The sequence below is a fragment of the Rissa tridactyla genome, chromosome 13 (assembly GCF_028500815.1).
Source record: "Rissa tridactyla isolate bRisTri1 chromosome 13, bRisTri1.patW.cur.20221130, whole genome shotgun sequence".
NCBI lineage: Eukaryota > Metazoa > Chordata > Aves > Charadriiformes > Laridae > Rissa > Rissa tridactyla.
In genome coordinates this window covers 13605858-13675464 of record NC_071478.1, presented here as the reverse complement: position 1 = coordinate 13675464, position 69607 = coordinate 13605858, and the positions used below count along the sequence as shown (strand labels likewise).

The following is a 69607-nucleotide window of genomic DNA, read 5'->3' as shown; positions in this document are numbered from 1 at the left end:
TGTGGAAGAGCTCAGACTGAATAGTGGGAAAGGGAAAAGAGGGCACGTCAGCAGGGAACAGGAGGAGAGAGCCTCCTCGACCAGCTCGGTTCCTCCTCTGGGGAAGTCCTCGCTCTAGGCAGATGCAGGAGTTGGTGAGAGCTTCGTTTTCTCATTCGGTGAAGTTTCCTGGCTAAAATGCCTTTGAAAGACAAGCAGATTTGCAAATAAAGGACTGTCAAAACCAGCTCCTCAGTTCGGATTTCTCTCGTTTTCCAAATAGGAAGGGGAGTCGAAAGAGGCTGGTTGCTGAATGGAAGTGTGCCTAATGCGACGTGGAGAGAGCTTATGCACTCAACAGTTGTATTCTCAGTGCAAATAGGGGGCTTTTGTGCTGTTTGATATTTCAGCAAAAGCTGAAGAGGAAATGAAGCAAACCCGTCTGCGTTTCCAGAGGGAATTCTGCTCTGTGCGTGCTAGAAATATCTCCCTCTTTTCCCTCGGCTGTTTTTATGTTACCTTAGATCACGATCCTGGGTTTTTTGATTGATACTTCTGGAGTGTTATTATTATTCCTAATAGCATTCGTTTTCCATTTCCGATTGTTGGGTGGTTTTTAATGATTTTTTTTGAGACAACAAGGTTGCCTCTTCTCTTTCGCTGCTGGCTCAGCCCGGGGGGAAGGAGACCTTTGCGTAGATGTCTATACTTTGCCTCCGGGCTTATCTCGACCATATGTAATTCTTCCAGTGCTCTGCTGATTTCCCAGACACACGCGATGTGGCGAGTGCAACGCTCATTCCTTCGCATAGGGGACCAGGGGAGTGGGTTCATGTGTTTGGAAACATCGGGACAGCTGGCCAGGCAGTAGCTATCAAGTGTGAGGGCGATTAACCGAATGGAAGGCTGGAGGCTGGAGCAGCAGAAGTACCGGGCTGTGAAGATGGAAGAAGGCAGGTGTCAAATGTTGGCTCTCAGCTGTACACAAAACTTGAGTTATTCCATGATGTAATGCCCAGGCCAGTCCATCCCTAGAACCGAGCTTAGATGTTCCCCAACTAAGGAACTAAACAAAGCAAAGCTGAAGAGTCTCTGGTTAAAATTGTCCTGGTAGAGCCCTGGCTGTGCTCGTAGGACGTGTAGGCAACATTCCTGACTGATGTAACCGTGGAGAAAAGAGTGCGAAAGGCTGGCTGCGTGCAGGAGGCGGTGATAAAATAGGCATTATTCGGTGGAAGGGAGATCCTGCCTTGCTCCCAAGCGGATCTGAGCTTCTGCCACTGAAGTCAAGCGGCTTGGACAGTTGCCTGTGCTCTCTGCTTCCCTGGGCTGTTCCTCCTGCTACAGATGGAGCCATCTGGCTCTGACTTTATTTCTGCTCCCGAGCCAGCCTTGCCCATCCCTGTCACCTTCCAGAAGAAGAAGGTCACGTAACTCACTCATGGTTTCTCTCTTGCGCTGTCTGCCTTTGAAGTCACCGCATTTTTGATCATTGAGTCCACTTTTGCTGCAACGGTTTGTGCGTTCCCAGTGTCTCAACAGCAGATCTATTGTCACGACAATTTTTTGCTTCCATGGGACAGAGGCAGCTGTCCCTGCCTGGGCAGCTCTTGCCCGACTGTGTCTCTTGCCCAGTTGAGGTGGGCTTGGAGGCACGTGAGTTTTGCTGGCTCAGAGCAAAACCAGCACGGGATCTGACACGTGAACTGGGCACCAGGCACGAGCGCTGTGTTTAGGAGCGTGTATACACCAATATGGATATTCACCCCATACTTTATGCCTAAAAGTGCCTTAGTTTGTTGTAACACTCCATCTCGAGGTGAGCAACGCGTCTCTCTCCTCTCTACTGCTGTGCCTTCAGTTCCTCTTACGGCCACTTGGGACTCGACGTCTATTTTGTATCCCGAGACAGAAAAGACTAAAGGATTGCATTGTGCGATACAGGGAGGACGGATTGAGATGGGAGCCCTGAGAATTCCCAGCTGAGGCTCAGCGGAGGCGCAAATGAAGCCGAACTGAAGCGGGCTCCTTGGGGAGGGGGATTGCTGCTGGTGGGATGGCAGCAAAAGCGGTACTGGCTTTTCCATTTGAAAGGAAGAGCAAGGATGTGGGAAGGGAAGAGGGATACGAGTCCACTGTGGGAGAGCAGAGGCTGAAAGGAGGCCCCAGCACGAATTCTTCCCTTCCCGCTAACTCAGAGCGTTTTCTCTATTCTGTACAGAACATGATACTCTCTTAGGAGTGACCCCGCTGACCTCCCGCCTCCTGATAGGATGGCGAGTAAGTGAGTGCAAAATAAATGGCACCAAATAGACCTTTTCAAAGAGAACGAGGGAAATAAATCAGGTTATTCTGGTGCGGCATTGACAGCACGTCAAAACAACTCCCCAAAGCGTGAAACTTGGCTGGGGAATGGTAATTCCACTGCCATGATACTTACATGCCAGATGTATGGCTTATCATCGTGTCTGTCTGTCTGTCTACCTGTCTGCCTACCTGCTGGTACTGTAGTATCAATTCTTTAAGCGCGCATAAGCTATTTATGGTCTTATCGCCCGTTCTGGAGCGGGAAGCGGGATGTAAACGTGTGCGAAGTGCTCAGGGAGGGAAGTCTGCTAGATGGTAATGGTCGGTGGCTCACCGTAGCAAAATAATTCGCTAGTCAATGCCGCGTTAGATTGATGGCTGTATTTTACTTACTGCAGAAGCTTTGCGGTCTTGCAGAGACACCCAGATGCTAAGGCAGGTGGATGACAGCAGAGGCCCATGGATGGTGTGGACTCAGGCTGGTATTTAAGGCTTGTATTACCCAAACCGCCTTTCCATCTCTCTAAAGAACAGTGACAAACAGATCTAGGGCTCGTCCTGCCAGAAAAACTGCATCGCATCGTATTCTGCTGAGACCAAGCCTTCACAACGCACGCAGAAAATCACCACGGGGTAATTCCACCAGGAAAGGGGGAAACGAAATCCAAACGCGATGAACACCTCCAAAGCCCTTGGCATTGATCTGTGCTGATCAGTAAGAGCTGATGAACGAGGTGTAAGGACGCAGGCTGGAGAGCTCCACACCCTCTCCTGTGTGGTTCTCCGGACACACATCGCCGAACGCGCCATGTGCAGGAGTCTTTGAGAGGCAGCGCAGTTGTGGATTTCATGCCTGCGAGCTTCACGGTTACCCCAGTACGAGCGGAATAAAGAAGGCTTAGAAATGCTGATGAAGTTAGTTAGTATACTGGAACATTCCTGTAGATTTCTCGAAGTTCAGAAAAACTGTAGAAAATTATGCTCCCTGGTAATTTCCAGGGCTAAAATCTGAGCTCACATCCAGTAGTGCAGCTGCTGTAAATTTAGACTAATTAGCAGTAGTCTGAGTAATTTGGGGAGTAGCTAATGTTTTGGCATTTGTATGCTTGTTTGTTTTTCTCTTTGGAGGATTAGGGGGAAAAAGATCTGTGCTGCACATTGGATGTGGTAGCAGGAGCCGGGGGAGGTTTCTGTTGCCGGTTTCGGACCAGATTTGCCGGCTGTGCAGAGCGTGGTTGTAGAAGCGGAGCTCAGGACACAGCCGAGGACCGGAGCACACAGAACCCCTTGATCCCAAGCAAACCCCACGGCTTAGTACCAGCAGTTCTTGCCTGTTGGGTATTTTGCGTTTCTGAAGGCAATCTTGGAGCCGCCTGTGTCCTCTCTGGGCGGGGAAGTGCAGGGGTCTGAAGGAGCACGATGTGCTTTAAACAAAATCACTGCTGCCTGCCAGAGGCTGATGAGACAAGAGCAGCAGAAGCACCCAGATATGACGCCTCATCCACAAAGCATTCCTGATCCGCAGGCACCCTTTTTGCCTAGGCTGAAATTTAGCAATTTAGGACTGAGTTGCTACGTCCTGAGTGCAGGATGTCTTTTATCTTACCTACCACTCTTGGAAATGACCAGGGCAGCAGCAGCATCTCTCCTACTCTCTGTCTGGAGACCTTAATAACACAACCAGGGATGAAATATCTACCCACTTAGGTACCCCCGCGTTGTAGAGCGGGAGGCATCGTGCTGTACCGCTTCATGCCCTTTTTGGTTTCAAAGGCCTTGCACTCGACATGGATGGATCTGTCTGTGGGAGGAGGAGCGCTGGACACCCAGCCAAGCTCAGAACCACAGTGCTGATAAGCTCATCGCACGCATTCATCAGGGCTGAGAGATCTAAAAAGTACTTTGTTTAATCTGGTTGTTGAGGCGCTCTCTGTTATCCTTGGATGCGTAGGGGCGAGTCAACCCTAGTGTTGCAGGAAGGTATCTTAGGACTAGATAAAACGCTTTCCCTTTGACTTCAGAGGGAGCCTGGGGTAACTAGCGTGGTCTAAATGCCGAATCGAGGGAGCGTGAAGGCAATCGTTTAGTAGCAAGACAGGAGCAGAGCCCAGGTCTCATAATTTCCCAGTCCCAGGGCTTCCACCTTGTTTATTATCCTAATATCCCCCATCACCTTGGGTTATAAGCATCACACTCCAAACAAGAGAGAGGGGAGATGTCACACGTGGCTACGCCGCGTGTGTAATTGCCCAGTAGTTGGATGTCAGAGCCCTGCTACTGGAAGATAAGGGAGGGGTGACAGGAGCACGAGAAGGGACCACCTGCCTCATCGAGTGCAGGCGCTCGCAATTACAGGTGACCATGTAATAGCCGCTTAATCCAGCGGGGTCCCCAGAACATCCACCGCATACGCTGCAGGCCATAAAACACTTCCCAACACCCTATAACAAATTTAAGACCGTTAGTACAAAAGACCAAAAAGCCACAAAAAACTCCAACACGCAGGAGAGATCAAGGGCATTGCCAGTGTCCCGGGTCCCGGCAGTAGCAGGGAAATTGTTAGGTGAAAATGTCCAGATGATCTTAGGAAGTGGACCATGGCCCACCCTACAGAGGAAAGCAAGAAAACCTTACCAGTCCCTGCCAAATCTGACCCGAGGGGAAATTCTTTCCTGAATACAGGCCAAAACCCAAAGTAATTGCACATGTACTCTTTAAAAATGGATTTTATTTAGGAGAAACACATTGTCATCATCATCCTGTAAACTGCGCCAAATGTGTGCTAAGGACTTCCCATAGAAGTAGAAGTGGAAAAGCTATTGGTTTTTTGGAGAAATGCTGCAATGAGTGAGGTACCTCCAGCCCACCACGACCTGACCGGTGTTAGATGAAGGACCCTCTGTAGATACTCCAGGTTTCTTGGGGAAAGAGGCGTTACTTAGCTGGAGCTGCCTTTTTTTTTTTTTTTCTTGCCAGAGTCCCCAGACAGCTGTGGTATACTGGATTTATGGCTTATAATCAATCTTAGTCCCTTGAAAGCAAGAAAAAGCTTTTTGGAGGGTTTACTTGAGGTCCTGGCCTGAGGAACCTTGCTTAGGGTTGGTACATCCATCGTGGGTGATTTAGCATAATGCAGCTACTCTCTGCCTCCGATGAAATTCTCTCTGATGCACAGGGCTTGTAAAAGTCCTAAGTACCACTTAAATCCAGCTAACGGATACTGGAGGACTTGTTCTCGTGGCAAATTTGCTTCTGTTTCCCGCAGTCCCAACCCAGTTTCTCCCTTTTCCATCTCTGTTCCCCTTGACTTGACTTTCTGTTCTCGGTTATGGCGGCAATTGCAGGGAGGGCTACGGAGGCTGAAATTTAACTCTGTAGAAGCAGATGGATTTTGGAGCGTTTGCCAGTAAGACTTACCCAAATTAGAGGGCTGCTGATTTTCCAGCCTTACTGATGTAGCCAGCTATATGGTCTGGGTGGAATTAAGGGAACAAACAGATGCTCTCTTGGTCTCTTACATCCTTTTGCAAAGTTGTGTGATGCTGAAGCCCCCTATTTCCATGGCGGATGAGCCCACCATGGGATCTCAGAGGACTTGTCCTAGCCAAGACCGTAGACTAAGTCATGACATCATGAAAGACATCAAACTACTCCACCATGTTACAGATGGGCCCATAGTTGTTAAAAAAATGGCCCAAAACTGAACAGAGCAACTGGACTTGGACTTTCCATGCTCCTGCCCAGTGTGTGAGACCCAAAGATGTTGCTTGTACTGGGTGGGGGGGATCAGGGCTGACACGACTGGTCTCCCCAGGGTCTGGGGACCATCTGCAAGAGTGGGACATGCTGCTGGCCCTGAGACCGCACGGTGTAATAAGGACACTTATGCACTAGGGACTGCACAGACACCACCGAACCAGTTCAGAAGCTCCCGAACGGGGTGAGCAACAGCTCTTTCTCCCAGGGTTTCAAAAACATGTCAGAAACGTAGGTATTTGCACCCCACTGACATTGAAGTGGATGCCTAACTCTCTTGATGTTGTCCCGTGATTGTGTTGTGACAGTGGTGATGCATGTGAGGAATTAATATTTCCAGCTCCATGGGGACAAGAAGTCGGGGCAGGGAGGACCTCAGCTAGGGATTGTCTTAGGGTGAGGTCTTAGCCCTGCAAGACTTTAGTGTGTGCCATGGGTAGATCTGTCCTCCCTGCTCCATCCCGATGACCTTGGCTCTGTTCCGGCTGTGCTGAGGTGCCCCACTTGCCCCAGGAGGGTGGCTTGTGGACAACCTGGGCAGTGGCCGCTGTTGGGAACCCGGCAGCGTGCTGCTCATCTGGAATCTGGTGGTAGAAAAGCCTTTGGCAAGGGGAATGCTGTGAGCAGCACCGGTGTCTCCAGCATGCCCGGCTGACCGGCAGGGATGGTCCAAGACAGGGCAATTGCTTCAAGCTGAAGCAACTTCACGCTTCTTCCTGGCCCTGAACCTGCTCTGGGTGGCTATCCAGAGCCAACATCCCTTGGAATTCCCTCTGAGGAAGCTCAGGCTGATTTCTGAGCACGCTGAGCTTTCTGGCAGCTTGGGTTTGACGGGAGCCTTGCCGCAAGCTCCCTTCTTACCCATGGTGAAAGCCGGGAGGAACGTGGTCCATGCTGAGAGCTGGGTTCCAGCCCTCCCAGCCAGCAGAGCCCTGCCCAGCTCCCACCGGCGCTTCCCATGGGAGTCCTTACCCATCCAGTTGTCATTGCAAAAAATAAAACAAGGCTTAACGACAGCTAAACTGTTAAAGTTGAGCCAAGTGTTGCTGAGAGAGTGTTGGCATCTATTTTTTTTAATAGAAGGATTTTGTGTATATATATAGGAAGGAGCAGGTTAAAAACAAAAGCCAGTGTTAAGTCAAAGCGTGCATGAAAGAAATAAAAATAGCCCAGGTTGGACTAGGTGGGGAGAAGAGGAGGTTGCGCTATTTCCACTAAAAATGACATTTAAATGGAGAGTGAGCTTGAAATTCTGACAGGACCGGCATACATCCCCTTCGCAGCCTGCTCCTGCAGCGCAAGGGCTGCACGGCTCTTCTTCCCAATGATCGCTTGCTAATTTGTGTGCCCCTTTTGGGTGTGGGGAAAGTTCACTGAAAAGAGGGATATTTTCTGAAATACTCGTATCGGAATCAGCTGCTACAGACAAACCGCTCTCCTGCTGGGGTTTTGATTTGGGAACTAACGGATGCATTCCTCTTTATTCCTCTCTGTGAGGGGAAAAAAGCATTAAAGGATGTGCTCGGGTACTGCTGGTTTTGAAGACCCATGACCAGAGCGTGGGGTTATTTGTCTGGACTTTAATAAAGCCCAGTTCCTCCACGCTTCAACACCTGCTGAGCTTCAAGGCCAGGGCTGGAGCATGTTTGCTGGGATGGGGGTCCCAAATCGCTGCACGGCAGGGCTGGGACTTTGGGATTTTTTTTTCCCCACGGAGCTTGGCTTTGCCCCACGTTCCCGTCTGCAGAAGGTCCAATGGGGATGTGAACGGCTGCTTCTCCTTCTGAAACCACTCCAAGGAAACCATACCAAAAAAGTCACAGAAAGACAAAAGGCATGAGCACAAGACACAAAAAACATAATCAAAACAAACACAAACTAAAACAAAAACCCCACCTGCCTTCCTTCTTTCCGTGACTTTGACTGGATGGTTTAAAGCAGTGGGACCTGTTTTGACTCAACCGAGTGGGACCATCCTGCCGGGGCTGCCATAGCAGGGCAGAGCTTGGTCCATCCCCACAGGCCCCGCACCCCAGGGTGGCTGAGGTGGCCGTAACCCTAACCCCACGGGCTCGGTGGGGCCGGGCAGAGCCCTCGGCAAGCATTAATAACCCGGGGGAGAAGGTTCATGCTGCTCTGGCCAGAACAGGCCTCGCTGCGCACCGAGCCCCGAGCCAGTCATAGGGGTCAAGCTAATGCTGACACTGGGGCCTTTGATTGCGTTTGATTCATGGGCGTACACCACTGGTAGGTCAGATGGGCCGTTAATCCCCCAGTCCCTTCCCCCTTCCCCAGGAAAAAAGGAAAAAAAAAAAAAAGGAAAATGAGAAATAAGTTTAGCAGGCGACTTCCCGGCTCGCTTCAAGGCTTGCGATGCGAGCTGGCTGCGAGGTCCGGGTGTTCAGAAATATGTTTCTTCCATGCTTTGGTGGGCTGTTTTTTGGTAACCTGGTGAATAAAACGCTTTGGAGGGAAAAAAAATCTCAGCTGATGGACGGAGCAGAGCTGGGACTGGCGGCAAGATGGTCGTGGTGTGTTTCAGGGGGACCTGGGCTCCCTGGGAAGCTGTGGGAGAAAGGGGGTGACCCCGCTTTGCTTTTCGCTTTTAACCCCAGGGATTAAATTTCTATTTAATCTCAGCACCCGGTGGGTCGGAGGAGTCGGGGTTGGTGCAAAACTGTGCGTCTCCACCCATTCCCCATCCATAGGAGAGAGCTTTCGCCCTTCTTGAAGGCATATTTGTACATGATCGGGAAGTTTTTTCTGGTTGATAAAATGCATTTTGTGTTGCAAAAAGACCTAACAGGCAGTTTGTGGGCGCTCTCAGCCAAGACACGGAAGGCGGTTAGTGGGACTGGGATGTGGACACAAGCTCTCCTCAGTGGACAGTCCCGAGGGAGCGATTCCTGCGGGGAAGATGAGGCTGGGAAACTCTCCCCCGATCCCCGATCCCACCCGGCGGGTCCCCCCGGGATGTGCGGGGGGCTGCGGTGGCAGCTCTACCCTTGGCCGGGGCTGCGGGGCTGCCCCATCCTCAGCCTGTGCGGGTGGGTGGGAATGAGGAGAAGCGATCTCGGAGGATTTCGGAAGGGAACAGCCCGGGAAGCAGCGGCTGAGCGGGGTCCCGGGGCGGGGTGCGACACCCCCTTTGGAGGCTGAAAATAGCGTCTGCCGGGCCCCGGGCTGGGGAGGCTGCTGTGGGCAAATGACCAATTAGGGAATCTTTGTCAGATTCGGGAAAGCCGAGATAAGTCTCTTTTATCAGCCTATAAAAATACCACTTTCACTTATCTGGAGCTACCTACGCCGCCCAGCTGCGGGAGCCGGGAGGGGGGGATCGGAGCCGCTCCGCAGACAGAGGAGGAGTTACGGATGTGCTTGACAGCGAGGAGTCGGGGCGGGGGGGGCTGGAAAACCATTTTCTGCTGGAAAACGAACCCTCTCCCCTCTTCCCCCCGGAGCCCACCCGCTCCCCATGCCGCAGCCTGCCCGGGGCGGGGGGGGGCCCGCACTCGTAGGGTCCCGCTTCTTCCCCAAATCTTGCTTTTCCCTCTTCTTTTCCTCCCTTTCCCCCCCCGGCATCATGCCGGGGGCGGGGGGGAGGCTCGTCCAGGCGGCAGAGAAGATGAGTTATTAGGACAACGCTAACGGCCTGAGCGCGGAAGGGGAGCACCCACGGACACGGGTGGGTGCTGTGCTCCCCCGGTCTGCTAGCATGAACCCACGGGGTGTAGACACCGATGCGAGTGGGTAGAAGTTGGCTCTATGCCTGTTTGTGCACCCAGATATATATCGAAATACTCAGATCCACGCAGCTCTCCTCACCTATAGCTGCACCCCCGAGGCCGTGGGGACCCCACGTCCGTGGGTCCGGGTGTTGTCTGGACACACCAAAGGCGTTCTGCATCTGTGTAGGATCCGCCCTGAACCCATCTCCGTATGGATACCCCCACACAAACAGAGGATCAAGACGTGGAGAGAGTGCTAACATGCATTCCCACTGTGGGAAAACATGCTGCACTTTGATTATTTTCTCTGTGGTTTCCAGTCTCTTTGGGCTGTAGGAAAACGATCAGATAGAGCGTGGAGCCGGGGGGGGGGGGGAAACCCCAAAACCATTAGGCAACCCAAATCAAATCAGTGCTTTCTAGTTTTTTTTTGGGGGGGGAAGGGTGTTAGTGGAGAGAAAAACGCCCAGAAAACTACGTTTTTCGCTAAAACACCCCAAGCAGGTTTGCTCAGGTGGGACCTCGGGATGGGAGCAGCGCGGAGAGGCGGCGGCTCTCCCTCACCCCCCGCCAAGGTCCACAGGACCCCCCTCCCCCGCTATTTTTTTTTTTTTTAAGGCAAAACAAGCAAATTTGGCTGGCACAATGTTAGATCCTTTCTACGAAGCCTTAACCCACGCGGGATTGGGGTGTTTGCTAAACTTTGGCTGTCGTGCCAAGGGCTGAGTGTCTGTTGCCCCCCAGATAGACGCGGGGAGGGGGGGGGACAGACCGGGGGACAGACCGGGGTGAAGTGCTTCTCTCCGGGCTTGGGCAGGCAAAGGTTTGCCCCAGAGTTTTTCTTGCGTCGTTTCTCGTTCGAGGATTAAACACGCGGGAGCGGAGCAGGGCAGCAGGGTGCTGCCACCGGGGCGACCCCGGGGGAGAGGAGGGGGGGGGTTGCTCAGGGGAAGGGGCAGCCCCCGGGGGCAGCCTCTCCCACCGGGCCGGTACCTTTCGCACAGATTTGCTGGAAGGGTTTCCAAATTCTTTTCCAAATATAGCCCCGGGGCGACCGCCCGCCTCTCCCCCGTGTGCCCTTCACGGCTCTGAGGCGCAGCCGAGGGACAACGGTGACACCCCCCTCGTCCCCCCACCCCAAGCTGTGCCCAGCACACGGGAGGAAACCCGGCGTGTGTGGGGGGGTTACTCCCACGCAAAACACGCGTGGAAGCTGCGGGTCCGAGCCCCGGTGCCTCCCGCGGCTGCCCTCCGCTTTCCCCGCGGTTTCAAGCAGGTTTTTTGGGGAGGAATAGGATGTTTTGGTCCCCCGCTGTCACCTCCGGGCCCTTCCCGAAGGCGGGGACCTTCCCCGGCTGCCCTGACACGGGGACAACGAGAAGGGCCAAGGATTCCTGCTCCTGCCCACGCGGCCTAACCCAAACCTGGGCATTCCCACCCAAAATGCCTTGGAGGAAAGGTGGGGGGGGGGTACGAAGGAAGGTCTCAGCTCCCGTAGGGGACACACACACCCCCTTTTTGGGAGAGACACCCCCCCCTCCGAGTGGAACCTGGGCTGGGGGAAAGAGGCAAAGGCCGGGAGGCTGGATACCCCGACCGGCATCTGGGGTGGGGGGGACCCTGAGAGCCTTCAAAGATCATTTTAACAGCGATAAATGTGATTTTTCCCCACTCCCCCACCCCACCCCCCTTTCCATTATAAAAGGCTCCGCCTGGGATATTTCTCCCCCATCACGTTTTTATAGCAAGATCAAGGACAAACTTGTTGCGCTCTGGTGGCGGGTCCTTGGGGTTTGGTGTATGTGTCTTTTTTTTTTTCCTTTATTTTTTAAATTTATTTTTTTTTCTTTCCAAATGTTCTTCGGGGTAAAGCTGGGAGAAGTTTGCAATTCTCCCGCCGCAATTAAGAGGGAGAAAGGAGCGAGGTCTTGATTGCTTCTGCTCGTTCTGATCGCTTCGGAGGTGGGGAAGGGGAGGGGGGGGACGGGTACGACGGGCGGGAATTGATTTTAGATTTCTCTTTTATGTCGGGTCTGGTTTCTGGTGATTAAATTTCTCTCTTATGTGGACTGAACCTAGGGATAACTGATTAATAACATGCCACTTGGCGCCAACACGGGGTCTTGAGGCCTTTAATCGCCAAGATGCACAAGAGAACAGAGAGAAACACAGAGCAGGACAAAACTCCACCAACTATTTTCGCCTGCTGGTCTCTGCCTCGGCGGAGTGTGGTTTTTTTTTTTTTTTTATTCATCTTTTCAGTATTTCCTGCTAAACTCGTAAACTTTATTTGATTTACAGCTATTTCATGAACCTGCTTAAACTAACATATGTTCCGTCTTGTCCGACCGAATCATAAAAAACAATCTTGGATCCAAACGAGATTTTTCTTTTTTTTTTTTTTTTTTTTTGGGGGGGGGGGGCGTAAAGAAACGAGTTATTAATGACAGAAAAATAGGCATTGTCCTGAACGGCGGCTACTTCGGCCCCCGGAGCAGGGAGGTTGGCGGCTCCTGAGCCCGGCAGCCGGAGGGGGGAACTGGATTCGGCTCCGCAGGTACCGCCCGGGCTCCGCGGTGGAGGAGGGAGAGTTTTGAGCGGAGATTTCAGCGCTTTATTTTCCCCTAAGAAAAAAAAAAAGTAAAAAAAAATTATTCGTTGGACATGAACGATTTCCAAGCGTACAGTACCCAAAACGCGCTCGCAAAAGCATTAACCCCCAGCCCCCTGTGCTGGCAGCCTGCAGACACCCACCGCAGCAGGTAACACGCAGGTTTGTCGTGTCCCCCCCCACTCAAAAAAAAAAAACCAAACAAACCAAAAAACCAAAACCGACCAGGCACGAAATGAGCTCGGAATTTCTCAAAAGCGTGGAAAAAAAAAAAAAAGGGATTTTCTGTGCCCGCGACCACTTCTCCGCCCAGATCAAAACAGACGAGCACGTAGCCAGCGCGAACGCTTAATATAAGCGGAATAAGTGGAATAAGTATAAATCTACAGCGAGGTATCGATAAATCGGGTTCACCAAATCGAGTTGCCAACACCAGCATCTCCCCGCACCCAAACCCTCAGCCCCGTTCCCCACCTCTGTTTGCGTGGAAAAAACCTCTCCGCTAAAGCTACCTGCAACCCCCAAAATTTGGAGGCAGCAGGACACGGCTGAGGCCCAACGCGCGCAAATACCGCTGGTTTCCCCCCCGACACACACCCATGGGTCTCTGCCTCTCGGAAACCGATTTTCTCTTCTGCGTTGGTTGCCGCGGAGCCATCCGCGGCCGCGCAGCGCACCGGGCCCTAAAATGGACAGCTTGCGGCCTCTTCCAACTGTGGCACAAGTCTCTAAAGGGGGGAAAAATGTTCTTTTTTTTTTTTTCCTTTTCTTTTCCTCCTGTGAATGTTTTCTTTGCACTGAATATTTTTTAAAGGCAACAAAAAAACCGTTTCAGGCGCTGTTTAGGTGATTCCCAGAATCTGTATTTTCCCCGCGAGGATAAAAGGTGGATTTTAGGATGCCTGTGACACCCGCACGAACCGGGGTTAACGCGGTTCCCGTCCGCGGAGCGGTACCCCGCCTCCCTGGGAGCTTCTGCGGCTCCCGAAATTTGTGGGTGTCCTGTGGAAAACAGAGGAATAATATTGTGGTTACAGACGGGCTGCGCTTTGCCTCTGCGTTATTTGGGGCAGGGGAAAGAGAGGGAACGGGAGTGAGAAAATGGGAGAGAAACGGGGGAAAAGGAAGGAAAAAGGCAGGATGGGTTGGGAAGGGGGAAAGAGAGAAAGAAAAACGAGTTGGAAGGAAAGGGAGGAAGAAGGTTTGCAGGGATGAGGGAGAGCTGGAGAGCTGTGTGGGTGCCTCCGGCCACCCCCTCTTGTCTCCCGGGGGCAGCCGGGGCACAAGCGGGGCCGCGGGTCGGTCCTGCCCGGTGCTGGGGGGGGGGGGGGGGGTCGGGAGTTGGGGGGGGAAGGAAAGAACTAATACAGGTGTCGCTTGTGTGGCCTTTTTTTCAGCCACTGATTCAAAGCCTTGCAGTTCGGGCTCCTCTCCCCACCCCACCCCCGGTCCATCCCGCCCCCCAGCTCTCCCTTCAAGGTCATTGCAAGATCACTTTCAGGGAAAGGCACGGGGGGGCGCGGGGGGACGGCTGAGGACTTTCCCCCTGTTGCCCCCATTAGCTTTCTTCCCAGGGCGAGAGCGAAGGCCTTATCTGCTTTTATTTTCTCCTTCGGGCCGAGATAACGCCCTGATTGACACCCTGTTTGGCGAAGAGCGGATTAGCCTTTCTATTCTGGCATCGATAACGCGCAACCCCCCACCCCGCCATCGGGAGCATCAGCCATCGATCCGGGCGGGGAGGGGGATCCCCGTGGGCACCCTGTGCCAAAAAAAAAAATCCCCGGAGTCCTCCCTGAGAGGAGGGAAAAAGAGAAACGCAGCCTAATTCCCCCTTGCCCCTGTGCCCACGGGAAAATCGGGGGGGGGGGGGGGGGCGACCCCCTGCTCCCCGGGGCTGCACTGAATTCCTGGGGAGATGCCTTTTTGGAGGCAGAGAGCGGAGAGGGGATAGGTCCCTCTTTGCTCCAGGGATGTTCCTAGCTTGATTTTGGGACCCTCTCACCCCTTCCCCGGTTGTTATCTGGGACAAAAAGGGACCCCCATCCCCCGGGCACGCGTGGGAGGCTCCGAGGGACAGCGATGTCCCCTCCCTACCCCGCGCCACGCGGGGCTGCAGCCCTGCCTCTGCCCGGCTGCTTATTTTTCATTTTCCTCACCGTTTTAAAGCTGGGAGTTCGCCTGGGAAATTATTGGGCTGAAGGGAGGGGTGGGGGAAAACGGTTTTTAATTGCAAAGTTGGGTTGGTTTTTTTTTTTTTTCCTGAAGTAGCCAGAAGGGCGGGAAAAAAAAAAGAAAAAAGAAAAAGGATCCGAAACCACAAACTTTAAAAGAAAAAGGCTGTTCACCTGTAATTGCGAAAAATAAAAAGCTCGAGCCATGTATCTACCCCCGAAGGGTCGTCTAAGCATACAAATTCTAGCCCGCTAAATGCAGGGTTTTGTAATGGAAATACTGACACGAGGAGAAATACAGACACATTTCGCTGATAAACCCTCGAATTAATGCGGTCAGTGACTGCTCTAGTAATTTGGGGGGCAGGGGGGAGGGAGTGAATGGACCAAAATGCTTCCAGAGGGGACGATTATTTTAAATACTTGTTTTCTCCCAGGTGGGAGAAAAGCGGGTGTGCGGCCAACAAAAGGGAGTTAGCAATAAAAGAAGGGAGAAGTGGTCGGAGAGGGGATGTAAATTAACTGAAAATAGAAGGGGGGAGAAAACAAAAAAAAATCTCTGCTATGGGAGAGCTAAATATCTGTGGGGAAAAAAAATAATAAAAAAAAAAAAAAAAAAGAGAGAGAGTTAGAAAGTCCAAAATGCCGAAGTCTCGGTGTTTTCCAAGCCGGGGGCGGCCGGCGGTGCCCCGTCCCCGGAGCCGCCGGCTGCGGGCACAACGCAAAAGGTTTTTCGATTTGGTTAATCCGCCTCAAGAAGTGATTTTAAAGGGTGTGCGTGGGGAGGGGTGTGTGTGTGTGGGGGGAGAGTGAGTTCATGCTCGGCACTATTTCTTACTGCTGACACCTCGACCCCACTGCAAGCCAGCACCCCGGCCACCCCCCACCCCCCACCCCCCTCTTTCCTCCACCTCTCCAGGGTAAAATCCGAGAGGAGAAACCTCCAGGGCGAGTGACACCCAGGGCAGAGGGGCTGCGCGGGGCTCCGGCCATGCCGTCCCCAAAAACGGGGGCTCCCGGCGGCCTGAGGCCCCCGCGATGGGCGGCGAGGCCCGGGCCTGATCCTGCGCTCCCGACCGCGGCGAGGAGCTGAGCGACAGGGATCGAGCCCGGGGGAGGGCGGGGGGGGCTGCAGGGGGCTCGGGACCCCCCCTCTGCCCAGCCACGCACCCCCACACCCACGTAGGTAAGTGCCCGCGGTGTGGGTGTTTGGGCCCCTGGCTGCTGATGGGCGCTCTGGTAATTCTATGCATGCGGGAGCTTATATATATACATATATATATTTTTTTATTATTTTTTTTGGACTACGGTGTATAGGCGCACATTAATCCACTCGCCGGGGGTTTGAGGTGCGCGCAGATTTGCGCACCCTCGCCTTGAGTTTGTGCGGGGGGTGGGGGGCAAGAGGGATGCTTGCGGGCACCCAAAACCTGGGTGGAAACCATAGGTGAAATGTAAATATTCCCTCGTAGGGCTGAGGGACGGGGCAGGGGGGGGCTTGCACTTGCATAAACGCTGTGGTGCGGGGCTGCGTAACGACCTCATCCCCCGCAAACCCACGCACCTACGGTTTTGCGTGTGTCTGTGCATATATACGTGCACAAATAGGCATATAGCTTGCACGCGTGGCTCGATATTTCATGCGTTTACGTTGCGCGTTCGGCTTACTGATATAAAATTTATTTAAACGCTTGGGGAAGGACAAGGCGTTGTATGTGTGTTTGCGAACTGGGCGTGTGTGTCTTTCCAGGCTTATATATGCATGGACACCTATACTTTTTTATATGTATATATATATATGTATATATATGCATATAGATAGGTGTGCTGGCTTTCTACCGGCTCTCTTTCCCCGGTGCCGGGGGGGTTTTAGGGTCCAGCATCAGCAGGATCCCGGCGCTCCCGGGCTCGGCTGGTTCCCAGCCAGCGGTTCCCGGAGCCGGGGGAAGCGCTTCACCCGGGGGGCGGGGGGGAACTTCAGGGGGCACTGGGATGGTGGGGGTCGGGTGCAGGGGGAGGCTTTTATTTCGGATTTGGGGTAAGGCGTCGGCAGGAAGGTCCTACCCTGCCGTGGCAGCGCCAGCAGCTCCGGCCAGTCAGTGCCAGCCTGGCTCCCCGCAGGAGAAGGTGATGCAAAGTGCACCATCGTCATCCTCCCTGGAATTTTTTCCCCCCATCCCGGTTATTTGGGGGGGGTGGGCGCGACGCCGATTTGAGGAGCGTGGCCGGATCCAGCGCTGTACTGGGACAAGGGGGGGTTCCTCCCCAACCCCACTTTTTTTCTTTTTTTAAATTATTATTTTTTTATTTTTTTCCTGGTGCTTTTCGCTAAGGGCCTGGCTTCCCCTGGGTGTCCCCAGAGCCTGGAGGCGGTGGGGAGGGCTCAGCCTGGGGAAACCGGGTAAATCCAGGCAGGATTTTGCCGGCCGGGAGGGGAAGGTGCCTGCAGCCCTCTCGGCCGGCGCAGGGCTGGGGGTCCCTGCCTGGGAACACTCACCGTCTGCAGTGTCCAGCCCTTGCAGGAACTTCTTGCTCTTCCTTAGGTGTTGCTCTTTATTTTCTCTCTCCCTATTTCTCCTCCTCCTCCTCCTCTTCCTCCTCCTCTCTTTTTCTGTTGGAGGAAACAACTATTTAGCATCTTTTTTTTTTTTTTTCCTTTTTTCTTTTTTTTGTGTGTGTTTGTGAAATCTTTCTGCAGCGCCCGCGAGCGCATCCCGAAATCCCTCCAGGTTGAGGGAGAACCGGGGACGCGGGGAAGGGCCAGCGGCTCCTTTGCAGCCACCGGCTGCACTTGGAGGGATTTGGGGGATTTGGGGTGGGTTTGGTTGTTTGGTTTTTTTTTTTTGGTGTTTTTTTTTGTTTTGTTTTGGTTTTTTTTTTTAAGTTCCCTTGTCAATCTCATTTGGCAAATAATCGCCTCGATTTACTACTTTTTTTCTTTTTTTTTTTTTTTATCAGAGCAAATAATTGGTTCCCGAAGCACACTTGAATTAGTGCAAATAACCAGGTTATCATTTACTATATATAGCCCAGCGTGCTTGCTTCCAGAGGCGCCTCAGCATTCGACAAGTTTCCTCGCTCTAATAGCATTATTTTTTTAAAAATAAAAGTAAATTAAGCTGAACAATGCCAATACCGTTGGATTAACTGCGCTGCTCCTGGTGAAGCGGGAGCTTTGCTACCGGTTTCCCCCTTTTCATTCCCGAGAAAAAGTGGGTTTTCCTGGAGCTTCCAGCTACTCCTTGCCTGCCTGGGTGATACGCACTCATATGTGATATATACTCCCTCACACCCGCCTATATACATGTGTGTTGTGTGTCTCGGCGTGTGAATATATATATTTATGTGTATATAGACACACGCATCTGTACATAGAGGTTGCACACACGCAGCCTCGCTGTATTTTGTATTAGACCGAATGGATTTCTTTTTTTCTTTTTTTTTTTTTTTTGGGTGGGGGTTAAAGCAGGAATCTCACTGATAGGGCTTTAAAAAGAGGAGAATAATACAAATTAACCTTCCATTACTGCTGCAGTCAACCATGACAGAATAGGCCAGTTGCGTGGTTGGTGACGTCTCCGTGTCCTATAGGAGCAAAGCTCGTGAGATAGCAGCTATCGCCTTGAACTCTCTTTATTTTATTGGAGTATGGCTGGTAATAAACAGTAATATTTAATTTGTCTGAGACCACAAATCGGCTTCTAGCTGGAAGGCTCCTTCGCCTTGACATTACAGTCCTAGAGAGCCTGGACTTGGTCCTTTTTTTTTTTTTTTTTTCTCCTTCTTCTCCCCCTCCCCAACCCCTTCCCCAACCTGCAGACGGAAATAAATTCGATTTATTTGCATCGTTTTCAACTTGTCTTCAAGGTGTTTGGGAGCTAGTTTGGCACTGGAGAGGTGAGTGCTTTCCCAGGCAGCGGCCGTGCTCGGGTTCGCTCTTTAACAAACTTCAGGGATTTTCACTTTTGCCTTTCTTTCCGGCGAGGGGAGGGAAGCCCGTGTTCTCTCTCGCTAGCAGCAGCGAGAAACCTTTCTCCTCGCTGCTTTCCTTTATTTTTTTGTTTTTCAATTTTAAGAGAAAACCCTCTTCTTTTAGAGGAGCTGGATGCCCGGGGAAGGTGCTCCCCAGCACACGTGCGGGGCGGCCGGGCACTCCTTCCCCGGCTTCCCGGCAGATCGCCTGCTTTATTTTTATTCTACTTCCTCCCCCCCCCTTTTTTTTTTTTTGTTTTTTTTTTTTCCTTCTTTCCTCCCCCGATTCGCACCTTCCAGAGCAGCTCCCGAGCGATGGGAAAGGCTTGGCGAGTGCCGCCCGGTGCCCGCTCGCCCCAAGGCCCGGGGCCGCTCCCGCCGCCCGCCTTCCCCCGGGGGCATGCGGGGGGTTTTCCTCTCTCGTTTGTTTGTGTTTGGAAAAGCTCCACGGCTCCTTTCCCCTCTAAAAATAATGAAATACGGGCCAAGCTTTGTTCTGTTTGTTTAAGTAGCGTTCTCTGGTTTATTCTCTGCGGCTACAAGTGCAGTTATTTTATTATTCTTATTTGCGAAGCGTTTACTGTTGGCTGTTTCTTCACAAGTAGCTTTCGGGACTGGCGTGCACATGGAGGGGGTTTGGTTGATGCCAAACGACACCCATCCCACCCATATCCCCCCCTTTCCCACCCTTCCCTCCCCAATAGCCGCTCAGCCCCAGGCTTTTCCCTTCCTCACCTCAAACTTTCCGAGGGCTCCGGTGTTATCGCGCCCGGGTGGGTTTGCTGAAAACTTCCACGAAATTGCAAAAGAAATGCAAAAGAAATGCCCCAGAAGGCAGAAAACGAGTGAAGGATTTGGCGGGGGGGGGGGGGGGGGGGGCGGAATGGGGACACAACACCGAGAAGAAGAGGGTGGGGGCCAGGAGGAGGAGGAGGGTGGGCAGAGCAGATCTAAACCATGCCATTTATTCCGAGTCTTATCAAAAATCCGCCTCGCCAATCTGGTTCTCTTCAGCCTGCAGAATGCGACAGGGAGGCTGTTTACCCTGCGCTGACCTATTCAACTTTACCCTCCAAATAATACATTAAAAAAAAAAAAAAAAAAAAGAAAGAAAAGAAAAAGGGAGCGAAGGAAGATGCAGATAACCCCCCCCCCCGCCATCCTCGCTCCTCGCTGACGGTTTGATTATTTGAGCACGGCAAAGAGCTCCGGGGGGCTGCGGCCCTCGGCCGTGGGGCGGGCAGGCAGCGCTGCGTGCGAGGGGTGAGGAAGAGGATGGGGCGGGGGGGGAAGGTTCCTGGATGCCTCCAGAAGTAGGGGCAAGATGAGAGGGGACGGGACCTTCCCTGGCTTTCGGGGTTTCACACCCCGAGGGGCACCTTCTTTGGGTTTTGGTCCCACTGCGCCGCGGTTCATCCCTTTTTTTCCCAGGTTATACCCATTTGGCGAGTCCATTTTGGGGGGGGGGGGACGGACGGACCCCCACCACCCCAATAAAAGGCCTCTGTGAGCACTAGCAAATATAGAGCTGGGTTTAAATCCACACGTTTAGGCTGCTTTTGGGGGCGGGGGTGGTGCGAGGTTAGCGGAGCCAGCGATTTATTTAAAGGGGTGAGGGAGGGGAGTGGAGGGTGGGGGGAATATTCCCAGGCGCTGAATTTTCTCTTTGGTTGGGAGAGATGGATGGAGGAGGGAGGGAGGGAGCGGGGAAGGAGGTAAAGGAGAGGGGGAGGGTTGCTGGGGAGTTTGATGATTGTCTTTGTGCCTTGTTCTTGTTTGCCGGCCAGAAAAATAGGCTGGAAAAGGAGGTTTGGGGGGGGAGGGGGCGGGGAGGGAGGGCTGTGGGAGAGAGTGAGTCTCTCCGGAGCAGGGATCCCAGCTGGTTGGCCAGTGGGTCCCGGCACTTGGCGAGCGGAGCTGGACGAGCCCACGTCACCTCCGCGCTCCGCTCCGCCGCTCTCCGCGCCCGGCTCCGCGCAGCCACGGCGGCAGCGCCGCGAACCTGCCCGGAGGAGCGGCGGCCGCCAGCTCTCCCGAAACTTTTCCTTTTTTTTTTTTTTTTTTCTTCCTCCAAGGGGGTGCTGTTTTCTTTTTCCTCTCTCTCGTCCTCTTCCTCTTTTTTTATTACTATTATTATTTTTTTTACTGTTATTATTTTTAGGTGAGGAGTAGGAAGAGCGGGGTGGGGAAAACTGTATCTTCCAGATCAGGCTGAGAAAAGGGGTGGGGGGTGGGGGCTTTATCTTGGTCTCAGGATCCTTTCTAGTGCGTCTGACAACCTGGAAGTGTTTGGAGAGAGCAGGAGAGAGAGAGAGAGAGAGAAGCAGGCAAAGCAGGCTTGCATTGGATAGATTTTTTTCTTCCAGGCTGGGTTTTCACATGCTGATCCGCAAATAAATAAATAAAAGGAAATATGCACACGCGAAGCCTGATTCCATTGTAGTTTCCAGTGCAAAGGGGGAAAAATAAGACACATACATTATGTATATGGAGATGCATTGATTGCATGGAATTCAACAAGCAAGGTAACAGCTCTTCCATTGCCATGTATGTCCGTCGGGGTCTGTAATCCGCGGGTGCGTGTGTGCGGCCGAGGGAGAGCGAAAGTGGCTGGTTGGGGGCATTGTTAGGCACAAATTGTCTTCGCCGAGGAGCTGCGAGGCCTCGGGAGACGCGGGGTGCCGGGGAAAAAGCGGGGGGGCTGCTCTGCCCAGGGCTCCCGCGGCGGTGTGTGGGGCTGGGGAGGAGGGGGGGGGGGGGGGGGAACCGGGGCGAAGCTGGAACAAAAGCATAGGGTGATTTATTTTATTTTTTTTCTTTTTTTTTCTTTTTTTTTTTTTCTTTCCCCCTCCCGCAAACCCACTTGGTGCTACTTTAGCCCAGGCAAGATGCATTTTTCATACGGCCACCGCGGCCTGGTTCTGTCAAGCTCCATTTCTTCTCAGAAGCTCTTTAAAGGGGAAAAAAAAAAAAAAAGAAAGAAAAATAGAAGCCACGGATCGCCAGCCGCTCTTAGTTGTTGGCTTATTTTTTGCCGTCACCCCCCCCCTTTTTTTTTTTTAATTATTATTCTTTTTATATCCGCTTAATTATGGCTCGACGCGGAGCGCATCGGGGAGGCTCGCTGGAGCCGGGCTGCCCTGCGCTGCCATAGCTGGCTCCCTCTTTGTTTTAATAAACATGCTTTATTTATTTAATTTCTTTTTTTTTTTTTTTTTCACTCCCCTCGCCCTCCCCTTAACTTTGCCAGCTCAGGGGGAATAATAGCTCCAAGCTGGAGGGAAATCGATTTAAAAAAAAAAAAATGGATAACCGGCACTTCCCAAGCTGCAGCAAGGAAAAAAAACACAGTCTAGGGAGGGAAAAAAAAAAAAAAAAAAAAAAAGAGGAGGAGGAGGGGAAGAGAAAAGCCTTAAATGGTCCCTGGAGCTGCGGCTCTGCCCCCGCGGGCTGTGCCCGGGCCCGGGGTGGCCGCTCCCGCTCCCCTCCGCGCACTTTCCGCGCTCGTAGCGGTTTTGCTTCGCTCTTCGGTCACCCAGTGCCGGGCGCCCGGCCGGTGTGCGGTGGGAAAAGGGCGTTTGGGAAGAGAGGGAGGGAGGGAGGGGGGGGCACGGGCCATTTCTTTACACGAGCTTTAGCTCCAGAGGTGTGGACCTGGAGTCCCTTCGCTTTTTGTCCTTTTAAATTATATATATGTATATATTACCCACCACTAGCGGGGAAGATCATTTTCTCCCCCCTCCTTTCCACTCCCAATTTTCCTCTGCATTTAAAGGAGAATTACCTTTTTTTTTTTTTCCTCACCCCCCTTTTATTTAATTTTTTTTTAACGTCTTTTAAATATTGTTGCAGGGAGAAGGAGAACTCATTTCAGAACATTCTCATGTACTTAAAAACAATATTGCCTCCATATGGCTGGCCTTTCAAAAATGAATCCCCTTCTTTGAAACATGCAAGAGATATTTTTTTTTTTAAAGCTACTAAAACTCTAAACTCCTTAAGAACAAAAACCTAACAGATAATTCAATTGCTTTTATCTTTTTTTATTATTTTTTTTTCCGCTTTGAAACTTTTACCATTCCTGATAGAGCCTTTAAAGCTACGTCAAAATACTGCTTTTAAGATTCGCTGTGGTTGCTTCGCGTCAGATGTAAACCGGGTATTTTTTTTAAGCCCGTTTTCCCTGCTGGTGCAGTTTTACTCTAAATGTTCTGATTTAGCTCACTTCAGCCCCAATTCCACCCACCCTGTTCACCAGCCCGAACTGCGCGTTACCTTGCACAGTGTCTCGACCGATTGATTTATTTGCACTTTTATATTTTAATTATCTCGTCCATCCTTTGCTTTACTTGCAACTGTCCGGGGTGGGGGGGGGTGGGCTGGGGGAGAAAAAGCTTTTAAAAAAATTATTTATTTTATTTTATTCCGAGAAGTTGAATTTTCTGTGAAAATGGAGTTATACAAGGGGCCTCGCGTGTCGGTGGCATTTGCCTGGTTGAAACTGGAATGGGGTGAAAGCTCCCAGTTCCCTGGGAGGAAAGGGGGGGGGGGGGGGGGGGCGGTTTAAGACCCCTCGGTCACAACGAGCCCGGGGGCGTTCAAGGCTCGGGGGAGGCTTTGCTCCCCCCACCCAACTTTGCCCCGGACCCCTGACCTCCAGAGTCACTTGTGTGATGAGTTGGCCGGTCCACGGCCCCCCGGTGCCTCGCTCCCCACGTCCTGCCAGTCAGACCTAAAATACGCTGTTTACCTTTTCCAAAAGATGCATTTAATAATACCGCCTCCCCCTTCCCCTCCCTCCCACCCCTCCCAACCCCTCCCGTCCCAACCCCCCCCCAAATCCTATCATCCCTTGCGGGCTGCGATAATAAATAAAAGTCTTTATTTCTCCCTCTCCCAAAGTTAAAGGGCCTTGTTCCCTCCCCGGGCAGCTGGAAGTGAGTTGCGGGTTTGTCAGGCAGCCCTGCCTAGCGCTCTGTTGCATACGTGTATATATATATATATATATATATAAAAATATATATATATTTTATTAAACGTCAGCATTGACTTATGCGTCTCTTATCTCTGCTCTCTCCCCGATGTGTGCCTGCAGTGGGGGATTCGACGAAGGAAGCTCGTAACATGGCGGATAGCGAGGAAGGCTTTGGGCTCCCGACCACGCCGGCCGACTCCGAGGCCAAAGAGCTCCAGGCTGAAGCCAAGCAGGACACTCAGCTGGGGGCCACCAGCAAGTCCCCCACCTCGCCCCAAGCAGCCTTCACCCAGCAGGTAAGCACCGACCCTCCTCTTCCTCTTGCTTTTGATTTTTATTTTTTCCCTTTCTCTGCGTTTTTCCCCCCAAATATCCGCTCAGCTGGGTGGCCGCTGGTGCTCTGGGCGGTGATGAGTCATTTTAGGCCCCACGGGAGGGAAAAGTCTCACCTGCTGGTGGGCCTCATCCTGTTTTCCTGTTATTTGGGGTCGTGTCCAAGCGCTGAACCTGCGGGGATGCCCACGCGTGAAGACTGGGGTGCGTGGGGGGGCATGCGCGGGGCGGGGAAAGCACCCAAAATAGCGGGGAGAGGCACCCGCTCCGGCAGCGGCGGGCGCGCACCCACCCGCAGGCATCCACGCGTGAGTGTACGCACGCACACGCCAACACACACACGGGCAGCTGCGTGTGCATGTTTCCTATGGATTTAGGAACACCCGTGGGTATTTGTAGAGGTATAAATATATATGTATATTTAGATATAAATATATATATATTTATATGCCCGGGCATATGTATAATGTAGGTACAGATGTGGTCACTCACAGCTCTGCCCACACCCCCGCAATGGGTCCTGAGGGCAGGCGGGGGGGTGTCACGCGTGGACACCCCCGCAGCCATCCCGGGGCCAGGGTCCCCACATCAGCCCTCGCCCCCCCCGAACCCGCCCCGTCCCCGGGGGCCTCTTGTTACCGGGACACGCGTGGGTCCCCACGCGGGACCGGGCGGGCCGGGGAGGGCAGTGGGGGGCCAGGCCGCCCCCCGGCTTCTCCTTCCCGGTGCTGGGTGCCGGCCCCCGGCACTCGGCCCCAGCCGGCTCCGGGCAGCCCGGGGAGGCGGAGTGGTGGTGGGGGGGGGCGGGGAAGAGGGGCTTTTCCACCGAGAGCGCACCGCTTTCAGCGGCTGCGGAGCCCCCCGCTGGTCCCCCGGCAGGTAAAACCTCGTGGGTGGGGGGGGAAAACAGCCCGCTGTGGATGCCGCCCACGGGGGTACCGGGCTTGCCCCGGAGCCGCCGTGTGCATTTGGAAATCGCCCCCCCACAACCTTCCCGAAGGGTTTGGTGGGGCGATTCAGCTCCATTTTCGGGGGGGGGGGGGGCGGAATATGTGCTTGGCTCTGGTGGGGGTTCTACTCTGCCTCTCACACCCCACGGGTGGCGGGATGCGTTGTCCCCGCTGTGTCCCCCAGGCGTGGGGTTCCTCTGCGAGCAGCCCTTGCGGGGCGGGGGGGGGGGTGGCATGGTGAGGGGGGGATAAAAGCAGCGGGCGAGGGGAGCGGAGCTGACACCCCACGGCTGCAGAAACGGGGCCATCCGGGTGTAAATCACTCACCGGCGGGGTGTAAACCTCCTCCGGGTTGGCCGGGCCGAAGCGCCGGGGTGCTGCTCCGGGGGCGGCCGGGCCTGGGGGGGGGGGGGGGCGGTTCGGGCTGGAGCCGGCTCCGGGTGCTCCCTGCCTTCTCCTCCCTTCCCCGGCACCACTGAGGCCCGCAGGACCCTACCCCAGACCCCCCCCCCGCCATCCCCGCCCTTGAGCAGCATCACCGGGCTCCGGCCTGAAAATCCCATTCTCCCCGGTTTTGCGGCCGGATTTTCCCGGGAATGCCCGGAGCTCCGGCCCTCTATCGCCCGGCCTTTTCCCTCCCGGGCCCCCGCCGCCCCCTTCCCGGTTCTCCCCGCACCGCTGACGGTTTGTGCCTCCTCCCCCCTCCCCCCGCTACTTTTGCAGGGTATGGAGGGAATAAAAGTGTTTTTGCACGAACGGGAGCTGTGGCTGAAATTCCACGAAGTGGGGACGGAGATGATCATAACAAAGGCCGGGAGGTAAGAGGCGAGGGTGGTGGGGGGCACGTCCCCCTTGCCTGGCTGAATCTACCTTGTCTGTGTGTATTTCGGGGGGGGGGGAGGACACACTTGCCTATGCGGGAGGGGGCACAACGGCGTGGGTGGGGGTGCGCGTCCCCACGGCCCCGCTCTCCCCGCCATTGGTGCGGTCCCGTCTCTCGTGTGCGAGACACCCCCCCCCCCCCCCCCGTGTGTGTGTGTGTGTGTGTGTGTCACGACCCCCCCTGTATGTGTACGTGTGCTACAGCCCCCCGCCCCGTGTGCCTGTGCCACGGCTCCGGGAGCGGCCGCAGCGCCCTGCCCGGCGATGCCCCGGCGGGGCCGGCCCTTGCGGACCCCCCCGCCTCCCTCCCAGCAGCTATCCCCCCCAAAATTGTTTCTTCTGGCTTCTTTCTTAACCAGAACAGTTGGATCGTTAAGCCCAATTTCAGGCCTTTGGAAGCTTTCCAGGCGAAGGCGAGTTGCAACCGCTTGGCCCAAAAAGCTAATCTTGTTTAGAGCCGCTCGCCGGGCGATTTCGTTATTGTTGTTGTTATTAGTGTTATTATTTTTAATTTTAATTAAAGGAGCAGCTCGGCCCTTCCGCGATTTTGCAATGCCGTACGCCGTTTGCAGAAGTTTGGCGTTTGTTTTGCCCACGCTGAGGCGAATACATGCGGAACACCCACGCCACCCCATTTAAAAATATATATGCGGTCTTAAGCTCCTGTTTATATACTGATAGCAAAGCTGTTTAGATGCAGAGATAGATGTGGCCGCAAATAAATAGCATGCGGATCTAACTGCGCCCAGATACGCGTTTCTACACGGGTGTGTTTGTCTGCGTGGGTGTGCAGAAAAATATACAGCCTCGCAAAGCCCATTTTATTGGGACTTGCGCGTAATCGATTCCATGAGCGGTTTAGTAATCCCGATCCATAGATATTTATACGTGTTACGAGCGTGTTTGAGGCGATTTAACATTATCTTTAATATTAATACGTTAGGTTAAATCGAAGAGCGCCTAAGGCAGAGAGACCCACTGAAATAGTCTCTCCAGTCCCATCGGCAAACTGGGGGGCAGCCCGAGAGGGGCTCTTTTCGTTGGGATTTTTAAATTAAAATCCTCGGAGGAAAGGGAGGGAGGAAAAAAAAACCCACCCCTCCACGCGTAGAAATGGTAGTAGTTTTAGGTTGCAAGGGCACAATAAACAACGCGGAGTCAAACTTTCATTTTGCTCTGTCGCCTGGCATTTGTTGTGGTCTTCCAAAATTTGCCTGAAGAGGGGGGGGAATAAATATCGAGCTGGTTGTGTAAAGTTTTAGCGAATGGGTCTGTCTCACGGCTCGCCTTCCCCTTGAACCTCGCTGCTGCTGGGGGGGGGGAAAGAAATCGGGTTTAAAGAAGGGTCTTGTGTCCGAGGGGATGAAGAGGAGGAGGGGGAAGGTGCTGGGGACCGGGGTCCTGCCGCCCCCCCTCCCCCGCCGCCGGGACGCATGCTGGGGGGAGCGGAGGGACCTCCCGAAAACCCCCAGTTCCCACAGAAAAAAAAAAAAAAAAAAAAAAAAAAAAGACGACGACGGAAAAAAAAAAAAAAGGCAGCTCACGGAGGGAGACATAAACCACCTTGCAGAAATTTCAAACAAATATCGCAGTGGACAGAAAGCTCATCTGGCGAGCAATAAAATCGACATTTACAGCGCGGGGGCTTTAGGGGAGATACGGGATGGGTTTCCTTATTTGTAGAATTTCCCATGTTTATTGTTGGAGAAGTCCGTGTTCTTGCTGGTCAGGTGTTTTCGATGGGGTTACAGATCACTCTTCAGGTGGAATTTGGTTTCTTCCTTAAAACGTTGAAGTTAAACCCCCGCTTTCTTCGTTAGTAGCTTTTTTTTTTTTTCCACCCCCCTCCAGCATTTTACAGCTGAATTAAACCCCAGTCCAGATGCCCTATCGCGGAGATAAGAGCCTCGGAGAAGAGCGTAGTATTTTTAGAGGTGTGGGGGTTTTGTTTATGCGTATTTTAAGTCCAGGGATACGTTTTCATCTGCTTTATTTTTAAATATTTGGAAAGCTCAAACTAAAATAACACCAGTGTTTTAAGTCCCTGCCTTGCAGTAATGGAAAATATTTCGAAAAGCCCCTGCCTTCAGTGTGTATCCGAGTGGTTCCAAGGATTTGTCAGGTGTGTTTGCTGATGTCTCTGTACACGGATCACACGGATTTGGTGTCACACCTGAGTGCGTTTGTGTTGTTTTTTTTTTTTTTTTTTTTTTTAATTTCATATCTGCCCATAGAACCGTTGGTACACAGAGGGGCGGTGGAAATGTATGCCTTTTAAATAGATGTATTTCTGTAAATATATGTATTTTTACTTGTTTTTGGCACATCTCCCCTCCTGTTCCAGCGGTTTATGTATAGAGGGAAGTAACTTGCTTCCAAAAGTTCTCACGACCGCATTTATTCGAAGAAGGGAAGACTCGAACTCTTGGCGAAACCAATAATTAAGCAAAATACGAAGAGACGCGCAGGCACACGAGTAGGCGAATAAATGACCCCGCCAGCCTCCTAATTACGATTCTGCCCTGATGAATCGCCTGTTTTCGCCTCAGCTGGGAGCCGGGGCGGTACCCAGAGGCACCCAAACATCTCCCACACCCCAGGGGGAGGATGCACACAAACCCCCCCGCCTCTGCCCTTTCGGGAAGGTCCCTCCGAAAGTGTGGCGTTGCCCCTTTTGTTAAATAACTCCCCCCGGCCCCGTCTCCTCTTCGCAAGCACACACGCGAAACCGCCTTGGAAAACTTTCTTTTTCTCCGCTTTTATATTTCTGTACTGATTATTATTATTTTTTTATAGGCGTATGTTCCCCAGTTACAAAGTGAAGGTCACTGGACTCAATCCAAAAACGAAGTACATCCTGTTGATGGATATTGTACCAGCGGATGACCACAGATACAAATTTGCAGATAATAAATGGTATGCAGACGTTGCGTGGGGGTGGGTGGGGGGGGGCGGGAAGAGACCTCTGTGTCGGGCTTTTTGGGCTGGGAGATAGCCTTGAATCCAGCCGCTCATCCTTCTTTTTTCCCCTGCAAAGGAGAGATGCAGGGGCTTCACCTGAGCCTCTGGGGATGCTCTCACCGTCCTTGGGAGAGAAATGCAGCCAAAAAAAAAAAAAAAAGTGAGAAAAATCTCTCGCAATTAGCTAACGATAACTGTAATCCTGGTTAACGATGAGATTATTGGCTGGTGTGGAACCAAAAGTTTAATTATGTTAAGGAAGGGAATATCTCCGGGCAGGAAAATCTGTAAGGATTGGCACACAGTGTGTCCTTTGCTCCTGGTTTGGGTGCCGGTAACTGGGGTGGGGGGGGGGAGAATGGGGTTAAACAGGGAAACAGGGAGAGCGATCTCCAACGGGAAAGGTGCCAAAGAGCTCGGTTAATTCCCAGTGTTTGGAAGTGCCTTTTTTTTTTCTTTATTTTATTTTTTTTTTTTTTTCCTCCCGAGAACGGTGTGACCGGCCAGCACCGCGCTGCCTCCGCGGACGGGGATAGCTGAACGGGTGGGAACCGGGGGGGGGTGTGTGTGGGTGTGGAGATGGGGGTGCAGGACTCCACGGGAGGGACCCCACGGGAGAAACTCCGCTGGAAGCTTCCCACAGGAGGGGACGGAAGGGGTCCGGGGGCCCGCGGGATGGACCCCACCGGAAGGGCTGGAAGGGGTGCAGGAGCACACGGGAATGTCGTCCCCCCCCCCTGCTCGGAGGTCATTGCCTGTGTCCCCACGCAGGTCGGTGACAGGGAAGGCAGAGCCGGCCATGCCCGGGCGGCTGTATGTCCACCCCGACTCCCCGGCCACCGGCGCCCACTGGATGAGGCAACTGGTTTCCTTCCAGAAGCTCAAACTCACCAACAACCACCTCGACCCCTTCGGACATGTAAGTACAGGGGGCGGGAGAAGAACACCGCACCCGCGGAGGGCTGCGGAGGGTCCCACGCATGTCCCCGTCCCCCGGCAAGGTCTCGGCAATGTCACCCATCTCCAGACCCGTCGTGTTGGTGCGGTGTTATTTTCTTCCTTGAGAGGTGATGAACCCTAATGAAGGACACCCCCGCCCCCCCCCCGAAAAATGGAAGCATAAACCTTAAAATGAGCTATTTCGCAGCACTGGGTGGGAATAGATTACAGACCCCCGGGGCCTGGAGTCCGCGAGTGGGCGAAACGCGCCCGGCTTAATTGAGTATTTAACTGCCTGGTTTTAACCTCATGGAGAATTCTGGAGGGTTAAAATCCACCCCTTGCCTCGGTTAATTTGGCTACCAGGTAAAATCAATCAGGCATAATTATTCGGGGAAATAGGACCTAAACCCATGTGGATCCCTCGATCCAAAAAAACAAAAAAAGAAAGGCAACAATAATTAAAGACAATAATAAAAAAAAATATATATTGAAATCCCGCTAGACCTTCTGGGACGTAAAAAGGTCTTTGCTGGACTCGTGGGGCCGTGAAAGCTTGTGTGAATTCTGCAGCCAGAAACAGCCCTCCTTCGGAGGTCTCCAAAGATGCGTGTTCCTCTGAGCAAATATATATGTGCATGTATGAATAATATATATATCTATAAAATATATATATATATAATTACTTAAGCGGCTATGCGAATCCAGATCCCGCCATCCCTTTCCAAGAGCGTATTTTTCTCCAGTCTCATTTCAACACTTCAGTTTCTTTTTTTTTTTTCCCAACTTCTCTTTTTTTTTTTTTTTCCCTTCGCTTTTTAATGATAAATCTTGTGCTATTAAATCCCTGCCCACGTGGTCGCTAAGAAGCGAGGGTGGGGGCTTCCTGCAGGGCAGAGCGGCCACCCCAATCCCGAACATCCTTTTACCTTCCAGCTGGGGCGGGGGTGTGTGATTTCTTTCTTTATTTTTTTTTTATTTTATTTTTTAAATTTTATTTTAATTTCGCCTTGAGCTGGTGGCAAAAGGGGTTCGCAAGGGCTGCTTTCCAGGGATCAGGACCTTCCCCGCTCCCCCGGGAAGCGGGAGGGGAGAGCGGGGACTCCGCAGCAGCGCAGCTGGGGGGAACCTCTCCTCATTCCCCCCCGAGGTGAATTTGGGGAGCAGCCCCGATGGTGGGGGGTGGGGGGGGACGGGGACACACGGGATCCGGCTCGGGCGTCCCCCGCTGCGACCAGGCGGCTCTGGGGAAAAGTCCCTCTAAACAAACCGAAGGCGCTGAGGGGACAATAAGGGACTTCAGAGGAGGAGCTGCACCAGGAGTCTCTCAATTAGAGTCGCTGTAATGAAATTAAGAACCATTAGATCGTTCACCGTTGATGTCTACGACTTTCCTGGATGTCAAAGCAATTTGCTTAAACCCCCGGGACGGGGGAGGCGGCAGCGGGGCGCGCTGCGTCTCGCTGTCGCCAGGGTCCGGCAGTCATTATCGTGACCGAGTGGTCCCCCGCCGCTCCCCCCCGTCCCCCGTCCCTTTCCCCCCGAGATTAACCCGGTACCGAGCAGGGACCGCTTTTTATCTTGAACACAGCGCGTCCCCCCCTCCCCGCCACCCTCCTCTCCCATCCTCTGCGGGTGGCTGGTGGGGGGGGGACACAGTAAATCCCTCCATCCCTCTGCTTCCCTCCCCCTTCTTGCCTCTTTGCCCTCCTGGGTCTGGGTGGGTGTGGGGGGGGTGAGATACCCGGGTCGTCGTGGTGGTGAACTGGGAGGTTTGGGGTGACTGTGAAGGGACAGGGAAGGCGGAGAGCCCCCACCAGCAGCAGGTTCAGGGTGCCAACGCCGTGTTGGCAGAGCAGCTCTGGCCCCCCCCCGGAGGGTGTGGGGGGCACAGCAGCACAGCCCAGGGCTGGGGGGTGGGCAGCAGGTAAGGAGCCACCTTTTACAGCATCACCTGGCCCTGATGGGCTCCTTGGTTGGGGGAGGAGAGTGTGTGTGTGTGGGTTCTTGAGAGGTATGCCCCCCCCATTCCAGCACCTAAATCTGGGGGAGCCCTGAAGAGGGCGAAGGTTTTGGGAAAGGGGGTGCGACGACCCCTCTGTCCCCAACCCCGGGCAGCGGGGGGGATGGGGGGGTGTGCGCCGCTCTGTGTCCCCTCCATTCCCACGGCGTGTCCTCTCCTTGCCCAGATCATCCTGAACTCCATGCACAAGTACCAGCCCCGGCTCCACATCGTGAAAGCGGACGAGAACAACGGCTTCGGCTCCAAGAACACCGCCTTCTGCACCCACGTCTTCCCGGAGACCGCCTTCATCGCCGTCACCTCCTACCAGAACCACAAGGTGAGGGGCTGGGCCGGCCCTCGTACCGCCGAACCGCTTGCCCCCCCGCGCCGCTCCTCCCGGGGGCATCGGTTCCCCTTCTCCTCACCTCCCCCCAGCCTTCTTGTCTTCTTTCCCCCGTTCTTTCTTCCTTTCCCTTTTCCCTCTTCTTTTTTTCCTTTCCTCTTTTCCCCTTCCCCCTTCTTCTTTTCCCTTCTAATTTCCCCCCTTTCCTCCCCTTCTCCTTTTCTCTTCTTCCCCCCTTATTTCCCCTTCTTCTTTCCTCCCTTTTTCTTTCCCCCCATTTTCTCCACTTTTCCTTTTCCCCCATTTTCTCCCCTTTTTCTCCCCTTTTTCTCCCCTTCTTCTTTTCCATTTTCTTCTCACACTTTCTCCACTTTCTCTTTCTCCCCACTTTCTCCTTCTTTTTTCCCCATCCTCTTTCCTCCTTTTTTCTTTCCCCATCTTCCCCCCTTTTTCTCCCCTTCTTCTTCCCCCGCTTTCTCCCCTTCTTCTTCCCCCGCTTTCTCCCCTTCTTCTTCCCCCGCTTTCTCCCCTTCTTCTTCCCCCGCTTTCTCCCCTTCTTCTTCCCCCGCTTTCTCCCCTTCTTCTTCCCCCGCTTTCTCCCCTTCTTCTTCCCCCGCTTTCTCCCCTTCTTCTTCCCCCGCTTTCTCCCCTTCTTCTTCCCCCGCTTTCTCCCCTTCTTCTTCCCCCTCTTTTTCTCCCTTCTTTTTCCCCGCATTTTCTCCCCTTCTTCTTTCCCCCCCTTTTTCTCCCCTTCTTCTTTTACCAATTCTTCTCCCACTTTCTCCTCTTCTTCTTTTCCTTCTTCTTCCCCCTTTCTTCTTTCCTCCTTTTTCTCCCCTTCTTCTTTCCTCCCCTTCTTCTTTACCCTTCTTCTTTCCCCCCCTTTTCTCCCCTTCTTCTCCCCTTCTTCCTTCCCTCTTTTTTTCCTCCCCTTCTTTCTTCCTTTTTTTTTTTTTTCCCCCCCTCCCTGTCTTCTTTTCCCCTTTATTTTTCTCCTTCTTCTTTTCCCCTCGCCGCACGCCCATCCCATCCCCTCTGTTATTCCTGGCGACACAGACAAAGTGCCCAAAGACGGGGCTCAGGGCGAGCCGGGTTGGGGGGGGGGGGGCGGGCAGTATTAGCTCAACAGGATGGTTCGCTCAGAGAGGAGACGACCAAGCAAGGAAGTTGGCTTTATCTTCTCGCCCCCTCCCGCCCCCCGCCACCCTCCCGCATGGGTCAAAGCCTTGTAATCTGGAGAAGGGAGCCCGGCGCTCCCCTCCGCGGCCGGGGCGCTGATAACCCGGGCTGCGCCCCCCCCCCGCCTTTGTCTGGGGCCGGCCTCCTGCCCCGGCCGGCCCTGCGGGGAGGGCGCCGGGGGGCTGCGGGCTTTTTGGCAGCCAGCAGGCTCTGGAAGGAAAAGGGAGGCTCTGAGCCTGAAATCAGCTCCCTGCCTGCCCAAAAAAACAAAGAGAAAAAATATACGTGTTAACTAAGGTGGTTGTTTTTTTTTTTTTTTTTTTTTTTTTTCGGGGTGCTGCCGGGTGGGTCCTGCTGTCCCCTCCGGGGGGACCCCGCTGTCGGGTGGTTGCCCCATCTTCATCCCCTGCTCGGCTTTTGGGGAGCGAGGATGGAGGGGGAGGAAGGCTCGAGGCTGGGGTAGTTCTCAGCAGATGTATGTAGCGATGCCTTTCACCAACTGCCCCTCTCTAGGGTAGAGCCCCATGAAAAGCCAATTTTCCTTTTGGGGAAAAAAAAGGTGCAAATTCCCCCCCCAATTGCATAGAAAGTGATCACTACAAGCTTTTACTGGTACTTTACAGGTAGGATGGCTCCTTTGCGCTTGGCAGAGAGAAACCGTGTACTTGTTTGTTTATTTATTTATTTATTTATTTATTTATTTTCAAATGGAGAAAGGTCATTTAACACCCCAGATAAATCCTGGATGCTTTCCTGGAGATGTAAGTAGGGAGCTCCTAAACCTGCGCAAAATGATCGCGTTCCCCCCCCGTCCATCAGTTGGCAAGGGAGATGCGGAGAGCAGAGGTAGGCTGGAGAAGAAAGAGTGTTTCACCGTAACTAGGGAGAAAAGAAAATACTTCCCTGCCCTTTAAAATAGGAGCTGTTGGCACAACCAGGACAAGCAAACTGAATCCAAATTGAGACCTCGCCAAATTATGCCTTAAATTATAACTCCGCTGTGGATGCTATAAAATCAAGTTTAACTTCTGCTTGATGGATTCGGAGAAAGAATATAATATTAATAGAACTGGGAGTTAATAAAACAGGACACACTGCTCGCTTTAAAGGCATTTCCCTATGAGAAAACAGGCCTGAATTTAACTGCTTTCCTTTGAAGAAAAATAGGACTGTTTTATAGAAAAAAAAAAAAAATTATCATGCAAATAAAACAAAAGCAAAGCAGAAACATGTAAGTACAGTAGTTTGGGAAAACTGCCATATTAGGAGGAGCAGGAATATTTGATTGTAAATCAACAACATCTGGTTGATAAGAAATGACATCTGCGTATCCGTCTCTGTCAAAACACACGCCCTGACAAACGCATGAATCCCTACAGACACACACACGCCCGCATCCCAGCAGACACATGCACACGCACGCAGACACCACTACATATTTTACACACCCCCCTACACATTTTACATACATTTACATCCCTTTCTTCCCCCCCCCCGACACACGCAATTCCTCCTTCTCGCTGCGCGGAATCGTTGGGGGAACAAATAAAGAGTGGCTGTAGCCCCAAGATAAAGACCCAACCGAGAAAGATAGAGCCGTAAAAATAAACCAGGGAATGATCTACCCTAAATGGCATCTCCCTCCAGGGAAGGGAATAAAATTTGTAGCTTGCCCCAGTGCAAGACGGAGAATAATAGCGGGGCCGAGGCGGCTGCAGCTGATGCTGATGCAGATGCTGGCTGTGCGGAAGGGGTAACATCCCTCAGCTCCGTCGAGCGGCAAGCGGGGTCCTTTCCACGGGCAAAAAGCCGAGTTCAGCTTTCACAGCTGAGGTGTTGCGTGGCAAAACGTGTTCTCGTGCTGCCATGCAGGCTGCGTTTCCCCTCGCCATAAAATGACAGCAGTCCCGCCGGTCTGGTGTTCTGCCTCCATCGAGCTCCCAGGGAGGGTCCATCCCCCTGTCTCTTCGTCAGCTCACTGCCTATTTTTTTCCCATTTACAGCCATCTCTCTCTCGCTTCCACCCATCACCTGTAGCGCATCCTTCAGGCAAGCCTTCCTACCCACGCAGTTGCACACTGTTTGTACGCACCGATGTATTTTACGTATAGTTTTTACCCACCCACATACTTTACACATAGTTTCTATACATCCATGTATTCCACACGCACGCACGCATATACACAAACAAATTCTGCGTGGATGTTTTAGGTTTCTAGAGCTACATTATAGGTGAGTTATATTCCAGTATTAATTGTATGACTGGCCCGCAGACGCGTTTGAGTCTGCGCTCACACGGCTTATAGAAATACCTGCCCGATTTCAGATCCGTCAATTTATTTCAATAGCACAGCTGCAATCCCACCGTAGGGCTTGTGCTTATTTCCCCTGATATTTTAGACAGCCTGAAAAGATATTTAAGCCCGTTGGGATCTCTCCCTCCCCAGCTCTGCTCCCCAAAAGGAGGTTTAAGCTAGGAAGAAAGTTTTGGTAAAGTTTTCAGCGCGGTTGTCAGCAGCTCCGCCGACCACCTCCCCCCCGCTCTCTGCAACCCTGCAAAAATACCCCAGAAATATCGAGGTGTTAAAATAGGTCACATGCACATTTCATTTCCTTGCCATTTACACAATGGGTGCTTGCAATCAGGTTGATTCCCAAATATTAACTTCCCCCTGCAGTTAAGTACCATTTTGCTGTAGCTTAAATCATTGTGTTACTAGCTTGTATTTATTAGGTACGAGCTCGCTGCTTAGGACCAGGAAATGAACCCTAATAGACAGAAATAATTAAGGTTCTGCCCTCATGAGGGTTCTTTCAAAAGCAAGAATTCACAACAATTATTCTCATTAATTTTTACAACCTACTTTCCCCGTTAGCTGGACTTGGGCTTTATATTGGTTTTCCCCCCCTCAGGATATCCGGTTTTATGCTGATTTTTTCTTCTCCCCCCCCCCCCAGTTATTTAACGTTCTTGGTAGCCCAAGTTCTTTTTAAGGAAACGTTATCCCCGGGTGGGATGCTACAGGCACCCAGAAATTCTATGTGTGCCACAGCAATGCAGAGAGCCAGGGAAAGGCTTGGCTGAAGACTAATCTGACGCGCTCCCCGACAGCCCGTGGGGGTGGAGGAACATGCTGCGTGGGCTTTCGGAATCTATAGCTTCATCCCACCCCCAGAAAGACCCCTGTACTAAAAGAGTGCCGTTGACTCGGTCGAGTCAACCAGTGCTCCGTCCTGCTGTGATTTGGAGAGCTGCCCGTGCGGCTCTCCTCCGAGCACGTGGCCTTTTGCTGCTCCATCGAGGCATCTCGCAGGGTTGTGTAGGTGTAGCTGTTGCTGGAGACGGGACGGTCCTTGGGCTCAGGAAGTTTTGCCCCAAGAGCTCTGTTCTCCTTGGCTTTGGTTGCCAGTAGTCACCTCCATAGCTTCAGTAGAGGCTACCAGTGTGGTGGCCCAGTTGGCATCCAACGGAGCGCCTCTCTGCAGAGGCTGGACCCGGTCCAGTCCCCTGCACTTCTGTGTCCCCTGAACCCTCCCTACCCAGCCTGGAGCCATTGGCCCCGTGTCTTCCCACCTCCATGGCAAGAAGGGGCAGCTTCCCTCCTCGCTCAGGGCAGGCTCCTCTCCAAAGCAGGGTCCCCCAAGCACTCCCTGTGGTTAAGTGAGGTGAGACCTTGTGTCTCCTCTTCATTGCCAGGGCTGGTGGCTTCTCTCCAGCCCTCGGTCGCTTGGGGACTGCAGTGAGCTCTTTTCCTTTCAGTGACCCTCACCGGGCTCCTCACATCTCTGCTCTCAAATGCTTAGTCCCGTTGTAGGCTTTGGTGGGCAAGTGCTTCCTTCAGGAGGCCTTGCGTCCTTCACAATCGGTGTCTGAACCAGTCCAGTCTCCCTCTGCCCCTTTGTCCTCAGTCTTGTCCCTGCCTCTCTGGCAGCCACGGGACAGGGTGCTCAGCCAGCCCTGAGCCCCCAGTCCCTTCCAGTCCTTGATCCAGGCCCCCTCCCCAAGCTCTGCAAAGACACCCTCTCTCTCTCTCACCTCCTGACCCACCTCCTTCCCCGCATCCCAACTCTGTGCAAGGTCTGTCTCTTCTTGTTCTCCATTCTTGTCTCCCAGTTCAGCCAACAACCTCCACAATGAGCCCCTCTGTCTCGCACCAGTACCTCCCACCAGCCACTGGCTCTCAACCCCTCCCATTTCCTTCACTGGCTTCTGGGTTTGGCATCTTTTCCCCCTTGCCAGCAGCGCCCCCCCCTTCCCCTGGCCTTTACCTCAGGCTCTCAGTCCCAGCTCCCCATCCAGCTCCTCTGGTTGGCCCAGCCAGACGTACGTAGTCTCAGCAGGCACCTTGTCTTCATCTATTTCTTTCCTTCCCCCTGCTCTGGTTTGGCTTCCTCCTCCACGCTGACTTGGTTTCCACCTGGGGTACGTGAGAGTGCAAAAGAAAAAGGCTCTGTGCTTTCGAGCCTGAAGCCCAGCCTCCCAGTTTCTCCCAGCACATCTGTCTGCAGGGATGGTCCTGGCCTGTCTCTGCCACACTGAGCAGGACTACGGTCACCTGCAGGGCAGGGACGGCACGTATCCCCACAGCGCGGGGAGGTCCGTGTGAGCTCAGCTCAAGGGTAATCGCCTCAACCTCTTCATCACCAAGTGGGGCGACCTGAATGGTGATTTTTTTTTTTCCCCATTCAGGCTTTTAAGTTGTCTAAGTGGGACAGATGTTCACGAGAAGAGAGCTCAGAAACTAAGGATCCCCTCCTTGCAGAACACGAAGTCCCTTTTCCAAAATGCCCAGCCTTTAGGACAGTTTCAGAAGAGCCCAGGAGGGTCAGGGCGGTGTGTTGTCCCTTAGCTGAAGTGCTCAAAAACACGGGACCAGCTGATAGTAAAATAAGTAAATAAAAAGGAGCCAAGGGCAGACGCCCGACGTGGAGGATTTCGGTCCTAACAAAGTTTTGTAAAGTTAGAAGCAATTGAGAAAAATCTTATTATGGCAAGGGCTTGACAATAAGTAATACTAAGTGGTAGTTTTGACCCTGGCCATATAAATATTCATGAGCCTGTAGGCACACCCCTCCCCATATAAATACATGGCTGTGCAAAAAACCCCAAACCTAAAGCATCTTTCCTTGACCTAACTAGATGCAAAGCTAAATTTTATCATGCTGGAGCCAAAGACGCCGTTGGAAATGCCTCAGCAGAAGCGCGTTGTGGTCAGTTAGCCCAGAGAAAGGAGTGCAGGGGAGCGGCGCCGAGATTCCATTGGGAACTGTCGCTTCCCGTTAAAGTGAAGAGGAACCCATAGGTCAGACAAGCCCTGAAAAGTGTAAATGTGGAAGGCTTCACCCGGGAAAGCTCTCGTCTCAGAAGTGTCTGCAGCAGCTTTAGAAATCAGTGGTCAGAAGTGAACTGTGCCATCGGTTTCTTTCAGTAACAAATACATAAACAGAGCCCTACAGTTTTATTGAATCTGTGCTATATAATTTAGCCCTGGGCATTCTGTCTTAATGACCTCGCAGGACGTTGTATTTTTTTTATTTTTCATGATGTAATTGTCATTTGATTTTCTGACAGCTTTTTCTTCTCCCCCTCCCCCCCCCACCAATGAGCTACAGTCAATTAAACAGAGTTTCTCTATGGCAAAGTTGATCCAGAAGAAGGTTATTTCCACCCAGTCGTTTGCTTTTCCACCTCTGAAATGGTTTGTAAGTCAGACAAAAACTGGCCAAACAAAACATCTTCCCCAGGCTATTTTCTAAAGCAGGGATTCACCAGCTTTTTCGCTATTTTCTATTTTGTTTTGTACGATTTTCTCAAATCTGGCTTGGACTCTCCTGGCTAAGTCCTAGGGCTGACGCCATGAGTTATCATCTAGAGGAACTTTGCTCTTGAAAGCACCTGCTGAAATCCATCTCAAATACACCAAAGACCTGAGATCTAATTTAAAACCTGCAGCCCCTGGTTTCTAGATGCCTTCAGTCATGCAGATCTTTAGTTTTAAGGAGGCTGAAGTTACGTGTGCTTCACGTGGGACTTCCTGCTACCAACATATACTTTAATGCCGTTGCTTGTAAGAGTCTTCACGATGAGGGTTAGGGGACTTCTCCACTCATAAAGCAAGGTATTCGCAAGGCGGAGGTCCCATACGATATTTTGTCCGACATTTTGTGGGTGATTAAAGGCTTGATTCATCAAACAGGGCATTCAGCTGAGGTCCTTAAACGTAGGTCCTTAAATTAGCCATGTTGTTGGCTCCTTCTCCGGTGAATGGAGGGCGTTGGGGACCTGTGAAGGCAATGCTGCCCACCTCAGAGCCCCAGTGCCCTCTGGCAGTCCCCATCTCCCTCCCTTGATTCCAGCAGGAATGCCGGGAGACGAGGTTCCCAGTGCAGGCGCCTTGGTTAAAATGCCTTCGGTTAGGTTGGGATGAATCCGGCCCTTTGTACATTTGTGTGCCGGTGCCAATACTGTAAATCCTCGCTCCGTGAAGGACTTCACTTATGCAAGCAAATATTGCCATTGGGTTCGGCAAGGGAGGACAACTCGTACATTTAGTGTGCGTCGGGATGCAAATTGCATAGAAACATTCAAAAAGTTGAATAATGCCTATTATTCATTATAGAAATGCCACCACCTCTCCGCTGGGAACTGATAGGCAGTTTCTTTGCAAAGTACACAGCTGGTTGTCTAATTATTAGGAGCTTTTAATTATAAAAAGCGCCCCTGTTTTACTGCTAGAGAACAGCGCAAATGGCAAATTGGACCAAATAGATTGTTTGTTCGCCCTTCTCTTTGAAACCTGAAATGCGTGACCAAAAAAAAAAGCAGCAACGCCCCGTTTATATACTAAATTACGTCCTGATTTAATGGGAATGCTCGTGGGGACAAGCGTAGGGGTGATGGGGTCTTTGGGCGAGTTTTGGGGTTGAATTGGGCAAAAACGGCAAATAAATAAATGGCCTTTGGAAAAAAATATGCTATAAGATGAGAAAATAGCAAAATAGCCTGGTCGTGCAGACACCTGGCGGGGTTTGCTATTGACAGTAGCCGAGCCAGGTTTTTCTCTTTGAATTTTGGCAAAGAGGTGGGTCCAGTTGTGTGTGCTCGGCTGGGTGAACATGAACCTCTCTCTGTTCTTACCGCCATTAATCTCCAGCCCTTTCCTTCCCGTTGGCCGACTTTCAATAGGAAGGAAGGACAGTGTTTCCACAAAACGCGGTGAGCACATGGAGTTCCTCCAATGGCAAACGCAGGGTTGCCTCCTCTCCTGGGCAAGTGCAAGTGCTTCTCCTGACTCCTGGCTGAGGGCTTGGACTGCCGGGCAGTGATGGAGAAAGAGAAGAAGGGGAACCGTTGCCGCCTTCTGCTTGAATATTAAAAATAAGCTGAAGGCTGGTACGGGATTTTGCATAGACTGATCCTCTCCTCCTCCTTCTCCAAGGCTGGGGTTCCTTGATCGCAAACTCCAGCTGTGCGCCGTGCACAGATTTATTTTGCATCTGAGTGGGTTTATGGTTGTTCTGTTGCTGGATGAGCCGGAGCTCGCGCTGCCTTTGCTTTGCTATGCCAGCTCTGGAGCGAGGTTGGCACTCAATTAGGGCAGATCACGCCTGATGCAGACTCAGTCCGGCTCTGCAAAGACACCAAAGCACTTGCGTCAAATTTGGCACGGCAGAGTGACTCTGTACAAGATCGCAGGGCATCCGAGGGTGTTGCTAGTCCACAGTTAATATTTGCTTAAATGACAACCCCTGGCTTGAGAAAACCTACTTGGATAAGGGTACGTTCTGTACAGCAGCTGCTTTAAATGTTCTAGATGGACTTAGATGTTGTAAGAGGACCAGAGGTAGGTGTCAGAGGGGGGGTTCATCCCAGAGTACTTGAGGTGCTGAAGGTAGCCAACTAAGTGAGCAAACTAGTCCCTCTTAATTCCTCCTAGAATTAATGGGGAGATGAATATTCCCCCAGGGCACGATGGTCGGAGGTGGAGTTGCCCTCCAAGTACCTTAGGTAGTTGGTCCATGCAGTGCTTACAGGTGGGGAAGGCTGTCAGATGCAGAGCAGCTGAAGTACGTTTAGCTGGTCTGAAATACAGAAAGGGTGAGCCTTACCAGTCTGAGTGACAGGATCCGGGAGGTAAGGTTTTGGTCATGGCTGCGCATGGATGAGAAAATACTTGTTGGTGCCAGCGGGGTTTGTTCAGCTGATATGACTTGCATCCCTGGTTCTTGGGTCAGCGCAGCCCTTTCTGTCTCAACAGCAAAAAGAAAGTAGGTAACTAAGAAAGCAGATTTCCTTCAGAGAGAAATTTATGTGTGTGTGTGAGCAGTCCCACGTGTTAGTTGTGGGACAGGCCTGAGAGAAGCGAGAGGTTGTTGGCAGGAGATAGTTTTCCAGTGGAGAGATCTAGAGGAAGGCCCATCAGGAGTGGACAATGCCTGGGCTGAAGGACGACTTGAGTCCCTGAAAGCTGTGTTTTCCCCCCACATCCCTACTGGCTTGGGTTTAATAAACAATATTCCCCCTCTCCCAGGCCATGCCTTGGACTTGCGATGAACCCGTTTGCGTTTCCTCCCTTTCAGATCACCCAGTTAAAGATTGAGAACAACCCCTTCGCGAAAGGTTTCCGGGGCAGCGATGACATGGAGCTCCACAGGATGTCCAGGATGCAGAGGTAACGTGTGCCTCCGTCGTGGGGACCCTCTCAGCCCCTCCCCAGACCTGCCTGGGCTTTTCTTTGCATGTCGCTTCTGGCTTGAGCTAAACCAGGGCTTGGTGGCAGTCCCTTCTCTGGCATCTGCTTGTGCATTTTACGTCAAGCTGTTGAAATACCACCAGGACGTGGGGCCAAAATCCAGGACTTCCCACCCTGAGGTGAATGCTGGGTTACAGGGGCAGGATCTCACCTGCGGGTTGTCCTCTTGGCCTCAGGGACCTTGTATTTCTTTCTGGCGTGTCCCTGTCCAGAACAACCCCTAGCTTTGTGCTAAACGGATGTCCCTGCGGTGGCATGTGGGCTTCAAGTTGTTTGAAGCAACAAGAGACTTGGACTAGCTCTGAGGAGGTCTGGTCATCAGGCCACCGCGGCAGAGCTCTTGGGTGATGTTTTTGCCCCAGGTGGCAGTGCTTTAAAGACAAAGATCTCAGCCCTGTTCTGGGAGCAGGTTTGTTAAGGATGCTCCAGATGCCTCTGGAGATCTTGGTGTGGAGACCTACCTTGTGCTGGTTTCTGGCTTTTTGGGGGTCTTTGGCAGGAGGGGAGTGTTTGCCTGGTCGGTTCTGGATGTGCAGAGCAGGAACATAGGCTTCAGGTTGAAGAAGGAAGGTATTAGAAAGTGTTGGGATCTCCAGGGCCAGGGGGCTGAAGAGGTCTTTTTGAATCCGAGTTTTGGATGTAAGTACTTAAGCTGAAAATCAAGCCTAAATCCTGTTTAAAAGAATCCTGTTTAAAGTCCTTTTCTAAATGTCAGGTCCTGCCGGTAATTAACTTCATGCCTTTCACTTCACTTGGAACTTCGTCCATGTGTCAAGTCGCTTCCTGGTGCAAATGTTTTGCAGGAACAGTGCCATACCCATGATTATGCCTAAGACAGATGTAGACTCTCAATAGAGCATTTTTCCATCTAGGAGGGCAGGAGTGACTCAAATCCCTTCTTCTCCGGGACCAGCAGAGCTGCTTCTCTGGGGAGGGCTGTAGGGACCTGCGTTGTGACCCTCTACCAGGAGGGCTCTCTCCACAACCCACCCGGGAGCCGGCTGTAGGTGGTCACTGCAGGCTGGAGTGCAGATGCAGAAGCCTCTTCTGGTTGCCGTAGTTGGTGACCTGAGCGTGGCTCTCCGTAGCCACACCAGTCGCACTGACAGGCAACAAATAACGCCCGTAACGCTGCAAACCCTCAACCCCGTAACCCTGCTCAAATGGGCAAACGTACCCCCGCGTGCAAACTGTTTCCAGGCTCAGACCCAGAAAAGCCAATAAATAAATATAAATAAATATATATTATATAAATATATATATATATAACACTTCTCGCGATCTAAATCATCTCTGTGGTCGGCTGAATGTGCCCTGTGTTCCCTGCCTGCCTGCCCTTTCCAACGACAGCCCAGATCCTGGCATAAGAAGTCAATATTTATTTATTTATGGGTGCACTACCACTTGAAATAGCTTCTCCCCCCCTCTTCCTCCTCTCCTCCCTCCCGTGCCAGCCTCCCAACCTCTACTGGAACTTGAGTAACGATGTCATGTCCCCCCACCCCCACCCCGCATATTTTTGCAGCTAAACTACCCTTTCATTACGGTCAATGGAAAGATTTGAAGGTTTACATTCATCGTGGTTTTTTTTTTTTTTTCGGGGCGGGAGGGAGGAGGTGAAACAGTGAGGGCTATTAGAAGGGCTTGATGCCATATGAAGAGCGTGGCATCCAGCCATGCTGAGCCTGGTGCTAAAAATTGCTTGGCATTTTTACGCGGGCCTGCGGTCATCGTCGATGATACAGTGAACAGAAACGCTCGGAATATATAAATACACCCGCCCAGGCCTGGCAGGATTGAAAGGGTTAAAAATCCCCCGCGTCGACTTTACAGGATAATTTGTGATGCTCACTTCCTTAATAACTTATCCTCTGTACAGATAGCATAGAAATGACTGTGTTACCTTTACAAAGATGGCATTTTTTTATTTTTTTTTTTTTAAGGGAGCGCAGGATAAGATTATTATAGCAAAATAAAGGCCCATTCAAGGTTGAAAATTAGACAAATTTGTGGTTTTTTATATATATCGGAATATATACAAAATTATATATATAAATATATGAAAACATATATAAAATAAATTACAGATATAAAAATTAGATTGTATGTGTAAGATAAAGAACCATTCAGGATTGAGTACGTTAGAGGAGTATGACCTGCCTTTGTGGGTTCATATAGGTTTCGTATATAAATATATATTAAAATATAATTAAATATATATGAGGCATACTTTAATAGATGAATGTGTGTGTGCGCGCGCGTATGTAGCGAAGTTGTTTCCCAGTGATGGACCCGCTCCCCAGCTGGCAGGTATAGGTATGTCTACCTTGGCTTTAGTGGAGCGATGTTGATTTGTATCCTTGGAGAAGACGGGGGGGGACTTATTTTTAGTGCCATTTCTTCGTTATAGGAAAACAAGTAGCTGGAAAAAAACCCAAAAAACCCAAAAAAACCCCAACAACCACGCTTTTTCAAAACAGCACGCGGCCTTTTGTACCGGAAACCGGTGACCTGACATTCATCAGGTCACTGATCATCTCATTAAAGGGTAAAGTCATGGTGGGAATGAATTTTTCATGCTGCGGAAAGCCTCGGCACCTCCATGTTTTCTTTATTTAAATCCCAAATCTTAATTCCTTGCATTGGGTTATTGCAGAGGGGCATCTCCTAGCTGAAAGCAGTGGTGTCCCTGCCCAGGGCACGTGGGTTGGAACTAGATGATCTTTAAGGTCCCTTCCAACCCCGAACCATTCTATAATTCTATGAGAAGGAAACCCCAGCAGATGAGGTTGAGAGGCAGGGCTGACCCATCTGGGTGCGTCAGTTGCCTTGTGGCATCCCATTTTTGGGGAAAGCTGGCCAAAGCGTGTCCCTCTGCTCATTCCCTACCTCTCGGAGCAGTCTTGGAGGCCTGAGCCCTGGTCAAGACCTAAAACTTCGGGTCCTAATGTGTTGCGTGGGGCTTGGATCGGATGGGAGTAGGTGTGTGGTGGTTGAAGATGCCGTCTAGAAGAAGCGTCCCCAGGCTGGGCCGGTGTCTAGGCTTCCTCTTTGCAAAGCATGTGATGGGCACGTTCAGAGAGCAATGCTGCTTTCCTTTGAGAGCGCACCCTGTGGATCACAGGGTGGGTGAGGAGCCCTCCCTCTGTCTGTCTCACCTGAGGGGTCTGAATGATTTGCTTAGAGCTTTTAAACAGCTAGATGAAGTCCATCCTCATAGAAAGAGTTGCCATTTGGCCAGCTCTGGTGATCTCCTTGCACCTTTGGCTGTCAGAGGATGGGAGGGACACCAGTTTGCTGGGTCCAAAATTGTCTCACTTGCTTCAGAAGCAGGTCTTGCAGTGCGGTGAAGGTGCTGGTGGAGTCTTGGCCTGATGATTCATCTGTTGAGCACCTACCCCTGGCAGACAGTAGGGCCTGAGAGGAAGGAAGATGAAGTAAGGAAGAAAGGCAACTTCCAGTGCCAAGAGTGAGCTCAGAGTAGGTCTTGGGTGCCTCGTCAAGGACTTTGCCTCCATCTCTGCGTGCTCTGGCCAGGCAAGAGCAGCAATGCCTTGGGGACAGGAGCTCAGCGGGGTGGATGGGGATGTCTTTACAAGTCCATCCCTCTCTTTGGCTTTCTCCTTCCCAAGGCCTCCGTGTTGCTTTTCCTCCTCCTGTTTCCCAGGAGAAAAGTTAATAAGTCTGTCCAGGTAGAAAGCTTCATTCAGTAGTGTTATTAAGCCTTTCAGCAGGAGATGATTTAATTCAAAAAGAATAGCCACGAGCTCCAGAGAGATCCAAATTCCAGTGAACACAGACTTCTGGTACACATTCATTATCCCCCCACACCCTTTCTTTTCCGAGACACGCGGGACCCTGTTAGCAGTTTCTTTATAGGATGAATACTCTGGGAGAACAGGGTTTGTTTGTTTGCTTGTTTGGTTTTTTTTCAAGTTTTCGGGTTTCTGAGCATGAGATCAACTTTGTGATTTCCTTGATTTTTAAAAAAAAAAAAAAGGAAAATTAAAAAAAGAAAACGAAAGAAAAAGGAAAACACGCTAGAGAAAAATATGTAGCGGGATGCGAGTTATACTGCATCTGTGGTCATGCTACAGTTGAAAAACATAGATCGGGTAAAAATTACGTAGCTGTGATGCTGGGAATGTTAAGCAAAGTATTCCTTTCAGATCTCTTGCCCCACCGCGCTGTGAAAATTCCTTTTGTCTCCGGTTAGAACTCCTGCCTGTGCCAAGGGGAATTTGGTGTGGAGAGCAAGAGCAAAACAGGCAGCAGAAACCCGCAGAGGGTGAAGCTGATGCAGAGGCAGGATGAGCTCTGCAGCGCCGTTGCCAGAGTAGGACTTTGCCCTTAAAATTCCCCATGCATGAGGGTCAACGGAGCTGTGTTAATAAACCATAGCCATTGGGCGATCGGGGGCGTTGCATGCAAGTCATAGCTTTTATGTTTTTAAACCTGTGACTGCCAACAGACAGCGGGGGAGAAGTGTTTGTGGGTCTGGGGCTAGAGCACTGTAAAAGAGCAATGCTGTTAAACCCTTTAACCAATTTTTGCTGATCGTCTGCAACTCCCATTGTCTTCGGCGGTTATTATGGGTGCTGAAGAGCTTCTGGAAGTCTCAGGCCCTAGTTACTCTTCATTCATATTAATGCAATTAGTCCTTGAAGCTTCTTATTGAGAAAGCTTTTGAGAGGAAAGATGATTATGTGAAAGGGTGGCACTTAGTTCCCTTGATGAGTATCCCGGGCCCTTTCAACGTGAGACAAAGATCCAGAAAGATCTACTCGACAAAGCAAAGAGTGGCAGCGTAGTTCGACGTTATGTGTACGTTTTCTCCGTCAAAGATCATGAGCCATAGTTTGCTGCCTTTGGCGTTAATCCGCAGTAGTCTTCCTGGCTCCAAAGGAATTATTCCAAAGATTTCCTGGTGTAACTGAGAACAGAAACTGGGCCAGACACAAAGGACATAAAATCAGTACCATGATTCAGAGCTGGCATAATGGAGAAGAGGGTGCATTTTGCGGTGCCAGTAGAATAAATGGATGAGCCTCTAGACTCCAAAAGGGTTGTCTACCTGGTCACGCTAACGTCATGTTGGACTGGTAGGCACCAGTCTGACCAGTGCAAGTAGGTCTCGGTCCACTGCAAATGACCTTGCACTTCTTGCGTCTTCCCATTGCATCTTTACATCCACTCTCGTTTTCCATGTTCTGTCACTGAAATGTCCCAAGAGCCACGTGCTGTCGGAAACATTTGCAGCATGAGACTTATAACATCTGTTGGAGAGATGATGCTTTCCTGCAGCAAACATCCGCAAGGAAACTTTCCTGGTCAAAGCCCCAGTGGAAACAGTATGCTTGAACCTTGTTCTATAGGATTTGATGGAATTCAAATGAAATCCAAAATAAGGCTCTACAGACTTCACTGGAGGGTATCCACAGCTCTTTCAAAGTGAGAAAATCAGCTCAAGAAACACAGGGTAGTTGCAGTTTCCTCCCTTGCCCCTTCTTTGGGGGATCTACCCAGGAGGACCCAATCTGTAGAAGCTCAGCCCAGCATGAAGGGATGCGGACGCTCTCTCTCTATTGGCCAACATCCACTCTCCGTCTCCCCTCGTGTTCCTCTTACACCAACATGAACAGCAGTATTTGTCTGTGGGAACCTAGCTTTTTATTTCCCTGATAACGGTAGCTCTGGATCTCTAGCTGGTTCTTCTCGCTGCTGGTTCTCAGGTTTGTTGCAGTGATCTCTTTGGGCTGTGCTGGTTGTTCAGGTACCACGCGCGTACCCAAAGCAGCCTTATTGGACCCTTACATTCTGGCAAGACCATTTGAGATGTTGGCGGAGCCATACTGCAGTGAACAGCCTCCCTTATTTCTCAGTGGACAGTTTGACTTGTATCACTAGACATCCCGCCCAGCGTTTTATTTTCTGTGGGGCTGGCCTGCAGTCCCGTCCCCGTGCAGAGAGAGCTCATAGTTGATCTGAGGCAAGAGCGAAGGAAGTACCCAGTAGTATTTTATCCACATCAAACTCTCCAGAGAGTCTCTTGAGGGTGGTTCAACTTTATTTCAATATGTTGGATATGAGCTGAAATGAATGCACCTTGACAATTGAAAATTGTTTTCTGGATTTTTTTTTATTTTTTTTTTCTTTTTTCTGGGAGATTGTATATTTATTCCAGTCACTTTTTTTCTCTTCCTCTGTCTGTTATGGCTGACTTCCATTTCTTTCCAACTCTGGAGTCTCAGCAGGAAGGACAACAATTGGTGGCTCAGAAGCCAAATGCTTCTGAGTTGCGTTTGCACATCTGGAACTGGGGTCTGATGCTGCACCACTGTATCCATGGGTGCTGGGTGGGTGCAGGGGACGGGACTGACGGGACATTTGTCCTTCTGTAGTGACTCACTGAGGAGGAGTTAGAATCTCCTGGAATAGTGGAAAGAATGGAAGGGAATCGCCGTGTTTGGCCACCTTTGGTCAGATTCTAGGCTAGGAATTGCCATTGGGAACAAGATCTAGACACTGCCCAGCCCAGGGGCTTCAAAGGATGCTGCAAGAACATGGTAGCAGCTACCCATGGGGAAATCCTCTTCGGTATCATGCCTCATCTTGACCTTGAACAGGTACCAGTATAATCCTTGGGACCTGACATTTAGTACGTCTTTTGAAGTCTTGTTACCATGAGCTACAGCAGCTCTGGAGAGCCTCAGTATATAATGCTTTGTTGCAGTGTATAATGCTTTGCTGCACAAACATCAGAAGCATCTTTGAAAATAATTTGCTTAGGGTCAGTAGGGGATGGATGCTTCAATGCAGAAGCTTCCTGATCGTAAACCATGGATCTCTGGAGGTTTTTTTAACAAGGTTTTGCATTTACTGGTATGTTAGGAAACTTCAAGCCTGAAAATTATCACTCTCTTACAATGTAGTGATAAGGAAGAAAGTGGACTGGATGCCGCTCTGTAAAGATCTATACTTACTGTTTTTCCACAGTTCTTATTAGTTTGCAGAGGCCAACAAGATTTCCAGCTCTGAGATTACAAAACCTTCTTGAATTTGGTCCTTCGAACCCTTTCCTAGATGTGAACTTTTGGTCTAAGGGCTCATGGTGAGGGCGTGATTTGGCCGGGGGGGGGAAAAATGTCATGAGATACGAAAATGGGACTGAGTTTACTAATTCCACCTGGCAGAGGTCTGATTTTGGTGGAAGTGCTCAGGAGATGCAGGAAGGATTCCCTTGTAAGGCCTGTTCTGTAGGTTTGGGGTTATATGATGAATTCTAAAGAGGAATGCGTGTGCTATGAGGAAACGGTTATGCAGAGCTGGTGTCCGATCCTACGGGTCTGGGAAACATCTGGCCAGGTGGGAGTTAAGAACAGAGTCCAGACTTCAGGACCAAGTGCCTTCACTGTAGACTTGGACCTCATCCCTGATTTCTTCCCCCAAGCTCTAATGAAAGTCAAAGTAATATTCTCTCCAGGTGGCCCTTCAGCTGGAAGCCCGGAGACTGTACAGCACCTTGCAAAATGTGGCCCCCCCCTTCCTCCCCGTCCCCCTCTGCTATCGTAATACACCAACTATGGAACTGAATATTCATCATTAGCCTCCAATAGACATTAAATAGTCCAGTGACAGCTTCCTTCCTTGTAAATTCTTTCCCCAACCAACTTTTTTTTTTTTTCCTTCTAATTTTACAATTTTTAATGTGAAAAAAATGTAGCCCATTAACATCCCGATGTAAAACTAACTCAAATTCTGGCCCAGGAACAACAGTCTCTTCCTTGCTGTGTGGACAATTTCTTATATTGCCCGTGTAAGTCAATCTTTAATGCTTTTTTTTCCCCCGTTTCCTACTTCGCTGCAATTTCTTTGGACGGCAAAATTTCTGGGCGCGACAGTCATTTTGTGCCAGCAGCGAACAAAACCTTTCGTTCCATTAAACGGTGGCCCAGAATTACAACCAGCTATTTTGACAATAGTGACTTTTAGGCACCGAATTAAAAAGAAAAAAGAATCTGATACATTTTTAAAGACCGAAGGACAAACTAAAATGGTAGCTGTGCACGCTGCGTATTGAGTGGGCTCAGGAAAAGAGTATAAATGTTTCAAGATGACTGTTGCTTTACAAGGTACCAAAGATATCTCTTTATTAGCGCTCAGCTCCTATGAGGAAGAAAAAGGTAAAAATACAGAGATAACCGCCTTTGTGTCTAGAAAAATGGCAAAGTGAAAGAAAGAGAATATTTTAGATATTTAGTTAGAAAATACTTTCCTTCCTCTGCCTCCTCAAATAGTGGATTTTTTGGCAAAAATAGCACCCAACATGTTTTGACTGAAATGGAAATATTTCAGTCTGGAGAGAAGTCATTGCGAGACCTCCTGGGAACTGCTGTTTGGAAACTTGGTGTCTCCAAACCTGTTCCCTCTCCAGCGTGACTCCCTGTTCCTGCCGTGTCTCCCGCAGAGCACCGCAGTCCCCTCTTACAGCCATGGAGGCTGTCGTGTCCCCTGGGAAAATACAGTCTGAAAGGAATTTGGTCCCCGGTGCACAACAAGAGTGTGGGATCCTGAAGCCACCTATGCTGGCACTTCAGGGTAAAAATGTCGCTGTTTCAGGCATGCGGCTCCTTTATGGAAAGGAAATATTTCTTTTTTACCAAGAAAAAACAATTGTGTTAAATTTGCCCCTTCTCAGCTCTCCATGGAGACAGAGAAAGTGTAGATTTAAGTGAGAAGTGTCTGGGATGGGGATGGCTTCTCAGTGTTTGTGTGGTGCTCCGTGCAGTGAAGGTCTGATGTTGATGGGGTCCCTGAGAATTTGCTGTAAGAAACCCCCATGCAGATCTAATCCCCTGTGTGAACGGGGAGAGGATGACACTCCCAGAGAGACATCCAATTCTCCCCTCACCGAAGCAGGGAGAAACTGCGGCAGTGGTCATCTCCACATCCTCTGAAAGAGACACAGAGAACAAGATGTGGCTTTATGTCATGGTATGTCCTCGCTTCTCCTCCACTGTAACCCATCGGTGTCCCACTGAGAGAAAAAAAGAAGAGGCTCTGTCATTTCTTGGGGGGGTTGGTGGTGTTGGAGCTGGGGAAGAAGGAACCAGCAGCCTCTCATTAGGGAGGAGAACTAAGGGCAAGGTCCGTGTGTCACCTACCAGTGGCTTGTCTCCTTGGAAGGGAAACATGATGGGGATACAGCTTTGGGATGTCATGCTGATTCCATAAGGATCCCTCTGTGAAGGTGGAGCGTGGCAGGAGCAGGCAGCTCAGAACTGTGGCCTGCTAGGGCTGGGAGACCCCCTAGAACCCAGGAGGTTTGAAGGCCATAACTCTTGATCTTCCTGAAAAGCCACCAAAGCTGCCCTCCGGCAAGATCTCCTAGGATGGAAAGGCTAGTGCTGGGTGTCCACAGGCAGAGAGGTCCTCTGAAGCCCACCTTGCACCCTGGCATCCATTGCTCTCTTGTGTATCTGAGGGATAAGTCTCTGCTTCCTCCTGGCCCATCTCTCTTTCTTTTCCTTGTGCGCAGCCTGGACTTCAGTTTGGGGAGAAAACTGCCTGGTCAGCCAGTCCAAGTGGGTGGAAAGCCATGCTCCTGTTGGCCCTGTGGGGAGGAGCTGCTGGGCTTCCAGGGGAAGAAACCCCACCTTTGGAATAGGCTCTGCTTGGCAAGAAACCAGTGCCCAGGGTTTGGAAAGCTTCTGTGGCACAATGAGAGACACATTTATTTGGTTTTGAGCTCTTGGGTGAGTTTCCCCTCTGTTACAGCTCAGTTGATGTTTCTGGCAGCCACCACAGCAGTGGTTTGGATGAAAGCTCCCTGCTGTGAGTAGGTTTATATAATTGGTATTGTTAAATTTTGTAAATAAGTTCTGAGCTGCTACAGTGATAGGTCCTCTCTAAGGGGCGTACTTGGAGAGTCAGTGCTCCTCCTCCACGTGGAAGTGGCCAGGTGAGCTGGTTGATGGGATTTAAGGATCTGTCCTTGCTCCAGCGTAATGATTTTGGGCAGGTGAGTAGAATAACCTCAAAGCCAGCTTTGTCCAATGGTTATAGCCTCAAAGAAGAAAGCTTGTGTTGAAATCTGGGCTTTGGTTTGTGGCTGCTTTGAGCCTGGTTGCGCTTTGCGAGGTGCTACCTCATCTTTATGCATTTTTAGCAAGTCCTTGGGTTCAGGCAGCACTCAGTTGTCTTGGAGACAGCCCAGGATGGGCTTGCACCTCGCCTGAAGTCTCTGGGACCCCCTGCTCAGCTTCAGTTCTCCCCAGTGTAGAGCAGGAATAATCTTGTCCAGCCATGTTGCCGACGTGCTGCTTGGAGAAATGTCTCCAAAACACACTGTAGGGTCTTGTAGGAGAGGGGATTTCCAGCCAGTGTTGGCAAAGCATCCTCGCTTCAAACCTGATGTCGGAGCAAGGGAACAAACCAGACTTTCCATCAGTGCTCGCCCTCCCAGCCTGGCTCTGCTGAGGTGTGCGGCTGTGGCGTGCATCAGGTCTTGGTGATTTATTTATTTCTCTTTTTCTGAGCGCTCCGGAGTGGAGCTTTGTTCTCTGGTCCAGGGATCCCCCATCCAGGACAGGGGGGCAGACCCTGGGGAAAAGGAATGGGGACAACTACCACAAGGGGAACAAGTCGACCTAAATATTTTATCCATCTCCAAGCCAGCTTGGCAGAAAGGACGTTTTTATTTACGTGCCTGCGCACATCCACATATACAATATCACTAGTATATAATTTATAAATGCTATCATAATATGTAAATATAACTCTCGTGTATTTTGCTATAACTGCATATATCTGTTTTATGTATGGGTGTAAAATAGCAGTTGTGGTGGAAGATGCACGAATCTAAAGGGAAAGATACTAAAAGGAAAGTGAAATAGAAGAGTGCTGCAGGGATAAAGTGTGACGGGGCTGCGGTCTCCGGGGAGCAATGTCTCTCTCTCCCTGAAAGTCTAAACAAACACCGTGACACTAATGTGCTGCCTTCATTTATTAATCCACGGATCTATTTATTAATTGATTGCTTCTCTGCCTTGTGTGTGTGTGTTTTTTTTTTTTTTCTTTGCTTTTAGTAAAGAGTACCCGGTTGTTCCCAGGAGCACAGTGAGACAAAAAGTGTCCTCGAATCACAGCCCCTTCAGTGGCGAGACCAGGGTCCTTTCTGCCTCCTCCAACCTGGGCTCCCAGTACCAGTGTGAGAACGGGGTATCCAGCACCTCCCAGGACCTGCTACCGCCTGCCAACCCCTACCCGATCTCCCAGGAGCACAGCCAGATCTACCACTGCACCAAGAGAAAAGGTCAGACCTTGGCTGCTCCCCGCTCGGCGCTTTCCCTTTCCTAACATTGACTCTCAGCCTTGTTTTCTGACGTTTCCCCTTGCCCACAGGCTGGGCAGCCCCCGCCTGCTTTACGGTGGTGCTCGAGGACGAGCAAGGGATGAGGGACGTGTGCTGGAGGGGGGCAGCTCCCCCAGGATGGGCCGGGAAACATCTCACCAGTGTTAGCCTAAAACCTCCTCTCTGCTGCTGGGCTGGGAGCGAGCTGTTTGGAGGGGTGGCAGTACCTTCCACCCAGGTTGAATCCACATTCAGCAAGATAGCTGGTGCCAGAGATAAAGATGACTTATCTGTCTCCATAGTCCCTCAGACGGGGCTAATCTCCAAGTGGAGATACCTTGACAGCTTGGATTTTGCACAGTTTTCAACTAAGAGTCTCAGTTGGGAGACAGTTGTCGGTATGCAGAGAGCAATTCCACTTAAATGCTCGGTCTAATGAACGGGGCGTGGGATTGAAAATCATGATATCCATGTTCGTTCCCCTCTGGTGCGACTGACCTGCTTTGACAGAGCTTGAGGGATCAAACTGTGAGGGTTTTTACACTGACTGCTCAGCTCGTCCTGGCGTGAAGAGCCCCATGGCATCGATGGGATAATTGTTCTCAGACAGGAGCGAGCGCTTTGCAGTCTCCCCCTTCCTCTCCCAAAGCAATGGGAATGCTTAGATGCAGAAACTTTTGCAGGACTCGGGCAGTAAAAGCCTCAGATCATCTCCTCCCAAGACACTCAGAAGAAAATGGGGTATTTCCAGGGCTGAATGCAACCCTATGGGGTGGACAAGACATGGTTACTGCCTACCCTTGCTCCCTTTTCTCAGGATTTGGTCTATATTGCATGGGAAAAGCTAACAGGAGTCAGCGTGTACCACGGCATTTGGGCGCACCAAGAATTTCTCCAGCCCGGTAGCCTCTCCCCGCGGCAGATCCCTTCCTGCTTCCCTGCACGGTCCTATCAGTCAACCACATGTCATTATTTTTAGTAACGTAACCCCCGGGGCACTGGGATGTGCGGTGTAGACACACAGTCTGAGGTAGCGGATGCTGGGAAGCGCTGGCAGATGAGGCAGGAGGGCAGTGGAAATCCCTCTCGCATCCTTGGCGAATCCCTTGAACGTTGTAGGAGCGCGTGTGCGGTGTACCGGTATATGCGCAAAACAAAAAAAAAAATTAATTGATAAATCGTAATATTTTCCTGACATGAGATTGAGCCAAATGGCGGGAAACAGAGGCGACGTGTTCTGGCCCCTCCAGCCGACCAGGCGACCCTCGTGCTCTACAGAGTGGATCAAAGCCGTGGTTGGAAATGGAGATGCCAGCCTTGAGCTAGCCGTAAGGCAGGGAATAAGGAGTTGCAGTGGACTCCCAGAACGTCCCCTAAGGTCAGAGGTGGGTTGTGTGGCCCTTGCTACCCCCGTGCTGGTTGCGGGACTGTGGGCGAGGCTTTAGGACGCAGCTGGGTTGCTGCAAAGCCCCGCTGTTGGCGATGGAAAGGCAGGTCCCATTCATCCTTGGCGTCCCCCAGCCTGCGACCCGTCCTCGGAGCTCCTTTGCCCCCGGGAGCTGAGCTTTCACCGCTCCTCTTCCCCTTTGCGAAAACTAACCAAAACAAGCTGGCCCAAATGGCAACAAACGCTTTGGACAATCTCCGACTGCTGCGTGTCCCCCCGCACCGCAGGGCAATTCATCATTCGCCTCTGCATTGTAACGTGATAAGGAATCAACAGAGGTTTCCTTCCAGTTTTGGGATTCCCGCTAAGTGGTGTCTCCATGGGTGGTTTCCCTCAATCCCCCAATTATCTCACTTCCTCTTATTGTCACAAAAGAGACGACTATCTGCCCTGTAATAAGCTCCCCGGCCCCTTTTGGCCTGCGTGGCCCTTGCAAAAGTGCAGGAGACTGGCAAAGGGAGTCCTTGTCTGCACGGCTGATGGCCCCTCATTATCTCTACGATGGCTGGAGTGGCACAAGCAGTTAAGGGCCTTTTATCAAAGCCGCCAAATGCTTTAATCAAAGAGAAGCAACGTCCTGTCCGATACCACCGGCTTCTTCCGTGAAGCTGTACATCTCAGGAGCTTGAGTCTCTGCTTTCCTCCCTCTGCCTTTTTCCCCCTCCCCAAGCATCTAGTAAATCGAAAACAGCCACCAGGGCTTAAAGAAAAGAAACACAAAGTTAATGGGAAACAGAGAGCCAACGTAAGCTGCCAAGCAGCTCTTTGCAAAGTGAAATTAATTAAAAAAAAAAAAAAAAAGTCACTAGAGATGAGCAATTCTGTTCAGATAAATCAGAACGTGATCCAAGGTTTCGTCTCAAACTCAGGCTGAGCGTGGCACTTTCTTCTAGCACTGAGCGAGGATCTTTACTGAACTCGGGAAAATAACCTTACCTATAATATTCCTCTTTTTCTTCCTTTTCCAGCCTCTCATTTCTAAGCAAAGGATTAAGCTTTCCCTCTCAGCTCTCCCGCTTTCCTACTTTTCTGCATAAAAGCAAGAGCGTGCTCACTCCTAATGCACCTCTGTCCATTTTCTGGACTGGAAGCACCATTGATTTTGTTGGTTGCTCAACTTCCCAAACATGGTCTCCTCCTCGGTCAGTTTAGGATTTGTCTCAAGCGGATTATTTCCTTTTCTCAAGGCTGCGGTTATGGATACGTGCTTGCAGGGGCAGAGGGCAACTCGACTGGGTATGAGGCCAGCGGGTGTCTGTATCTTCTGTAACAAATACCACCACTGTTTTCCCAGATAGTCTCTCAGATATGGCTCCTTCCAACTTTGACATCTCGTGATGGTTCTACGCATCCTTTTTAATCAGGAGATCAAGTCTTGATTTAGGCTCGGTTGAGAATAGGTCTGTATTCAAGCGACTCAGAGGCACCTTATTCAACTTCTCCTTCCTTGGTGAGCTGAGACAAAGCTTTAGCTCTGTGGTTGACAGTGTTGTTCTTAGCTGTCAAGTCAAGATGGATTCACTCTGGAGATCTGATATGGAGTTACATTAGGGGAGGGCAGCAGGGCTGCAGGGGGATGTTATCTCGGAAGGCTCCTCTGTTTCAGGGAGCTGATCTTCTTCTGGGTGAGGAAGGAAGGACACATCCCAGAGCCCCAAATCTGGCAGTTCCTGGTGCGTGGATGGGAGTGGGAGGTCGCAGCATTGGGAATGACCCCAGCGTGGTGCAAAGGGGTCGCTGCTCCAGGCACCTTCTGAACATGCCGAAGGCTAGGGAATGGGAATGGCAGTCTTCAAGGCGAGAATCATCCTGCATTGTACCCCAGCTCCACACTGAGATTGCTTATGGCATTTCACAAAAAGACTGGTCTTGAGAGGATGGATTAACTCCAATCCTGTATCCTACCAAGGAGCAGCCTCTGTTCTTGATGTGGATTTTTAGGCTGCAACAAAGACCACTTAGAGCTTTGCCTTTTTTCTTGTTGTTCTCCACCTCTCCCTCTCTCATTGTTGTGCTTGGAGAAGCCCAAAAGGACATACCAGCAGGCAGCTTGCTTTCTGTCTTTCATTTTAGCCCCACGTCCCATTTAGGGCATCGGGGCTTGTTTTCCCTTGTGTTATCCTCTCCCTCAGACTTCCTGTGAACTAAAAAGTCATCTCTCTAAACCTCTGCTCCCTCCCAGCCTTACACAATCTCAACCACTTGGCAGATTTCTGGGATGCTTGTGATGGTGAACAGGAGGCGACTGGAACAGCCTCTCCCTGGGGAGGTTATAAAATTTGTCATGTTGGCACTCGGAGGGAGAAGAGGGACGCGGCGGAATCCACTGGCTCCAGCCAGCGAGGACCGTATCCTTCAGCCACCTAGCCTGGACGTGGTCCTGCTCATGGGGAAGAATGTATCTTTCACCTCCTTCCTGCTCTGCTGAGGTCGGTGGAGACACAGCAATGCCTTTCCCCCTTCTCCACAAGAACAGGCACCATTAGGGTGGATAGACCTCTTCATCGATTGAACTGATTTCTCCTTTATCCCACCCAGCCTTTCTTTCACTCAAAGAATCTCTGGGACAAAAGTTGGGTATGAGATATCTTCTTGGAGGACATGCTGCTCATCCTGCTGATGTTAGGAGACTCAATGAGTTGACCAAGGCTCAAGCTATGCTGCAGAGGAGGTGTTTGCAGCTTGGGTAGATGCAGTGGAGCCCAGAGCAAGGCGGCTGCTGGGCCACCGAGGGTGAAGAAGAGCCTGTCTGTATGGTGGGGAGATATTCAGGGGGCCGGTGTGCACCCAGCTTTTGCTGTGCAGCCGCGTTGCTTGTGGCACTGTAGTTTCAGCAGCTTCATATAAGCATCCCCCTCTCCCATCAGGAGGTGCTGGCAACCTGCTTCCTCTGGAAGAGGTTCCAGCTTTCGGTGTTGGATTGTCTCTTGCCCCACCACCCTTTCTGTCACATTCCCCTGTGATGCAACACAGCCTTATTGCAAACCGTGCCATTGCTGAAATAACTCGTGTCTCTTAGGTTTCATGTCCTGGGACGTATGTCTTATTTGCTCTTTAGGGATGCCCATTTTGGTTGAATCCATCGTTTTCTTTTCTTCTGTGACAACCTTTGCAGGCCTTGCACACTGGTATTGGCTATTCAGGCTCGTGCTAGAATCGTACTAGAAACCAGACTGGATGAAACAACAATGTTGGTGATAATCACCCATTGTGTCTCCCTCACAAAGTCGGGATGAACCTACTGTAATGCCCTGGAAGTGTGGGTGAGGTTTAAAAACTAAAACAATTGGGTCCCATTCTTTGTTGTTTTGTGTCCCAGGGAGCTGATTGTCATGAATTGGAAAGGAACTCTCCTGATTTACACCAGGGGAAGAGGTGGGCCCAGTGCATCCCGAAGTCCAGAGATTTTACATGTTTGCATTTTATTCTGGATAGCCCCTAATCTTGGAATTGGGAAAATTCCATTTAAAAAGCCATTTGTGTGGTATTTACAACCCAGCTGGAAGTAGTAAATACCGGAAATCTTGGAACTGCTTATGCTCTCGCTCAAGCTCCTTCATTAGATAGATCATCAAATTCCTTGTGAGGGAGCCAGTTTCCACCCCATTCTGCAGGCTCCGTTTTCCTTGGATCCACTTCGGAGCAGCTTCTCCCAGGCGTTGGCAGCTTCCCCTGCTTGGCAGGACCTTTTGCTTTTTGAGGTTTGAGCGGTATCTAGGGGCTGGTCACAAGAGCCGATCACCACCCTTGGCTTCCAAGAACAGCAACAAACATGGAGGATGGTCAGCATCTCCCAGGATGGTCAGCGTCTCCCAGAGGTGCCCAGCACCTCCTAGGGCTCAGTGGCAACAGGAAAAGCACAATGAAGTGCTATCAGAGAACCAACATCAAGAATCAAACCCAGAGCAGACCAGCTACCTCCTGTCTCCTGCTTACACCGATGCCGAGGAGGTGAGAGGACCTTCAGGGGGAGGATTATGGCCTGGGGTTGCACTGTCCAGGCTCCAGAGGAGGTGGGGTGGACTTTAAGCTGCTGCCTCCAGCATTGCGTGAGAGCTCTGTTTGACTTGTTCCCCTTTTGCTGTTCTCTTAGTTGAAGATGGCCCCCTCCCACCCCCAGATCTGCCCCACACACCATGGGGATGCACTTCACTTGCTCTGTGCTTGTCTCCCGGTCTCCTCTGCGAGGAGTGGTGGAACATTGCTAGATCAGACTAGAGAGCCTGGACCAGTGTAAATTCACCAGCTGAGGATCTCTGGTCTGCATCATCCCATCCGATGGTGAAGATGAACTGCTCTCCTCCCTCTCCACCACTTTGGCGTGACAATGATGGGAAAAGCATGAGGAAGAGGGGCCAGAGGACAGGTAGAAGCCATTAGGGTAGGCTCTAATCCTTTGTTGGCCACTGTGTCCTCTTTGGAGATGGGCATGGTGTCTCCTTACACATCTTAAAATCTGGAGTGACGGTGCCCTTTCCCCATGCAGCATCGGTGAGCCTGGCTCTGGAGAGGCCAGCAGAGCCACCGCGAGAGCTTGCAGGAGAAGAGAGGGCACCTAGAGGGTTTCCACTGCAAGGCTGGTTGTTTTTGTTTTTCTCTCTTCACCTGTGAGGAATTCTGGAAGCGGATCCCTAACTGTGGCTCTGCCGGGCTGGGCAGCGAAACGTCTGGGCTAAATGGAAAAATCAGCAGCCTCAGGTTGTAAGTCAGGCGTGTTTTTACACAACGGAAAAAACCCAGAGTCTGACCGTTTTGTGTTGTATATTTAAAAAAAAAAAAATAAAATAAAATAAACAGTCAAACCCCAAGCCAATGATTTCTAATGCCAGCAGAGTAATGCGGTTTAATGCTGAAAACTTTATTAGCAGAACAATGCTTCATTTTACAAGACATTGTTTTTCCACCCTAGTGTTCTTATTACTCAGTGGTGGGTTAGGGATCCAAATCTTTTCGGCTGTCTGTAAAAGCTAGAGCTCAGGCTGGTCTTCCCCATGCAGCTCCTGTGATAGAGCCGCGTTCAGGCGGGGGCTTAGACCTGTGCTTCCAGCTTTGGTCTTCCAGGGGATTACGTCCTCTCCGTCGCTCCTGTGTGAGAGAAACCTGCGCAGGATTAAGGAGACTGATACACTTTTGCATCTTTTCTTGCCGTTTTATCTCGATTAAAGAAGTGATTGCATGGCTTATCCCTTCCTACTTTCTTTCCCTGTTTGAGAGAAGGCAGAGGAGGAGAAGTGGATTTTCAGAGCTCTGCGTTGCTGGGACTAAGGGCCCGGGTTTTGCTGTTGTCAGGAAGAAAGCATGAGACGGGACTGCGGCTCTCCAGCTGAATTTAGGGGCAGCAAAGCCTAGGGGACACCGAGGGGAAAGTCCCCATGGCGTGCACCTCCGTGCCCGATGTCCTCTGGGGTTCTTGGGCCAAGGAGACTAATGGCAGCGGTTGCTCCAGCTGGATTTGGTAGACACCTGAGTGGGAGTAATGGGTTATTTTACACCGGGGGGGGGGGGTGGGGGGGTTGCACCTTCCAGGAGAAAGCCCAGGGCTGTTGATAACAAGGAGGGTAGGTGCCTGGGCATCTTTACAAGAGACCAAAGGTGCTCGTGCTGCCCATCTGCACCTCCTGAAGGTGAGACGTGGGCACTTGCGTTGGAGCAAAACCTCCATTTTGGCAAGCGCTTCTTTGCGGGGGCAGATACTTTTGGTCCTCTCTTTTTTTTTTTTTTTTTTTTTTTTTTCCTGGTAGGGAAACGTTGTGGTTTTTGGTTGTGTTTTTTTTCTTTTTTTTTTTTTTCCCCCCTCCTTTTAGTTTTGGCAGTGGGGGGAAAAAAAAAAAAAATCGGATCTCAAACTATGTTGGTTGCGAAAATTTGAAAAAGGGCCGTTTCTCGCAGTGTTCTTTCAATTTTTACCCCCGTGGAAAGAGGCTTTAAGAGAAGCGGGGTGTTTTTTTCTGCCCGCACCAGGAATCCTGTTCTTGAAGCAGCAGCAGCAGCAAAGTTAATCTGAGTCAGAACAAGCTCCCCTTCCCTTGCCTTGCTGTCCTTAAAATCTCTCGGTGAAGTGCTCGTCCCTGGGAACTCTGCCATCCATTCCAGCAGAGCTGGATTTCATTTGATGACCCTGCGAATGAATAAATAAGTGCATATTCATTTATTCATTTTGCTTCACCCTCGAGATTTCACCTAAATTGTTTATCTCCTTCCCTCTCTTGGCCCGGGATGCTGCAGGAAACAAAGGGCTCTGAAATTTACTTTTCTTTTTTGTTACCCTTGGCTCCGGCACACAGCTCCGTGCGGATTTATGTGCCCGGCTCCCTTGGCACAGCTAAAAACCAGGGCTGTAAAACTCCAAATCTGATTGTCTCAACTGTGCCATCGCTGATTCTCTCCCCGGGGGCGGGGGGGGGGGAGCTTTTTATTGTGATCTCCATTTTTGTCTCATTTATCGTGAAAGCGTATGGGCTTTTAGCTAACGGCATCAGCTCTGAGCCTCTCAGCGGGGGGTGGGGACCTCTCTTAGGTGCCCCGTGTCCGCCGGCAGATGTTACCCCTCTGGTCAAAGTGCTGGCAGCAGAAAGGAGACGAGGAATTTGGGGGTGTGAAAGGGGTATCACCAAACAAGCTAAACCTCGGGGGTCCCTCCAGCATCTTACAGCCTTGATTTTCCTCCCAGAGCTCCCAGCTAATCCCTTCCCCAGCCCAGCAGCCAGGGCCAAGTGCGAGACGCGGTTTCGGGAGGATCGATTGAGATCGAATCCAAAGAAAGGATCTGGATTTACGCAGACGTAACTGAGGGAAGTGTCCGGATCCGCTCAAGGCAGACCGCCTCCTTGGGAAAACCAGGATTGTGGGGAGGGAGGTTCAGCCGAGGGCATAGTATTGTTGTTCGCTACCAGGAGTTTTCTCTCCCAACAGATGAGGAATGTTCCACCACCGAGCACCCCTACAAGAAGCCCTACATGGAAACTTCTCCGGCAGAAGAGGATCCTTTCTACAGGTCCAGTTACCCCCAGCAGCAGGGACTGAACACTTCATACAGGACTGAATCAGCCCAGCGCCAAGCGTGTATGTATGCCAGCTCCGCTCCCCCCACGGACCCCGTGCCCAGCCTAGAAGACATCAGCTGTAACACGTGGCCGAGCGTGCCGTCCTACAGCAGTTGCACAGTGTCTGCCATGCAGCCGATGGACAGGTTACCCTACCAGCATTTCTCTGCCCACTTCACCTCGGGGCCGCTCATGCCCCGGCTCAGCAGCGTGGCCAACCATACCTCCCCCCAAATTGGAGATACCCATAGCATGTTTCAGCACCAAACCTCGGTTTCTCACCAACCCATCGTCCGGCAGTGTGGACCTCAAACCGGCATCCAGTCCCCTCCCAGCAGCTTACAGCCCGCGGAGTTCCTCTATTCCCACGGCGTGCCTCGAACCCTTTCGCCCCACCAGTACCACTCGGTCCACGGCGTGGGGATGGTGCCAGAGTGGAGCGAGAACAGCTAACAAGGCGGTGAAGGAAAGCGCGAGAGCATTAGCCATGGGGAAACAAAGGAGAAAAAAAAAAAAAAAAAAAAATTTAAAATAAAGGGGGAAAGGGAAAAGAAAATAATTAAAAATACCCTGTCGATAATAAAAGCGAGAGTATTTTGCAAGACTCCTTTAACTGAATGTTTCACCGCTAGCACTCGAGAGGGACGGACGCTGATTGACGAAACCACAGATGAAATAGCCATCGGCCTCGGTGTGACTTGCCCCTCGTCCCCCCCCCCCCCAGCCCCCCCTGCCTTTTTTCTTTCGTTTCGAAAGAAAAAAAAAAATCAACAGATTGGCGCACTTCTTCCCCCCTTCCTCACCCCCCCCCCCCCACGGTCCCCACCCAGTTTGTGTCGCTGCCACCGCCAGCCCCGTGCCATCGTCCCCGTCCCCCCCCCAGCTCTTTGTGTTCTCCGAGGGACACCGACCTCCTGCTGCCTTTCTCAACACAGTCAGAGTGCTTGAACGAAAACAACTAGGATGTTACTTTTGGTTTTGTTTTTTTGGGTTATTTTTGGTTTTTTTTTTTTTTTTGTGGTGTTGATGTTGACGATGTTATATAATAAATAATAATATATATATTTTTTTTCTTTCAATTTTCTCAAAAAAAAAAAAAAAAAGATAAAAGACACCGGCCCTTTTTTACCAAGGGTGGCTTTGGAGTGGTGTTTCTTTTTTTTTTTTTTTTTTTTTTTTAATTGGTATTATCATTGTTACTTTTCAACAGAAAGAGGTTTTACGAGCCCGCAAACGAGCAAAACAGGTACCTACCTCGCCCAGGCGTTGTACCAGGAGCGAAATCGCTCCCTGCAGGCTGCCGCGTTTCCTTACGAACGCCCCCAAACGCGGCTCTGCGGGAACCAGCCCTGTAAATTCATCTCCGCTTGCCTGTAATTCTCTTGCTCTTCTTTCCTTTCCCATCTCCTGGGCTTTCCCAGTCCATCGGCTGTCTCTGATGGATGGGTATCTTTCAAACTTGAAAACATCCACTGCTTCTCTCCTGACGAATTTTTACCAGCGTGCGGAAAGCGGGGGCTCTGAGCCGGCCGTGAAGAGGAGAGGGGGGAAAAGAGGGGGGAGGAAGAGGATGCAGACAACGAAAGGAAAAAGTTTGCTCATAAAAAATGATGGTGACGCTTGTTTGCAATCCCGGACTTTCATTTTATCGCGCGATTTTTTTTCTTCCTCTCAGAAAAAAAACCACAACCAAACCCAAACAAGAAAAAGGGGTCTGGGTGTGTTAAGTGAGATATTAAATAAATGTATTTAAAAGGAGCAGAGAATGATCGCAAGGGGCTGGGAGTGGGGGAGGCGAGAAGAGAAGGAAAAGCAAATGTGCGTGAGTAAAAAATGTCTACTCCGGAATTTTTCAGGTGTAAAATTTCCTGGTACTATTTATTTATCCATGGGAGTTCAGATAACTCATAGGATGTCACAAAGCCAGCAAAGCAGCTGATTCAAAGGGGTTAAAATTTTTATTGAAATGGAAGTTTGCTTTCTTTTCTTCTTTTTTTTTTTTTTCTCTCCGAGCTGTGCACACTCTATATAATTTACATATATTTTTAATTAAAAGTAATTCTAATTAACAAAAAGAGGTATACCTCCGCGTCGGCAACTGAGAATGTGGGTGTGAATGCGTGGGAATGCCGGTGTGTGCGTGGGAGGGATTATAGACAGGTAGCCAAAGCTAAGAAGAAAAAGAATAATCCCTACCAGGCTACGCTTGCCTATTTTTGTGTGCCAATTTATGTCTAATAAACACCACGTGCTCTCAACGGCAAGGGACATGCCCACCTATTTTTAATTATTTTTTTTTAATGGTTTTGGGGCGGGTTTTTTTGGTTCTTTCTGCTCGATGCCCGTAAGTTTGATTTGTATTTATTTCTGGGACGGCATCCCGACGGGGAAGGGTGTTGGGCAGTGATGGGCTGAGCTTGAGACTTCTGTGTTTCTCCACTACAAAACTGGGTCCTTCAGGTCCTTCCTGTCCAACCCGTCCCCAGGGGAGATGTTCTCCTGGGGTCGCTTTCCCACCGAGGCAGATTTAGAAGTGACCTTGGGAATCCAGGTGGGTGCTGGGGTGGCACCGGGAAGCCCTCGTGGAGGTGGGTGCTGCCCCCTGTTCCCATGCGGATGGGGTCGGTGAGGGATGTCTGGGCCGGGGGAGGTGTGGGGCCATGTCCCAGCCTCAGCAAAGGAGGGGAGGATGCTGGATGCTCTGTGGATTGGAAAAAAGATGGGAAAGTCAGCTCCAGAGAAATAAAAAGACTGCACTTGAGAAGCCCAGCAGAAAGGTCTCCTCCGTGTGGCTGGTGAACCACGGCCAACCCAGGGAGCAGCATGGCCAGGTCCTGGGAATGAACCGAGGAGGTGTCCCTGGCCTGTCCCACCGGCAGCAGTTCCTCTGGCTGCAGCAGTGGCGCTGCCGATGTGTGTCTAGCAGCCGTGGTGGCCTCCTCTTCACCAGAACTCTAGGGACACTTTGCGAAGCGAGTAGGATTAGTAGACCCCCTTCAGAGGTGATGCTCCCGCGCAACTGTCCCACGGAAGGTAAGACCTTGGGGACGGTGTCTGCTGGGGCTATCCCAGCGTTGGCTACAACGCAGCTTTCCTCCCTCGGCTGGCTCTGCTTTCAGTGTCTTCTGCTCGCAACAACCGTGTTTCATAAATGCTGGGTTGGACACAGTCAAAACGCGACGCTGTGCTACCTGGGGACCTCGCTCTGGGTAGCGGCCACATTTGCAGGCAGGAGGAGACGTAGGCATCGTGTAACCCTTCTGCGGGCATGGCTGGGACCTCAAGTTGTACGCAAAGCTGTTTGCCTTCGTGCAGCCACCCCCAGGGAATTACTCAAACGTTGCATTGCTCAGTAAATCACATGCTGTTCCTCCAGAATATGCAGTTGTCCAAGATTAATGACTGAGTAAATTGCATTTCGAGTTAAGGAATAAAAAATTACACTGTATTTAGCTGTCAATTACATTGTGCTTTCCAGGCTTCGTTATCCCACCGCTAATCATGTAATCATCTTATCACTATATGGTAATTTACATGTAATTAAATGGCCAGTGGTCACTCTGTAAGTAAAGAGGTCGTACCAGAAATGTGTGCCATGCATCTCAAAGGGTATTAAGGAAACGAAACCCACATGGTAAATTATTTCTCAAGCTTCAGTAGGAAAGCCTCAAGCTTTCAACTTGACTAATTTCCTCCGAGTTCCTCGCATTATTTTCTTCAGGGAAATGCTGAGGCTCTTTGGTGGAGCCCACGATGCCGCGATGGGCTCTGATCGCTGGCTTTTGGCCGCTGAAAAGCCAGGTAGGTCCCCGAGAACACAGCTTTGTTGGAGCCACATTGGCATGAGGAGCAAGGAGGCCGTCAGTGGCAGGAGGACGGACCTGTCACACCAGTAAAGTCTGGGATGAAGGCAAAAGTGTGTGGGAGGATGCGATACAGCTTTCTCCTCCTCTTCTTGAAGAGTTTGTTGCCGGCTACTGCTTCAATATGGCATTTCTGGGCTTTAGCCTTGATGGAGCCCAGTTGTGCCATATGTGCACAGGCTGCTCTTCCATTTCAATGAGCGGGGCTGTGAGGAGCCACACAGGATGCGAAGGAAAAAGGTGACTTGTTCAAAGGGCCATGGTGTCTCCCAGCCTGGACGTGAACGTGCCTGCTCTATGTTGAGCCTTGAGAAACAGCTTGTACTTCTTCCCAACTGGTCCAAAACAATACTGGGAGCTGCCAAGGAGGAGGGTGTTCTCTCCCGTTGGTTGTGATTTTATGTTCCAAAGCGCCTGAAGTGATTTCCTTCATTTCTCCTCTTACGGACTTATTCCTTAGTAGAGTATGATAATGATGACAACAACAATAAACAAACAAACAAAAAAAATGGGGAAAAAATTATATAGGAGTTACTGTCATTGAAAGACTTGCACAAAAGAGGTTGCAAAATTCACCCTGTTCAGAGCTAAGCTGGCAATTCATCTGTAGGAGGCCTTGAAACTTGAGGAAGACCATCCCAGCGTGGTACAAGGGACTGAGCACGGCCACCACCAGCCTTTCGCTTCTTCTTTATAAGTCCTAGGAGCCATAAAACAAATCCTCGGTGTTGCCCGGTGGTTTCCCATAAGCGTCACTGAGGGTGTTGGGGGTGGGCTGGACCTGGGGTGCTTCTGCCATGGGCCTGGGGATGGGGATGGTGGAAGAGTCCAGGAGAGCTGGACTTCCTGGGGTGGGCGAGGAGGGAGCTGGGGTCCAAAGGGAACCCCATCAAAGCCAGTGGAGGCGGAGGACTGGTTGGTGGGTGGAGAAGGCAATGGTGGCCCATCCTCCTCCTCATGGGCAGGGGATCTCCTTGCCTCAAACCTCTCCTTTCTGGTGAGGAGCCTTGGAGGAAGCTCACTGCTCTGGCAGCATGGAAAGTAGCCGTGAAACGTCCCCAGGCAGAAGAAAAACAAGGCTTTCTACATGAACCATCATAAATAAGTGCAGGCTGCGCAATTCCTTCAAGTGGAGAAGGAGAGAAAGAACCCCCAACCTCTCCTAAAAACATCTTCTAAAGAGCAAATGTGAGTTCCCAGGCTGCGGTCACAATGCTGTTTTTTCAGCTGCCTTCCTGGGCTAAAATACTCCCCGCAGTTACCGTGGCTCGTACCTGGGGAGGCTGCAGGTGCCCTGAGCACAGAAAGCCCTTTGTCCGCCCCTATCAGCTCACCTTCTCATTTCAAATTTCAACAGCTGGGATGCTGGGTGGCTTTTGGAGGTGGCTTTGCCCCACCGTGGTACCCGCAGGGATCAGCAACTCCCAAACCTGCACCGGTGAGGTTCTCCCTAGGGACAAGGATGCCTGAGAGGGGCAAAGTCACCCCTCTCCTGCTCGAGGCTACGCTCCCAGGGCAGAGCCGACCTCCCGAAAACTGCCTTTGTGCCTCGAGGGCTGAGGGAAAAACATATCCCAAAGCCTCAAGATTCTTGCTCATAAATCCAGCCCACAATATCATAGATTTTACGGTGCTGCCAACTCCGACAATTTTATGATGGGTCTCATGTGATTTGCAGAAGTGTTTATTTTTATTTTTTTTTCTCTCTTAAAGTTTCCAGTTCCTGGAGTCCTGTGATTATATGAAACCCTTGGGGGATTCTGAGTCTTCCCCCCGAACCCCCAGTTTTTTCTTCTTTGTTGAATTTTAGGATATAAGATAAATTAGGAAATTTCACTGGAGAGGAAAGTGAGGCAGAGGCAAGAAATGGCTTGTCTGGAGGTGGGACTAGAACTCATCACCAGACAAAAAAAATATTTTGCTTTTTTTTGAGTTCTCACTGGAAAAGTGGATGCCTTTACTGCATTTTTTTCTTTTTTTTTTTGAGTAATAAAAATTTCAAAGTTTTAAGCGAATGGAAAATATTCAGAAAGTGGCTTGACTAAATTCCCGCCCCCCACCCCATAAAGGAGAAATATTTTGTTTACGTTTAGAAGATTTTACTCTTTTGAAATTTCCAAGGAAATTTTTCAACCTGAAGTCATTTCAGAGTGAAATACTGACGTGTTTCACTTGGAACCCACCACACTCGATGGCTCCGATGTCTTCGGCTTCCTTTGTTTGGTTGAAACAAATCCTAGAGCCTCAGCGCCCGGTTCTGACTGTGCTTTGCTGAGGGTTTTACAGCTTTTCCTCTGCACCTGGGAGGACTCGGCTACAGTAAACTCTAGTTAAAAGTCAGCAAGCATCTGCCGTGGTTCTCCAATGCGATGAATCAATGCATTTAGGTGTCAATCGGAAGGGCCGGTCGTGGGGCAACGCTGCTGGTTTGAGCATCCTGGCCAGCCGTGCTTTTAGCATCACCCCTCCCGCAGGAATCATGGAATCGTCTAGGTTGGAAGGGACCTTTAAGACCATTGAGTCCAACCAGCAACCTAACACTGCCCAAACCACCACTCACCCATGTCCCTCAGCACCACGTCTGCCCCATCTTTCAAATACTCCTATGGACGGTGATCCAACCACTTCCCTGGGCAGCCTGTTCCAATGTTTGGCAACCCTTTCGATGTAGAAATTTTTTCTAATATCCATCCTAAACCTCCCCTGGGGTGACTTGAGGCCGTTTCCTCTTGTCCTATCACTTGACTGTTGGGAGAAGAGACCGACCCCACCTGGCTACCCCCTCCTTTCAGGGGGCTATAGAGAGCGAGAAGGTCTCCCCTCAGCCTCCTTTTCTCCAGGCTGAACCCCCCCAGCTCCCTCAGCCGCTCCTCAGCAGACTTGTGCTCCAGACCCCGCACCAGCTCTGCTGCCCTTCTCTGGACACGCTCCAGCCCCTCAACGTCTTTCTTGTGGTGAGGGGCCCAAAACCAGACACAGTATTGGAGGCGGGGCCTCACCAGTGCCGAGGACAGCGGGACAGTCACTTCCCTAGTCCTGCTGGCCACACCGGTCCTGATACAGGCCAAGCACCTGGGCAATGCCTATTGCTGCCCATCAGCAGGGGGAGAGTCCAGTGGGGTCCGCAGCTGCCTCGAATTAAGCAGCAGCAGCTGGAGACACTCCCCAGGGCTTCCCACCAGCATCATTTCCACCTGGGTAAGCCCTTCCACGACAGGGATTAAAGGCAGAGACAAGAGCAGGGTTGGATTTGCCATGGAGGTTTTGCATGGGTAGTTCTTGGTGATGCTGTCAGCTCAGCAGCGCTGCTGCTGTTGGGACCATATTTAAGCGTAAGTAAAAAAAAAATAAAAATGGGGATGTGATGAGGAGATGGAAATTGGTCCCTATGAATGGGTTTCTATGTAACCTGTGCAGTGTTCTCACTCAGGGGCGCGTAATGTGCTACAAGTCAAGGGGGGGGTTGGCCTTTCCTTAAGACCTAACAAATGACTTATAATCTGCCTCAAGGCAAAAAAATGTTGCTTGAATTATGAACAGAAAGTGCAGCCCTAAATTGGATGGGGGAAGGGGCAGAAACGTGCTGCAGCCCACAGTGAGCCCTTTAATAGCAAGGGACCGAGGGCTCCGGTAGTACTTATATTTGCAAATGCTGGTGTTGAGGTGGTTTTGTTGCATAAGGCCAAAAAAGTATATTATTATTTTTATTATCATGATGATGATAATGTACTGCTGCTCTTTGTCTACTTTGTGTGATCTGGCACGTGGAGAACGCCATTGCTAATGTGTGTCTGTATCACTGCTGGGCTTTGTGGTGCTGTGATATCCCCATTGCTAGGTCCAGGGATCCCAAAGTCATCCATATTTCACTTCAGATTTTAGTTAGACCTGAGCTGTGAAGGATCAGACATTTGTTTGTTGTCCCTGGGGTTTTCAGGGGAACATTCTCATCAAAAGGTAATGAGGTGGTCACGACGGAGTACTGTTTCCTCTTCTCCTGCTCTTGGTGTCAGGACCTCTAATACATCCTTTATGATCACACCACTGGACCAGC

The 69607-nt window shown here is 51.0% G+C and overlaps 1 protein-coding gene and 1 long non-coding RNA gene across 6 annotated transcripts; one reads left to right on the top strand and one right to left on the bottom strand.

The window, feature by feature from the left end:
- Positions 1-12200: 12200 nt before the first annotated feature.
- Positions 12201-19386, bottom strand: LOC128917305 (uncharacterized). Its single transcript, XR_008469247.1, has 4 exons — positions 19263-19386; positions 17053-17166; positions 13303-13383; positions 12201-12394 (listed from the first exon to the last, which is right to left on the bottom strand). It is a non-coding gene; the product is annotated as an uncharacterized LOC128917305 (long non-coding RNA).
- Positions 18356-62382, top strand: TBX5 (T-box transcription factor 5). Of its 5 annotated transcripts, none has more exons than XM_054220081.1 (9): positions 18356-18452; positions 23623-23798; positions 25509-25603; positions 28464-28583; positions 29400-29547; positions 31757-31909; positions 41675-41766; positions 52935-53161; positions 61560-62382. In XM_054220081.1, the coding sequence occupies exons 2-9, from the start codon at positions 23652-23654 to the stop codon at positions 62141-62143; spliced, it is 1566 nt and encodes a 521-aa protein (XP_054076056.1). In that variant the 5' UTR covers positions 18356-18452; positions 23623-23651; the 3' UTR covers positions 62144-62382. The 5 variants fall into 5 exon arrangements, with proteins under 5 accessions (XP_054076056.1, XP_054076055.1, XP_054076054.1 ...); XM_054220080.1 differs by lacking the exon at positions 18356-18452 and adding an exon at positions 20812-21052 and having other exon boundaries at positions 52959-53161; XM_054220079.1 differs by lacking the exon at positions 18356-18452 and adding an exon at positions 20812-21052.
- Positions 62383-69607: the final 7225 nt, after the last annotated feature.

Bases quoted from the DNA above. Each gene is read 5' to 3' on its own strand.
- TBX5 (XM_054220079.1), top strand. The intron at 25,604-28,463 runs GTAAGAGGCGAG...ATTTTTTTATAG, and splicing joins ATCATAACAAAGGCCGGGAG to GCGTATGTTCCCCAGTTACA. The intron at 41,767-52,934 runs GTAACGTGTGCC...CTTTGCTTTTAG, and splicing joins AGGATGTCCAGGATGCAGAG to TAAAGAGTACCCGGTTGTTC.